At 38.7% G+C, this 71650-nt stretch overlaps 1 protein-coding gene across 2 annotated transcripts; it reads left to right on the forward strand.

Moving 5' to 3' along the window:
• The first annotated feature begins 594 nt into the window (after positions 1–594).
• On the forward strand, positions 595–55222 carry IBTK (inhibitor of Bruton tyrosine kinase). 2 transcript variants are annotated; one of them, XM_066179630.1, is made up of 29 exons: positions 595–758; positions 8260–8927; positions 12185–12281; positions 12619–12743; positions 13614–13724; positions 14896–15066; positions 16168–16285; positions 18051–18231; positions 19439–19562; positions 23450–23627; positions 24320–24494; positions 25309–25902; positions 27268–27354; positions 28274–28356; positions 28460–28497; positions 30221–30314; positions 30702–30803; positions 31551–31668; positions 33318–33378; positions 34071–34198; positions 35653–35765; positions 36364–36512; positions 36711–36874; positions 38025–38117; positions 39243–39395; positions 44351–44503; positions 51045–51113; positions 51248–51380; positions 53818–55222. In XM_066179630.1, exons 2-29 carry the CDS (start codon positions 8604–8606, stop codon positions 53941–53943), a joined length of 4062 nt encoding a protein of 1353 aa, XP_066035727.1. In that variant the 5' UTR covers positions 595–758; positions 8260–8603; the 3' UTR covers positions 53944–55222. The 2 variants fall into 2 exon arrangements, with proteins under 2 accessions (XP_066035727.1, XP_066035726.1); XM_066179629.1 differs by having other exon boundaries at positions 596–758; positions 39240–39395.
• Positions 55223–71650: the final 16428 nt, after the last annotated feature.

The raw sequence follows: 71650 nt of genomic DNA on the forward strand, positions 1-71650 counted from the left end.
CTGCCCTGAGACGGTGCCAAAAGTCTCACAAAAAATAAAGCTGAATCTGATATATTAGACCACTTGCTCTGTCAGAGAGAGAAACTGCTGTGGCTTAACACAGTCTGAACCGGCACAGCCTTCTCCGTGCTTTCTCTCCATTACTACAAAGGGACCTCTAGGCTGGTATTTAATTATTTGCTTGTGAGCCCCCAGGAGGGAGGCGTTACCGTGCCGAAAACCCACCCCCCTCCTTCGCAGCAAGACACGGTGCTTCTCCCTCCAAGTCTGCCAGGAGGAGGCCCCTCCCTTCTCCCCCCTTCCCTGCTCTCCCGTTGTCTCCAGGCCCTACCCCAGCCCGGCACAAGAAGCGACACTCCGCACCCACACCCCCGGCGGCCGTCTCGGTTTAACCCTTGCAACACCACAGCCGCCCCGCCCAGACCCCGCCACCTCAGGCCCTGACTCCGCCTGTCAGTCAATCCTGGCTCGGCCGAGGGGGCGGGGCCGAGGTGGCAGCCGCAGCCAATCGGCGGGCGAGGTGCGGAGGCGTCGCGGCCAATCGGCGTTTCGCTTCTTCCTGGGTGCGGCGGCCGCTGTCGGTGCGCCCTGCTGAGAGCCGCGGGCCCCGCCTGTCGCCGTCGCCGTCGCCGGCGGAGCTGTCGCGGTAGCAGCTGCACCCTTATCCTGGCCCTGCCCCGGAGTCACTGAGGATGAGCCCCCGCGCTGCCCAGCGCGCGTCCCGCCCTGCCCGCCCGAGTCCATTCATCTAGCGACTGGTGAGGGGCGGGCCGGTGCGTCCGGCGGGGGAGCTGCTCGGGGGACGGGTCCTGTCGGAGGGGCCGGGACGGCGGCGGTGGGCGGCTGAAGGAATGGGGAGAGCTCCGGGCAAGACAGCCAGGGAGGGTAAAGGGCAAGCGGCCACGTAGGATGGGAGGTGACCGGCTTCGTGGCTCGGCCGCCTGTGTCAATAAGTCTCTCGTGTCGCTCGGCGCTCCTCTGCTACGTGGACGGATAGAGTGGGAGTCAGAATGGCCCCTCGCCCCTCTGCCTGCCCCTAGCTTCTCTCTGGAGCACTCCAGACCTTCCTCCCGCCCTGACACTGGCAGGAGCGTCTTGCCAGGTTTCCTTAGCTCTGGATTTAGGGGGAGGCTGTCGTGTTTTTCGCCTTCTTGGTGATACTTGTCTGGTTTTGGTAGCAGCTGACAGTGCTGCTGGATTAGACCAGCACCGTAAGCGCTGCAGAGCCGAGGGCTCGTAGTTATCTTAAAAGGATACTTCATGCAGTCTTCCTGGTTGAAATACAAGAGCAGACTCTTTCGGTTACGTGGTCAGTGTAGTTGTCTTGGTGGAAACTGGTCACAGCTTGTGGTTTACAAAACACAGTAATCGCCCACCAACATCTGGTGTGAGCAGTTGCAGTAAAACTATACCAGAAGTTCACAGTTAATTCTAAAACGTCACTTTTTCCCAAGATGGAAAAGTCCTTGATGGATTTATCGGATATAATTTGAAGTGTGGTGAAATTCTAGTGCACTCTTGTGGTTTGTTGTGTTTAACTTCCCCTCAGCGTTATCTGTTTCAATAAAGCCTGTAGCAAGATCTTGATGGATCGTGGAAGTGTCTGTAGCTGCACTCACTGAACTTTTGTCGGTACCGCTTTGTTTTAATTTTTTAAAACAACGTTAAGTTATTAAACATAAGCAGTCCTGAGTATTTCTAGATAAGCCCAGCACAGTATTTCACAGTTTACTGTTTATGTACAATGATTCCCGACTAATAGATGTGCTCTGACGTTTGTAGCTGAATTTAGCTACCAGTGGTACTTTGGTCTTTTTTTGACAGATGTGTCAGCCATTAATTGGCAGTGCTGCTTAGCTCAGGTAGGAGCAACTGAGTTAGGGTTGTTGGATCGCTGGATGTCTCATTCTGATAAGGATTGTGCTGTTGTCACTGTGAAGGAGGAAGTTACAGAAAATCTGGAGAGAGCCTCTAAATGTTGCTTGTGCTGGGGTGTACCTGTGCCAAGTGGTGGCACGGGGGACCCATCCCAGTAAATGGAGCAGCTTGGATCTGCCGTGGCCCAAGGGACATAGTGGGCATGGTGGGATTTCAAAGCAAGTTGGTTTTCCTTCATAGCTTTATTTCTGGACAGGTCCCTCCTCCTATTTATTTATAACTTGAGCAGTTTGCTTGTTATCTAGCCTGCTTTGAGGGCCTTGTGTGCGTTCAGTTTGTCATTTGAAAATCCTTCCTGGCGTATAATCTGAGTCTTTTATGAAATTTGAAAATGACTGCTTTGCCCACTGTCAGGAGTAAAATGGACTGGAGTTTTGATTCTTCTTCTTTGTGTAACAGATGCCTTGCTCAAAGGTTCTGGGTGGTCTGCTGAAACCACTGCTGAAGGAGAAAAGAGACCAATTTTCTTGTACTCAGGGGTTGTTCCATAAACATTCTAATTCCTAGTGACTCTTTCCAAGTTTTTCTCTACTTACTTGCTTCTCTTAAACTTGCTGTCTGAACTAGAATCAGGACTCTATCTGATATTTCGTGCATTAAGGAGAGCAGAACCCTTGTTTTTTGTGTCTCAATGCTCCTGTTATATAGTCAAGAAGAAGCTGCTTTTTTAAAGGTCCCTCTGTGGGAATTTCAGGCTGCTAAACCACCTTTAGCTACTGCAGAGCTTGGATTTACCTGTTTTTCCTTGTGCATTCAATCACTTTTCTCCCCATAAAATACATTTTGTGTTCAAGGGGTTGGAAAATGTAGATTTTTGCCCATTCTTCACCAAATGTACCAGGAGTTTCTGAGCAGGTTAACCTATCTGTGGATATGTAATCTGAGCGGGAATTAACAGTCAAACTGTTCTTTGAAGGCTAGGACAATGTGCTGCCTGTACCTGAAAGGCGTACTTGCTTTGTTTGTCTAGGAACTCATCTGTGTTTCCTTGAGGATATCTTGCTTAATGACAGTGCTAAGACTGTTATATTACTGCCTAGCCTCAATTTTCTAGTCACCTTTGTTAGATTCTAAACTGTTGCTTCAATATGTATTAGTGAAAGTAATCTTTAGGTAAGAACATAGTCAACAGAAAGTCATGAAAAAGTGGTAACATGATAGCAAATTCCCATGGCTTTATTTCTGTAAGGCTTTTTTTTATTGGCTTACAAATCAAGTGGTCTGTAAGTGAGGTTTTCTTTGGGTACAAGTATTTTCAGGATTTCCGTGCTGTTATGGTTACAAGTCTTTTGTGATTATGAAACAAATGCGAATGGACCAACGTGGAGAAATGTCAGCATGCTTGTTTAGAAAACAACCCCCTTCCATTCCACACTGCAAGTATTTAAGATATTGCAATATCCTTATAAGGATGGAGTCGACCTTCCTGAAATGTGTGGCATTGCCGGTCATCTCTCACTTCACTTAGCAACTTATTATCAAAAGGAAAAGAAAATTAATTTTGTACCTTCAGAAAAGCCATAATTTTTTCACCTATTCTTTCTTAAAGGAGGGATGTTAGGATTGACAAGGAAAGCACTAGGCTTCTTTTATATGAAAAATAGAAACCATTACTTAGTTCTGTTTTAGGAGAGCCAGATTAGGGGAGCTAGGTAATTTTTCATCCTGTGCATTTTAGATGTGACTGGTATTTAGTAAAATTAGTAACACTTAAAAATAAAGTAATAAACCCCAACAGAAAAGCAGTGAATGGAATGAAGTTATGCCAGTTAAAAGGTCTTGAGAAATATGTTTTAAGTAAAGCAGCCCAAGGATGGGTTTCAGGACCATGTGACTAATTTGACAATTGAGTTCCTTTAGTGCAGTGCACATTGAAGATGCAAACCCAGCAATCTGTCTTTGAGTGGCACTGAATTTTGAGTAGCTGAATCTCTTCTGTATTCTCTTTCGCTTCCATGTAAGACCATTGTCTGTATTAAATGAAAGAAGGCACAACAGCAGCTACCAGCCACTGTCTTGGTACCAGTATCCACATCCATGTCAGCCAGATTTTGGTAGCTCTAATACCTGAGTATTGCACAGGTGGGAGTTCCAGCATCAAATCCGACTGGATGCCAGAAACATGCATTGACACTGCCAACCACAAGGTGAGGGTTGGTTGTTGTTTCCTTGTACCTCTGAGCCAAGAGCACACAACCTCTGTGGAAATGTTTTCTGGAAGAAGAGATAATTGGGAATGTGTTGACAGTGAGTGTGATACACAGAGAGCTTTCTGGAACTTCACAGTAGGAGGTTTCTGCCAACTCTGTTCACTTTGCCCAAATGTTGAGATTTCATGTCTGCTGTTTGCAGGAAATGAAATCTATCACATCAGCCTTAGTCACAGGTATTTGTAGAATCTTTGTTCACTTCATACTCAGGAGAGGTGTGCCAGCTTTGATTTTTGTAGTGACTTCTTGAGAGAAACAGATTGTTTGAGACACCCGCAGTAGGGAGAGAGCTGCTCTTTCAGCTGTAGGAGTTCTGCCTCCACAGGGTCAGATGACACATCTGACACACTCCTCCTTGCAGGGTGTCTGACAGCTCTGGTGCACTGGTGCTTTGCCATCTCTGAGGGGGAGAGCTGAGTGAGACAGCTCTGCCTGCCCACTTGCAGAAGGCAAGGTACCACAAACACTTTCTTGCTACTAAGGAATTGCTTCCAAATTGGTTTCAGTCTTCTAAATTTTCCTGGGCTGTGCACATGTGTAATAAATAACTCGTTTCTCTGAGAGTTAGAAACCCACTTGCTGCTGAAATAAAATGTCTTTGGGATACTCTGAACAGTGCTCTAATTACTTCATTTTGTGACTTTTTTCTGTGATGTTAATTAGGAATCAGTTTTTAAAAATAATCTGAATTGCAAGTAATACCTACTGTATCATAGAAGTGTTAAAATATTATAGCCTTATTTAGCTTTTTACGTATTTTAAGAATTATAACATTAGGAAGACACTGGTATTATAACATGGATATGATTTGTGCTGGGAAGCCTACAGAAATATCTGCAATAGTCAAAAGGGCACTGTGTTCTAGATCATCTTAATTCAAAATTTTAAAAAAAAGCTGGTGCTTCCTCTTTTGTGCTTGTTTTAGGTGCTCACTGTTCATTTGGGACTCCATATACCAGAAGTAAGCAATTGGCAGCAGAAAGGTTTTCACACAGACCTGAGCTTCAATTCACAGTTTGAAAGTTTTAAGACTTCTTACAGACTTCCTTTGTTTAGCAGTCAGATCTGATTATCACCCTTTTTCAGATTCTGTAATAATGTGATAGTGTTTGTTACCAGTGTGGCAGCCTTAATTGTGGAGAGGTGAAAACTTGATCTACAGCCTTCCTTCTTGAGCTCAAGGTGTATATATCAATATACTAATATAGTATCTAGTTTGGTAATGCTTACAGTAAAGAAAGGCTGGGTTGGAAAGAAAGACTTACAAAGAAATAATTCAGTAGAGTCAGGTTTCACATAGCTGCAGTAAATGTCACCGTGTTGGAATTAGTGTGTGATAGGCAGGCTTGTATTTCTGTTTAGTAACAGACTTCCTATTCTTTTAGTGTTTGGTTTGTTATTCGCAATATTTTGGTATTTGATGGGCTGGAGCACAGGTGTGTTCAATAAGTTTTTGTCTGGCCCCTCGATTCCTTTCTTGTAATGTCGCAAGTCTCAGGATTTGCTTTATTCAGGATTATTTTCTTATGCAATTCAGTGCCTTAGATAGGTGTGGATCTGCACTAAGAAAGGTATGGCACAGGGGACAGCAGGACTGCTTTCTTGGGTGGTGGTGCCACTTCATACCAGTTTAACAGATTAGTCATCCTTATTTTATGTCTCCCCTAAGTGATTTTTCTTAATGTTCTTTCTATCTTTACCTTTATTTTCCTGTGTAGCACTGATAGTAATGTTTAGACAATGAGCTGTATTTAGGATGTGCTTTGTGAGGCATGCCTAAAATTTTTACTTCTTCCACAACATAATTCTAGTTATGTTGTGCCTAGTGTCATATTGGTGAAATGTGATAAATTTTGTCCTGTAGATGTCAGAATGTTTGGGGGTTTTTTGTAGTTTTTTTTGTTTTGGTTTAGGGGAGAGGGTGTTTTGTTTTTAATTATTAGTTTTAGAAGGGTGTTGAATGCACTGGCAGTCTGGGTGTACTGATAATTGCCTATCACATTTTGGTTCATTGGAGCAACAAGTCAGGCTGTGTTCTTGAAATCAGAGCTTTTTTCCAAACCTGTTATAGTGATTTACTTCTCTATAGTCTCAGGCTTGAGAAAGTCAGAGGACCAAAGTCCACACATACATATGATAAATTTCTTGTGTTACTGTAGAAGTTTGTATGTTGTTTGGAAAATGCCATGTAGAGTGAACTGAAGCTTGTGACAAATCTAAGCTGAACAGTTGTGGTCAGTTCTAGTCTTGGAAAGATTTCTGAGTGCTACTCTTGGTCAGGGATGAGGGACTAAATTGTAGTGAATAAAATTATTTTTCCTTCTTCATTTGCCTGCTCTTTGATCTTGTTTTGAAGGTACACTGAACAACTTCTGGTCTATAGATTTGCATTCTGAGTATTGTAACCCTTTTGAATGAGTGGAAAAGTAATTGTTGAAGACTTTGTTATGAGATATTTAAATGAATACTCTGAATTGATTTTCTTTTTTTCGAAGTTTAGATTCCATTACTAATGTTTGCTGTAGACTGATTGCTTGCAGCTTTATGGAAATCTTGATTCTTGAAACAGGAGGAGGACTCATATTTCTTTTTTCCAACAAAACCTTTTTTTTCTGATGTATCTTTGCAAATAAAGATATTAAGAAAATATGGTTATATGCTCAGTGGCTTAAAACCAATAGAAGCTAAGCTCAACTTTTTGTTGAGGTTTGGGTCAAGAAATAGGATGTGAACATTAGTGATGGTTGTAAAGCTGAGTAGGATGGGGGAGTTTTGATTGTTTTGTTGGTTTTTTTTGGTGTGTGTCCCTGTGTTTTCCCCCCCACTTCTCTCCCATTCCCCACTCTGAGGGTTTGTTAACATTTTTAGTTTTATTTCTTTAGCTTTCAGGATGGCATTGTTCAGCTTCTCTTGGAATATTTCACTTGTGGGTAGAACAACTTTAAATTACGTTTTGCACAGCGAAGAAAACCATGAACTGAATACTCCTTCACTCAGTTTGAAACTTATGTCTGGAAGACTGAAGTGTGATTTTTTTGGGGGGTCTTAATAGTTGACACTAAATTAGTGATGCATGTAGTGATGTATGTAGTTCACTTTTTCTGTTTCCTGGGTTTGTGTGGTTTTTATACTGAAGTCTGCACTTCTTGTGACACTTCTGACTATAACTGTATGCATTTTAGGCTGCCTGAGTGCTTCTGTCAGGCCTCCTTTACTTTTGAGAAAAGGGATGCCAGACGAAGATGTATATGCTAAGGATAAGTCTGCACAGCTGAGCAGAAGTGCTGTGTGCCCCAGACTGTCAATATATTTTCATTAAGAAGAATTCTTATTTTTGCTTCCTTTTCCTTCTTCCTCCCTTACCCCTTCCAACTTAGGCCTTCATTTCTTCTTGCCTGTTTCAGGAGCTTTAGTCCCTAGCCCTGCATGAGTGCTAACAGCCTGAATTCATGTCTCTTGTACAAGCTGCTTTTATTGGCTTTGATGCCATCCTTTGTCCCACCTTTGTGAGCAACTCTGGGAGTCGTGGAGAGGAGCCTTCCTGTTGATTCTGTGGATTAGAATTAGTAGGGGCATTGCAATGGATTCGGGCCAGGGAAGAGAGAGTGGGGCATAGTCCTTTCATTACAGTGGCTGTGAAGGCTGGTGGTCCCTCCTTCCTTCTCCCATGTTACTAACAATGTCTCTGTTAGCCATGGTGCACTCAACAGCTGAGGGGATTTTTTGGTGGACGGCTTCCCTCCTCACCCAGTCTTTTAGTTCAGTTCTTGCTTTCTGATCACAAAGTAATGATACAGTGAGACACGAAAGAGTCAGAACCCTGAGGTTGGGACAGCGAAGTTTTTTTGGATCTAGTTTACCTTGTAGCCTAAACAGTTTATGTCAAAGAAAGGTAAGAGGTGCCTGTGGAAGGTGGGGTGGGGAAGGGAGTAATGCTTTTTTAAGGTGACTAAATGTCAGTATATAAGCTCAGATGCCATGGGGCAGGTCAGTCAACCCTCGTCTTATTGTCTTGTCCTGGACTTGCTAGTTTGATATGCAGTTAAATTGGTACCCTTGCAGGGGAACAGTGTTTTTGTTTACTAATCTGTTCCATTTTGTTCTTTTTCAGGTCTCCCTTGCAATTATGGAGTTTTAGAAGGATAAGGTAGTGTGGAGGGGGAATCCCCCTCTGCACTCTAGAGGTAGCTCACTTTTGGAATTTTCTATGGACAAGAATATTTGTTATATAAGATGGTGAAATAAGACTTCTAAAAATATATATTTATAAATATTTATTTGGATCAAGTGCCAAACATAACAGTACAAAGATTTCTAATGGCAGCTCAATAAGCTTGGATTTGCATCCTTGGAATTAAAATTTTTCTGAGGCACTGTGTGGTGTACTGAATTGGAGTGCCTTGATACACTTAAGGGCTGTTCCCCTTTAGGAGAAGAGCGGCTTTAGAAGTGAAGATGAATTCTTACATGCCAGAGTGCACTTCAAAGTGTCGATCTCTGCAGCATGCTTTGGATGTCATTTCTGTAGTCACCAGAGGAAGTGAAGGCCAGATCAAGGCCTTTCTCTCTTCTTACTGCTACAATGCTGCAACTATCAAAGATGCCTTTGGTAGAAACGTTATACATCTTGCTTCATCTTGTGGCAAAAAAGGTGTGCTGGACTGGTTGGCTGAGACCAAAGGAGTGGATCTCTTGGCAAAAGACAAAGAGTCTGGATGGACAGCTTTGCACAGAAGTATATTTTATGGATACATTGATTGTGTTTTGTCCTTACTGAAGGTGAGTGATTTGCAGCTGTAGTTTTCCTTGGCATCTACATTTTTGGGAGCTGTATTGCTTATGTAAAAGTGTGTTTTTAAACTTGACTGAAAGCCTCTTGAGGCTTGTCTTAGTACTGTGTTCAGATTGCAGTGCATTGATTTACTTGAAGGTTGCCTCTGTTCATGTAGATGTCTGCCTTTGCCCATGCAGAAATCAGCACTGAGTAAGGAGCCCTGATTAATTGTGGACTTCCTTGAAGACTTGTTTGTGTGGATGATATCAAGCTCAGGATCTTAAAAATAGAGTGATCAGACTAAAGATACTCTAAAATTAGACCCTGCAGTAATTGTATCAGTGGATGTTAGGGAACATAAAATAAGGGAAAATTAAATGCAGTTATAATTAGAAATTAATCTTAAGTTTGAGATAAACAATTCAAGATAAGGAGTATTCTATTAAGTGAACCTCCATGTCATTAGTGTTTTAAAAGAGGGCTTTTGCTCAGTCCCCCTTATTCCTTTCTTACAACTGCTGTTTCTTCCTATCCACTTAGTAATTTGTATATATTTTTTATTGATCTTCCTTCTGTTCCTCCTTTCACAAGTACAGCAAAGGGAAAAGAAGTTTTTTGAGATGTCCAGGGTCTCTTTAATTATTTGAGAAAATTAAATATTTGTGGTTCAGGATTTTTTAAAAACAAACCTTTTAAGGCAGAGAATTTTCAATTTTGAATGCAGTCTTTTAAAATTACAGTGACTAGCCATTTGTGGACATAACTTTCTGCTTTCTACAAGACTAAACAGAAAGATGGTGGAATCAGCAGTTTTTAATTCTTGAAGATCTGACAACTGTTTTGTGTTTCATGTGCTGTCCGCTTACAGGGTGGGGAAGTTTTCATTAAACATGAAAAAAGTAGATGTTTTTATAAGCACTGTACATATGATTCTCTTCTCTAGAAGACTGGAAACCGTGTACATGATGTATGAAAAAGTATTCAGTCTTCTAGTGCATGTATGTATGTCCGTATTTTTGATATTTGCTTACAGGAAACCTGTATAGGTTTTCCCCAGTGTCTTTTACTTTTCTGTCAGTTGCATAAGTGAATAAGATTTTTTTGCTAGTCAGCTCTGCTGATGTTCTTCTAAGAAGCAGAAGGAAACAGCTCATGGAGGGTGCTCTCTCCTCCAGTTCCTTAATTGAAGTCTGTCTGCTGTACTGTGTTGTAAAAAGGATATGTTCTTAAGGTATTATAGCAACAGCAGGAACTGGTCATGGAATAGAATTATGAAATAGCTGAGATAGAAAGAAGTCTTTGAAGTCTCTGAAGTCTAGTCTAGCCCCCATGCTCAGGCAAGGTCAGCTCAAGCAGATTACCCAGGACTGGTTGGATTTTGAGCAGAGCATTAGACATCTCTGTTCCAATGTTTTAGTATTAGTGCAGTAAAAATGTGTTTTAGATTGGAACAGGATTTCTTACATGTTAGTTTGTGCCCATTGCCACGTTTTCTGTCCCTGGGTATGGCTGTGATCCCTAGCCCTGACCTCCAATCAGGTATTTATTATGTATGATAAGGCAATCTCCCTCAGTCATCCCAAACCTTCTCTAGGCTAAGCATCCCAGTTCTCTCAGCTTCTCTTTGAATGTCAGATGCCCCAGTCATTATTTTCATGGTCTTTTGCTGAGTTTGCTCCTGTATGTCCTTATCTGTCTGTGAGTCCAGACCTCCAGCACTCCAGCTGTGGCTTGCCAGTGCTGAGTAATGCTTGCTGGCAACACTCCCACCTGCAGCCGTGGATGCTTTCACTATTCTTAACTCTGAGCATGCTGGCTTATGGTCATCTGGTGGTCTACAAGAAGATCTAAGTCCTTTTCTACTAGGGTGCTTTCTAGTCGTTCAGCCTCCAGCTGTACCAGTTCACTGGGTTGTTCCTCAACAGGGCCAGGATTTGCATTTCCCTTTTTTGAACTCTATGTGGTTCCTCTCAGCTTGTTGCTCCAGCCTGTCAAAGTCCCTTTGAATGTCAGCACAACCCTCTGACTTATCAGCCACTCCTCCTGGTCTCGTATCATCACCTTTGCTGAGGGAGCAGCACTCTATCATCCAGGTTGTTAAACAGTACTAGCTCCAGAATCAGCCCCAGCGTTCCTAAACTAGTGTGGTTGACAGACTCCTGCTGTGGGCTGGAGTCAGTCTTGGCTTATTGTCAGACTGTATCTAACTACAAGATTTGCCACTCAGCAATTGAAATTTGCCACTCAGTTTTCACAAATTCGGACCTCTGCCAGCCTCTGTCTGCTTGTGAATATTTTAAACACATTCCAAAATGATGAATATCCAGATATCTGGTAAAGTCATAAAAACAGGTCAGTCTTTTCTGTCATGTGGTGAATTAATCCCAGCCCTGTTGCACTGGGGTTGTCTTTGTAATTTGGAGAATGTCTGCTGTTGTACTTCTGGGGAATGTCTTTCCAAATAAAGTCGTATTTCATGTGTCGACCTCTTCAGTGGGAGGTTTTACAAGCTTTCCTTTGTATTAACCATGACCTCAGGCACACAGGTACGGGTGTGTTTGCCGTTAGGTTCTATTTGAGGACATCTGGAGTTCTTCCCTTTTGGGAAGTGATTGATGGCACTTGACTTCCATCCTAAAATCAATGCTGCTGTAGCAGCACTCTTGTATTGAGAAAATGGTATTTACAGAGATTCTCTCTAAGTTCTAAAAGAATGACATGTTCATACTTTGTGCCTCTGAACTTTCCCTAGTGCTCTCTTACCTGACTGTTTGTGTCCTCTTGCCTTTTCTCAGCAACCATGAAACTTTGTTCCTTGATTGTTTTCAAACAGGTTTTTTTTTTTTTTTTAATTTTATCACTTGTCTAGCTTGTCAACATTGATTCTGTAGAACGCCAGTTTAAGAAAATGCATCCCTTGAAGCTGGTAAATTAATATTTGGTGAATACTTGCCATTCCTAGATGTCAGTGCTTTATCTTCACATCTGTTTCCTTTGTGTTTTGCTGGTTACAGTTTATTACACAGTCAGTGTTGAGACAATAAAATCCATGTTAATATATCAACAAAATGTATACATGGCAGAAGTGATTTGCAGTGTTTTTGGGTTTTGTTAGATTTGCTTAGTTTACTTAATCTGAAGATTTTCTTTTATCAGTATTAAACTTCAGTTAAAGATGTGTTTTGCTCCTTAAAGGTTCACCTGGTTTACTTCAAGCTGAGCAGTTAAAATAAACTTCAGTTCTTCTCCTCTCCTCTTTCAGCATGGTGTTAGTCTGTACATTCAGGATAAAGAAGGCTTGTCAGCCCTGGATCTTGTGATGAAGGATAGGCCTATCCATGTGGTGTTCAAGAAAACTGGTAAGAAATAAGAGTCTATTTTTTATTTTGCAATGAGATCTGTTTCAACAGTGTATTAATGGATGTTCCAGTGTATACAGTATTTTCTGGTTTTAATTGGGACTTCATAAATTGTGAGATGCCTGATGCTAATGTTGATCATCTGTACAATATTATTGGAATATTTGGTCATGGTACCTTACTTCTTGTAATATTAAATGTTTTTAAAGTTCAGTTTTAGGTAAAAAAAAATTCCTCTTCAATTTTTAGATGTAAATAGGAGTTGTTGTTTTTTTGAAGTCAATGTGGACAATACTGGTAAATTTACAAGCTTCAGAGAGGATTTTTTTCATTACAGATCCCACGGAAGTCTACACCTGGGGAAACAATATAAATTTTACCTTGGGTCACGGTGGTCAGCAGGGCAGACATCATCCTGAATTGGTGGACCTTTTTCCTCGGAATGGCGTGTATATTAAACAGGTATTCTTAATGTATTACACAGGCACATTTCCTGGTGAGGGGTATGTAAGGGGAAAAGGTAACCAAGGAGCTATCAAGTGTTGAAGATTTCCATGGAAAGAACAGTTCTTGGTGCCTTCCCCTCTCTGTCCGCTTGCTTACCTCCCTGCAACCCCAATCACCATTACTGAAATTGTGGTTCTCTGTTTTGGTGGGGAGAACAGGGGGTTTTATGCAATTTACTTTGGATATGTGGCTTGTGTATCATTAAATACATTCCGAAGCTTGATACTTCTGTAACTGTTTTGAGCTGCTGCCTTCCTGTCCGACATCAGTACTGAACTGAAGTGTAATAATAAATATGCTTGGTAGGTGTTGAATTAAAATTCACCTTGTGTTCAAAGCAGCATACACTGTTAAATGCATTTCATGCAGCAGTACTTTTGTCTCTAATAACTTCTTGTGACTTCAGTTTGAGAATATTTGAAAGTTTAAAGTACAACTTGGGCAAACATTCCGGGCAGACAGTCTGTACTGCAGTCTTAACGTGTTTTCTTTGGCATTTCTGAGGCAGCATCATGGACATTAAAACTCGGTCTTCTGAGTTTCTGTTAGCCTGTAGGGCCATGCTTGATCTTACTTTAATAAACTGAAACTGTTGATCTCTTCAAGTAGGTTAAGGCATAATATGTTTAAAACAAATATTTTATATGTCCTCTGATTTAATACCAGTATCTTACTTGTATTTTCATGAACATATCTTTATTAGAGCAGAACTTCTTCACAAAGTACTTTTGTGTACAAAACACTGGCAAGTGTTTTCAGATAATCCAGGAAAATTAACTTGTCCTATCTTGCCTCTTCCCCTACTATTTATTGCTCTTTTTTCAGGTGGTACTCTGCAAATTCCACTCTGTGTTCCTTTCCCACAAAGGCCAAGTGTATACATGTGGACATGGACAAGGAGGGCGCTTGGGTCACGGTGATGAGCAGACGTGCTTGGTATGCTGTCTTGTGTTATTTCTTGTAGTCCAGTATGATGTTTCTTAAATTTCTAACAGCAAGTCTAAAAAGGGAATTAGAGTTTTTATCAGTGTACTTTCAAATTGAGTTTGCCATTCATTATAAACCAAACCCCTTGCTTCCCACCAAGTAATAGAAAAACTTCTCCAGTGCTAATTGTGAGGTGGCAGAGAGCAGAGGAATGTGCATTCAATTATAGTTTAACTTCAGATGGCTAGATGCTGTGGTCAAGCTTGTGTTATGGCTGAGTTGATTTAAAGGCCAGCTGATGCTAGATAAGTGGAAGCAAACTTTTTTTTTGGCAGAGAAACAGCAGTATAGTACTGTGAAGCTGTTGTGGCAGGAAGAGGGACGATAGTGTTGTTTTTTACTAGACTTAAGTAACTTAAGTGAAACATCACTGGTCGTTTTTATTTGAATAATACATTGTTGCAATGCACAAAACTAAAATTTGAGAAGACTAAGACAATTCCTAGACTTAAGCATCTTATCCTACCTTGTAGTGTGCATTTATCTTGCAGCACAGTAATTTTAAAAAATTTCTTATATCACGTATCTGGTAGAACCTGATATTCTGTTGCTGAATGCTATAGTGGAGACTGGAGTTCAAATTTTCTTTTTTTTTTTCTTTTTAAGAAAGCAATTCTGTTAAATTGGGATTTTTTTCAAGTTGCCTTTTGAAATTGTGATGTTACGTAGCTGAATGAAGGAGAAGTCATGTTGGAGTGCATGAAGACTCAAAGATACAGAACTGCTTCCTTATTCTGTGAAATTTCATCAGGATTATCCTGTGTTGGAGAGAGATAGCTTTAGTGTTTGTGGTATTTTAAATACCACCTAAAAGTTCATATTTGTTCAGCTGTCCTGAAGATGTAGTTTCCAATCTGATTTCAGAACAGGTGGTTTAAAATTCATCTCCCCTGATAGCAAAGGACATTTCCCTGATAGCGTTTCGTTGGAAAGTAATTCATCTTACTGCACTGGATGTGGTTGTTATGTTAATGAGTGTGTTGTGTGTTCCAATGCATTTTATCTTTATTTCAGTATTTGGTCGTGACTTTCTGTTGGTGTAACTTTAGTTTCATAGATGGCCACTGGTTAATAACGAACCAATATGCTTTTATATCAATTTTTTTTTCTCCTAATTCAGGTGCCAAGACTTGTGGAAGGCTTAACTGGTCATCATTGCTCCCAGATAGCTGCAGCTAAGGATCATACTGTTGTTCTAACAGAAGATGGATATGTTTACACATTTGGTTTGAATACTTTCCATCAATTGGGTATTCTTCCTCCTCCTTCTAATTGCAGTGTTCCTAGACAGGTAAAAATAACATCAGTCAAAGCTTAATTGTTTGGTGTTGTTGTTTTGTTTTTTTTTTTAACAGAAAGAAAAATGTGAAGTTTATAAAAATAACTCCTAAACTCAGAACAGCAGAGTTTAATGTGAGTTCAGATGAATCTTGATTCTGTGTTCTCAGGCATTTCAGATCTTAACTGTGTTCTGATAAATGTCTTAGTTTGTAACCTGAACAATACCAAAATTTGTGGTTTGAAGTATGATATAAGGTACAACTGTCAAAACCATTTTCTTCCCTCTTCCCCAAATTGTTCTGTAGCTGAAGTAGTAATAGGTATGTATCACTTGAGAATCATGCTCTTAACTCCTCTTGAATCATTGGATGATGGCTCTCAGGGTTTCATCATTATGTCCTTTGCTGGGAGCACTGGAGTCAGTGATTTGGGAAGAGTAGTGACAGGGAAGAGTGAGTATGGGTATCAGGAACTTAAATATATTTCTATGGCTAAACTTTTTTGTAAGTAAAGAAGGTTTAACTTCGTCTGAAGTAGTACAACATGGCACTATCAGTGTTGTGAAAGTAAAAAACAAAATGATTGGCCAAAATGCAACAGGATAGTGTTTTGAGGTACCATGTGCTCTTCAGTAGTGTAATGACAGCTGTATATCCACAGTATTTACTTTGATTTTATCATGTTAATCTAGAAAAGTCAAGTTAAATGTGAAGTGTGGAATTAGTAGTACAGTATTCTGCAGTGTGTTTAGGCCGTTAGGGCTTGCAAGTTTAAAATTCTAGCTGACATTTTGCGGCACCTGGGTCTTCTGTGGCTGTGCTATACATGTCCTGTTCAGTCTTGTTCAACATCTTGCGTATGAAGACAGCCTAAGGAGACTTGATTCCAGTTCTGATTAGATAATACAAAAAGTTTAGTTCTTTTTGCCATTAGTGCAATAGTACCCCACTTGACAAACTTCTGAAATAACCTGGCTTATTAGACTGTATGTGGATTGATATTAGTGCTTTGTTCTTAATGACTTTGCAAGTTAAATGTTGTCAGAAGTTTGTACGTGTGAAATTCACCTGTTGCTACTTAATATTAAGATGTACTTTGGATTTGTGCTTAGGTTCAGGCAAAAAACCTGAAAGGTAGAATGGTGATTGGAGTGGCTGCAGGCAGATTCCATACTGTGCTATGGACTAAGGAAGCAGTGTATACCATGGGGCTGAATGGCGGCCAACTAGGTAAGGTAGAAGCGTTCTGAAAGTAAAACCCAGCCATTGAAAGATGTTGTTCATGTTTAACCTGTCATCTGCTTCTTAGAATAGAAGCCTGGGTGAAGATCTTTTCTCTCTCTTTTTTTGTTTTTTAACCAATCTGATGACATTATCCCTTCACGCTTCTTTCAGAGAATATATTTGATTCCTACCAGTTACTTTCATATTTTGAGATGATAGGAGCTAGTCAGATTTAGCTCTCATTTGAACTCTTTATAGCTTCTACCTTCCATCTATCTTGTGTGATTCTGCAACTGGAGACTTTGAAGAAACAAAATGTTGCTGTTTGTGGTGGAAATTACTCCAAGGCATGCTTGTCTCCTTCCAGCAATCTGGCTGGCACTGCCTTTGATAAATTATAAACTAGCCTTCATCTCTCCTGCCTATGTCCTTCTTTCATCAAGCACTGTACACATGATACTGATAATTTTTTCCGTGCTAACTTTTTAAAATGAAATACTTGCCTGTATCTAGATTTTTTTCAGCAATACCATTACCAAAATCTTCAGTTAACTCTATCTTACTCTGAAGTCAAGAAAGAGCCTTTTAAAAATATATTACCAACTAGTGAACTTGATTTGTTGTATGAATGGGGCATTTTAATTGCTTTTTTCTTTTTTAATAAACAGGTATTGCTATATTGGTTTGTATTTGCATTTTTGCAGTTTTGAGTTAATGTGCAAACAAAACTGTTAGCTGTCTCTGGTACTTAATCTGCATCAGCTCTGGCCTCAGGTTTCAGCTCTTTTTGTGTTTCTATGTTAAGGTGTCAAAGGTATGTGAAAAAACTTGTCTTTATCAGAGGAATATCTTACTAATGAATATCTTCTTGCTTGTTTTTGCTGCCTTTTTTTTTTTTTTAATATGCACCCATCATACTAGCTTTTTTAATGATTGCTTGTGTTTTTGGGATTATTCTGGCTAGCATGTGGCCCAGTGCATTACCATAGAAAGACAGTAATTGAATCTTAAGTGATACTAGCTGTGTCAGCTGGGCACCATGTGGTGGCAGACCTTGCCCCCATAAGATGTTTGAGCATAGCCCTACACTGTCCTGTGGCAGGGTTGCTGCCAGCTGTAGAGGCAGCTCTGCTGCTTGTTTCTTGGTGTCTGTACCCTGCTCTGCTCTGTGGTGCAGGCATGAGTGCCCTGCACACGAAACAGGATTATATATGAGATTCCTGATGCTAGGCTTCTTGTTGCAACAGAGCAGTAATGTCCTGTTTTTGTTCTCTTTTTTTAAGTTGTTTTTATTTTATTTTTTCAGAGACCTTGCATTACAGCTCTAACCTTTTCTGTTTCATATAACTGCTGCCTTTGCGCTTACCTGCAGTTCCAGTAATTTTTTTGACAAGCTTATTTTTTTGTCTTCAAATGTCCAAAACAATAGTTTATGCCAGTGTTATGGTGTTTCTACTGTCTTGAATTTTCATGTGATTAATTTTTTTTTTTGTTTTTTTGGAATCAAAGCAGTAGCACCACATTAAATAGTTTCCCTGTCGAATATGCCTTACTTCATTTTTATGAATCAGGTCTTGGTTTTTGGGTGTTCATAGAGAACTAACAAGTAGGCGTGGTCTCATCTGTCTAAATATTTTGAAGACAAATTATCCAACTACCTAAAAATTCTTTTGGAATGTAAAGGTTCTTCAGAGTACTGTCATCAAGTATCCCTTAAGTGCACAACACGTGCAATGGGAAATAATTTTTTGGGGTGTGTTGTATTTTCTAGGTTATCTGCTGGATCCCAATGGAGAAAAATGCGTAACTGCGCCTCGCCAAGTCTCTGCTCTACACCATAAAGACATCTCTGTGTCCCTGGTTTCTGCAAGTGATGGCGCTACAGTATGTGTTACTGAAAGAGGAGATATTTATTTACTTGCAGACTATCAGTGCAAAAAGATAGCTTCAAAGTATGTGTTACTTTTCTAATTTGTCATGAAGATCAATAGGGAAAGATTTTGCTGTAGTTGTAACTTGCAAGCTGTTTTAATGATTTTTGTGCATAAAGTACAGAAAATACAGTGGTGCCCTGTGTTTTCTTCATTTGTAGTTCTTTCATAGGAACTAGGGCTGTCGTTTTTGTTTGTTTCTTCATTTGTTTTTTGGGGGTTTTGTTACAAGAGACTAAGGTCCCACTTGCTGTTTACTAAAGATATTTAAAAAAACGTATTAGGAGGAAGTGTTTTGTGCCGTAAGTTTAAAAACATTGAAACTGGGATGTTTTTCTTCTTTTGTTACCCTGAATTTGTCTAAGTACATCTTATTAGAGACACTGAAGAGCTGCTGTTCTGTTTATTTATGTTGTTATGATTTTGAGTCAGTAATTTGAGGTCTGAATTTCCTAATTAATGTGTAGATATAGTGTGTTATAAAGAGTAATTTAGGTTGCAAGGAGGACATTGTAAAATCATCTGGCCCGGATGGTAAAACCAGGTTGTAAAACCTGTTGAAGAAGCTGGATTCTTGACTCATGAAAATATTTAATCCTGTTCTTTTTTACTTAGTTTGCAATGACGGAAGAGATTTTTTTAGATTTGATTTTGCCCAGTTAACTCCTCTCTAGTTTTTGAGCTTCACTTCAAATTCTAACAGTATTTATTGACATATTATAGCTTAATGATTACCTTACACTTTATGTCTAGACAGTTGTAAGTGAAGGTGTTGACACTTGTAGAAACTTAATGCCAAGTTCTGTACTCTTAGATTAAGCAACTGGAAAAGAAAATGAGTATGGTTTTGTTCAGCTAACCAAGACCTAGCAAACCCCTGAGAAATGACCTGCTGGGCTAGGATAGATGTTTTGACAGAAACAGCTGATTTGTATTTGTATTGATGAAATCAAAGCTATATCATCTGCTGATCTTCACTCATGGAATTTTGTGAAGAACTTAGAGATATACAATGTGATATACTTAAAAACAAGCAAAAATTGTAGTCTGCTGTAATATTAGCAGTTATATTAATAGTATTGGTAGAATGAAACTAAACATAAGTAATTTTTCAGTGTCACTGCCTCAACTTTTTTACTACTTGTCTAAGTGAAAAAGGTAACTGTTATAGAACCAACATTAAGTACACAATAAGGAAATACTAATTTAACCTTTTGTATTCTTTCAGACAGCTGAACCTTAAAAAAGTTCTTGTCAGTGGGGGATATTTGGAATATAAAGTAGATACCCAGCATCTTAAAGAAAATGGGGGTCAAAAGACTTGCATTCTGGCACTGGATGAAGCTGGAAGAGTAAGTTATCATAAATATAATTATATAGCAGGCTGCATTGTGTTTAATCAAACTTTAAACATAAGACAGGACAAAATCATGCAGAGAAAATAACCAATTCCACAGAATCGTAGAATATGTTGAGTTGGAAGGGACCAAGGATCCTTGACCACAAGGATCACCAAGTCCAGCTCCTGGCCCTGTACAGGACCATCCCCAAGAGTCACACCAGGTGTGTGACAGCACTGTCCAAATGCTTCTTGAACTCTGTCACGGTTGGTGCTGTGACTCCTTCCCTGGGAACCTGTTCTAGTGCCCAACCACCCTCTGGATGAAGAATCTTTTTGCAATAAACCTCCCTGGACAGAAGTTCAGGCTATTCCCTCAGATCCTGTCACTGGTCACCACAGGGGTCAGTGCCTGCCCTTCTTTGTCCCCTCATGAGGAAGTTGTAACTGCAGTGAGGCCTCCTCTCAGTCTCCTCCAGGCTGAACAGACTAAGTGCTCTCAGCCACTCCTCATGCAGCTTCCCCTTGAGGCCCTTCACCATCTTTGTTGCTCTCCTTTGGACACTCTTAATAGCTGAATGTCTTTTTTACACTGTGGTGCCCAAAACTGTACACAGGACTTGAGGCTGCCCCACTACAGAGCAGAGCAGGACATTCCCCTCCCTTTGCCTGGCTGGTGATGCTGGGCCTGATGTACCCCAGGACAGGGTTGGCCCTCCTGTCAGGGCACTGCTGATTCATATCCTACTTGCTATTGACCAGGACCCACAGGTGCTGCTTTCTAGCATCTCATTCCCCAGTCTGTCTGTATACCCAGGGCTGGTGTGTTCCAGGTGCAGAATCCTGCACTTTGGCTTGTTGAACTTCATGTGGTTGATGGTTGCCCAGCCTTCCATTTGTCAAGGTCTCTCTGCAGGGAGACCTCTGCCCTGGAGGGAGTCAGCAGCTCCTCCCAGTTTTGTATGGTCTGTGGACTAGCTCAGTATCTCTTCCAGTCCTGCCTCCAAGTCGTTTATGGAGATGTTGAAAGGCACAGGGCTGAGGAGCCCTGTGGAGCAACCCCACAAGTCACAGGTCACCCCTTTTACTATAACCCTTTCTGTCCAACTCATGAGCCTGTTGCTCATCCATCCCATGATGTCTTTATCCAGCTGTGTGTTGGACATTTTGTCCAGAAGGTTCCTGTGAGAAACAGTGTCGAAAGCTTTACTGAAATCCAAAAAGATTACATCAGCTGGCTTCCCTTGGTCAGCTAGGTGGGTTACCTTATCATCAAAGGAAGTAAGATTTGATAAGCAAGACTTCCCCCTCATGAAGCCTCATAAAGCTGGCTGTGACCAATGACTGCATTGTCTTTCAGGTCTTTTTCAACACCTCCCAGAAAAATCTTCTCCACAACTTTACCATGCACTCTAGTGACACTGACAGGACTGTAGAGTGTGGAGTTCTCCTTCTTGCCCTTCTTAAAAACTGGGACAATGTTCATCAGTAGCTGGGACCTCTCTGGATTTCCAAGACTGCTCAAAAATCTTCAAGAGAGGCTTTGGGATGACATCAACTAGTGCTTTAAGGATTCTTGGATGTGTCCCACCAGGCCCCATAGCTTTGTAGGGATCCATTTGGAGCAGCAGATCCCACACAGTTTCAGGGTTGACTGGGAGTTGATCATTCTCACAGTCATGGTCCTCCAGTTCAGGGCACTGAGACCTCCTTGTTGAAGACAGAGGTAAAGAATGTGTTAAAACACCTGCGCCTGTTCTGTGTCCCTGTTTGTGAGGTGACCATCCTCACCCTATAGTGGGCTGATGTTACTCTTACACTGCCTATTGCCATTAATATATTTGAAAAAGCTCTTTTTGTTGTTCCCCAGTCAATTTGTTTCTGTAGAGCTGCTGGTGATTTTTTTTTTTATATTAGGGCTGTGGGAAGATTACAAAAGTAATGTAAATAGTTTTGGGTTTTTTTTAGATTTATGTGGTTTAGGTCCTTTTTGTTGGTTTTTTTTTTTCTTCCTATCTCTTCATCCCACCTTTACACCTGTCAGAAGTAGTTTATGGCCTTGAAATTTTAGAGCCTTTGCTGAAACAAGGCTGTTTCTTAGTTGAAATGTCCCGTTTATTGTCAAAACGTTGCACCTAAACCTGGTGAATCATTTAGTATTTAAGTGTCGATGCCCTGTTGTCTTAGAATTGGAATGCCATGGTGAATTTATTGTTTTCTTCCCTTACTTTTTTTTACGTACTGGTTTACAGGACCAAATGAAATCCCCTTTCTGGATCTGCTCGCTGAGAGATCTCAGCCTTCACTGCCATCTAGTGGTGTTTACAAAGAAGCTTTTCCTACTGAAATGCCCATCTTAAAGACTGTTAAAAATGGAGCTTGTATATCAAAATAAGGAGGAATGTGATTATTTCCTTTTCTTTCCTTGCATTTGGCTGTATTATGTTTTGAGATGATCTTATCTTTTCATTAGGTCATCCGTTGTCTCAAGAGATTATCATCTTCCAATTCAGTATTTGATCATGTGAGGTGTAGCCTCTAGCATCTGTAGTATTGGTAGTGCCCCTTCAGCATCTTCGGGACGTTGCTTTAGCAGTAAGATACTCCTTGATCTTCCTGCATCAGAGGAACAATTTCCATGTACATTTCGTATATTTCCGTGTTGAATACTGACAAGTACTGGGATCTTTAGTGTTTTAGGCATTATAAATTACTGAGTAAGGAGAGGGATGGGATCTTAACACTTGTGTTTCCTGAATCAGTACTTCCTGGTCTGGCTTGATTGCACTTTCTTCAAGGGAGTTCTGTTTAGCCTAGAAAATGAAAGTCACAAGGTGAATCTTGTATGTACATTAAGAGAACATGTAAAGAAGATAGAGCCAGGCTATTTTCCGTGGTGCCCAGAGCCAGTACCAGAGGCCATGGGCACAAACTGAAATAGAGGAGACTCTATCTGAATATTGGGAAGCACTAAGCGTGGTCCAGTACTGCCACATGTTGCCAATTAAGGTTGTGAAATCACTATCCGTGGAAATACTCAAAAGCTGTCTGGACATGTTCCTGGGCAGCTGGCTCTGGGTGGTCCTGCTTGAGCAGGGGGTTGGACTAGACAACCTTCAGAGATCTGTTTCGGTTTCAGCCATTCTGTGTTTCGTAGGGCTCAAGGCAGGGGAAAGGAAATAGGTTATGCAAGTTCTTCTGTCCCCTTCTTATATAGATGCTAACAGACCTGAGCAGATCTTTCAGTGGGAGAAAATGAAGGCCTGACTTTAGCCCTGCTAGTACCACATTTGGTCTTTACCTTGCTTGGGGCTGTCTTTCAGACATGTGCCTTGTTGGGGTCTTGCTGTGCTTGCAGTGCTTCATATTCCTGAGGGTTTTGAAGTTTGTGTTTGGTCGTGACCTCCATTCCAAACTTTGACTGGTACAGAGAAATTAGAGATTTTTGTCAAACAATTAACAGGAAATGGTTTAAATTTACAGTGCACTATTTTTGAATTTTGTCTGATTTATAAGCAAACCAGTTGGACAAATCTGTAAATTAAGAATTAGATAAAACTTGTTTCTTGACTTGACACCTTTTACTCTCCTTGTTGAGATGTCAGTAAAACTTGTCCTATAGATGACTGCTGTGAAGATATTTGAGTATTTGGAGAAGCTTTTCAAATATTTATGAGCAAATGGATCTTGATATCATGATAGATCTTCCCTGTTTTACTTGTGGATTCTCTCTAAGAGATGCTCATAACACTTTATTCTGAAATTTTGAAGAATGTCTTTCTTCTTCTGTATGCAATTTTGAGATGGCATGTACTTGGGTTTAAAAAAGTAGTGTGTAATACATAACTGCTTTTAAATGATACGAAGATTTTCCCTTTCTTTAAAAATTTGATATTATAGGTGTTTTGTTGGAAGTCATCTAACAACTCCATGAAGCAGTGTCGTTGGGTGTATGGCCGGCAAGTCTTCATGTCTGATGTTGCATTGAATGGGAATGAAATAATGTTTGTCACACATGATGGTGAAGCCTTTACAGGGAAGTGGCTGGAAGAATGGAAAAAAAGCTCAGAAAAGAAAGGTTAGCTGTGATTTCTTAGTGGTTTTTAAGTACTTTTAAATCAATTTAAAAGTTTAATTGAATCTTTACAGTCTCTAAGAGTATGATGTGGTGAGTTTGTTTTTTCCCCTGTGACTGGCAGTTTTTAGCATTGACTGATACTGTACTTTTTACTTAGTAATACTAAGATTTACTTCGCAGCCATCAGTTAACCTTTAGGTGGAGATTTCTGGGAAGAAAAGTACTTTTGAAGAATAATAATAACACAGTGGTGTAGTGTAAAGATCTTGTCATATATTAGGTCATGAGTCCTAAGAGAATTGGTATTGGGCAAAAGAAGGAGCATATACTTGCTTGCACTGCTGAGTCTGTGAAACCTGTTTGCCAGTCCCTTATCTGGGCACAATTCAGGGTCCAAAGCAAGTTCCACCTTATTAACTTGGCTCATAGTGCTGAAAGTAGGTCCTGGTGGTTTGTTTTCGTGCAAGAAGCATACCTGTCTCATACAGGACAAGATTTTACGTGAAACTGTCAGCTCTTCTTCTGTATATTCTGTAAATAAGCCAGCTGAAATCTTCAGCATGGTTTGCCTTAGTCAATTACTCTATCAATGGACATACAGAAGTCATAGTCTTGCCTTTTTGTTCTGTTTGTTGTATTTTTATTAGCAGGATCTTTCTGTGATGTGTATTCACTTTCTTCTTTTCTGACAGAACTTGTATCAGGCCTTCAGCATCCTTCATGTGATGTGTCTTGTGAACATGATACAACCAGTGTGTATGAAAGAATTCGACTTCAGAAGCTGACTTTTGTCCACCGAGCTGTCAGTATTGCCACTGATCCTAGTGGCTGCAATTTTGCTGTATTACAGTCAGATCCTAAAACCAGGTATATTAAAATAACAACAGCTGTAATTTTTCCTTTTTTTTTGTGTGTGACTGTGATTGAATAGTTCTTTTCCAAACTGTTTTTTGGCTCACACAGAATTCACAGTAAATACAGTTATCCATACTGCTAGAGAAGAGCGCTTTGTTAGTATTTATGTTGGAGTTATCCAAAGGCCTCAGCTTATGTATTTGCGTAATAATAGACACTATTGATGTTTTATCTGAAGTGTCTAAGGCAAGCCATGTATTTCCTAACACACTCTGAGTTCTAAATACTGTAGAAAATCACCCCTTCAGTGACCACCAATAATCAGCTTTTAAATAAAAGTGACAAGTGATTTTTTGTTTGTTTGGAAAGAAATGTATAAAGTAAAATAAATAAAAAGAATACTGGACTATGTTTCTTATGCTCTCATAATAGTTTCCAACATTTATGATAAATAGCTAGACATTAGCTATTTTTCCTTATTGCTTTAGTTTATAATATGAAATACAGCAAGTATTTCTGTGTTTTCATGTTGGAAAAATGAGATGAAGATAAGATAGTTCTGATAATACTGGTAGAGTATAAAGGCAAAATACTATATTTGATATACTGAAGCTACACAGGTCTTATTTATATAGTTTAATTGGCTAAATACTATATTATAACTTATTTTTGAAAAGAACAAGATATGTTGAGCAGTGCAGCAATGTAAGAAAAAAAATAAAGAATGGAAGCATCATTATCCTCTTCATTCTCTTCATACTCATACTATGTAAAATGGGATGAACGTTGTAAATAGTCTTTGATTATGGATTTAATTTTTTTCTAGTCTCTATGAAATTCCGAGTGTGTCACTATCAAGTTTTGGAATGGATTTTGGCAAACTGTTAGATGAAACAGATGAAATGGACAGCATCCATGATGTGACTTTCCAGGTTGGCACAAGAATGTACCCTGTGCACAAATACATCTTGGCTGTACGCTCCGACTTCTTCAGGAAGCTCTTTGTTTCCAGTGACAACCAACTAGACACTCCAGACATCTACCGGAAGGACGAGGATGCTGTTGGGTGTGATCTCTATGTAATTGAGAAGCTCCATCCAGATCTGTTTGCATACCTTCTGCAGTTCATATACACTGATACTTGTGATCTCTTGACTCATGGTTATAAGCCAAAAATCTTGTATAAAGAAAAATCGGACGAATATCAAGATACTTTAATTTCTAATCTCAGCAAAATGAGCTTTGATGAAAATGTCAGTGGAAAATCTGCATTTGAGATTTATAGAAATAATCAAGTGCAAGTTATAAATGAAAAACAGAAGAACAAATCTAAAAAAGGTAAAGCTGGTGATGAAGCCAACCTCATTAAAATGTTGCAAAGTGCAGCAAAGAAGTTTGGGCTCAGCAATTTAAGTGGAAGGTAAGTGAAAGGAAATGCATTTCTATTTTGATGAGCTCTCCATGGAGTTTTTTGTGTAAGCTGGTCTAACTTTAGTTGTTATGACAATAGTGGAAATTAAGACAATGATGTTAGAATAGAAACTAGGGAGAGATGATGAGGGGATGCTACTTGGGAACTGACTGGGCTTATTTCCAGTACACATAGGAGTTTCAGGTTGGTGGCTGGTGAGCTATTCCGTCACTGTTTGGGCATCACTTGTTTTTTATCTGCTCATTCTGTTAGCATTATTATTATTTTCCATTCTTTTTCTGCCCTATTAAAACTGTCTATCTCAACCCACGAATTTTACTATTTTTTTCTCCAGTTCTCTCCCCCATCCCACTGGTGGGTGGTGAAGACAGAGTGAGTGAGTGAGTAACTGTGTGGTCTTTAGCCAGACAAGTTAAACCATGACAGTATCCTCTAAGGCATGAGCTCTGTGGGATTTGATATCTGATATATATCATCTGACTTTGCAGAAAGGCTGTCATAAAGCATCAATGCTTTTGTTGTCTTAGGGACAGCTGATGTGAGTTTTGGACTGTATAATTTCTGTACTGTGGTCCGTAGTCTAGCAGCTTTTTCACAGACTTCAAACATGTTTAGTATAAAACAGCACAAAGCAAAGTTAAATTCTTGTTCAAGTGATGTAATTTTTATGTTACATAGTGAAACAAAGGAATTGAGATCAAACGTCTCCGTAGAACTGCATTAATGAGTTTGGGTTGGTTTTTTTTCTTCATTTGTCCTTTCAGAAGAAGGAAATGAGCTTTTTCGGGGCAGTTTTGTTCACTGCACTTCTTGCATGCACAACCAAGATGTGAAGCTGCTGCTAAAACTTAGTTCCTAAGTAACATTTCCGTGGTAAAATACTTTGCCTTTAAAGGTATATTACTTTGTAATCCACCAGCAGCACTCCTGTGTCTTTACCATCCCATTCACAAGCCTCCTTGATGAATTAGGATGCTAAAAAAGCCTGTGCTGAAACTTGCGTCTCTTCCCAACCACCGTCTTTCCCCAGTTTATTGACTGGTAGTGACAAGTATTTAACTTTTAATTTTTTGACCCTGTGGTATTGAACTTTGGCCTTAACTATACAGTGTAGGTTTCGTCTAAGATAATGAATACACACCTAAGATGTGAAAAGAATGTCTGTTACATTTTACATCTGCCTTGAAGACTTTTCAAGTAACAACTGGCCCGCCCTTTCTATTTTTGTATGATGATTCATTTTCATACTCACAATATGAGCCTACTGAAATACTGTTACTTTGTGAAACTGTTCTTAATGGTTTGAACTGTATACTAATTGTATTGCTTATTACTAATGTTAATAATTTGCAGGTTGGATGGAGTCAGGTTAGAAAATGGGAAAATTAATGTCATCAACAAGAAGAATGGGAACAAACCAAAGTTAAATCAGAAGAAATGGTAATTTTTTAAAATCAAGTTTCCCCTACTCCACCATCTTCCTCTTATGTCATCTCTTTACCTGTTAAGTAAGGGCTAAGGTTGATCCAGCTGCATTTTAACTTCTGGTGTGCAGTTGTTACTGAATTACTTCCAAACTATCATAGTAACTCAGGTTTGGAAGTTCTCTGTAGACTTGATTTGTAAATTTGTAATGGGGGATGGATTATGTGTGCTATATCTTTGTTTATTTTTACTGTACCCTAATGTGTTCTGTGGATTAAGTGTCATAGAATGCTAATGCCGGGAGAAATGTTATGGGTAATCCAGTCAAAAGCAAATTGACTTCTGTAAATCTGCTTTCTGTGACAATAAGACTATATGGATTGAAAATAAGCAAATGCATAGTATGTTTTCTAATTTGCTTTTAGCAAAGTGATATTTAGTTTTTAATTCCATTGATGTGATTGAGTTACTTATACCCAAAGTCCTGAATAGTCTATTTATATAGCCAAAGCAACATTGCATGAAAGCGTCTTTTTCACAGAATTCAGGTTTATTCTTAAAATGCATTATCTAGGCCTATGGTACCTCCTGATACTGAAGAAATAGGTAACTTAACTTAGACCATTAAAGATTGACTAAAATTAGCCATAAATAATTTATTTAGTTACAGCATTTTTGAAACATTAATTGACTGTGTTTTAAAGGAAATATTTCAGATGGAATTTTTAAAGCTTAACTTCGGACAGAAAAATTCTCACTGGAAAGTGTTGTGCCTATTCTTTTGGGTATGTTTTCTGTGGTATTATTGAAGTTTAGGTGTGTTTTATTTCAAAGGACAAATTCTAACTTGCTAAAGTTAGCATTTATTTGTAGAGTTTACAACTTGTAGCTCTTCTGGATAGTCACAGTTCTGATGCTATTAAATATCTTCTAGTTCATACCTCTGCGATGTGACCCTGAAATCTTTAGATGGAAAGGAATTCCCATGTCATAAGTGTGTACTTTGTGCAAGACTTGGTATGTGTGTGTATTTTTTATATATATTTATATAACATAAGTCATATTATCTTTTTTAACTGTCATTTTATTGCATCTTGAACTGAAATGCCTTTCTTTACAGATTATTTTCACAGCATGTTAAGCAGCTCATGGATTGAGGTAAGTTTGCCAAAACCGTGTTTGGTGGTATGGGTTTTTTTGCATGAAATAAGTGACAGCTTTTCAGCTTTTCCTATAGTAACATATCCTAAATACTAGGGAAAAGGAAGGGTTGGATTCTTTGATTCTGTTTGCAAGAAAAAAAAACCCACATGCCACATTTTTGGTTACTCTGTATTTATACTATTGAGATTGTGTATTAAATGAGAGCAATAAATGTAACACTGTATATCAGAGGGGTTTGTTTTAGGGATTTAATTTGAACTAGTTCATGGATTTATGAAAATCACTGACTGGACTGTTCTTAGGGGATACTTCTTTGCATGAATTTTCATTTTCTTTATCTAAAAGATAGTCCAATTTAAATAGTATGCAGTTTGAAATAGCTTGTCATATGTATGGAGTGCAAGAGAGAACAGGATCAAGGGTCAGTGTTTAGAACTCCAGCTGAATTTTGCTGCTAAATAAAATAGAGGATATCATGGACTATTCTACTTGGTCACTTACTGCTGTTTCAAAAGGTGTAGATCTTTTATTTGTCTTGGTTCCTATTTGCCAGCTGTGTGTCAATGCCCTGGTTGTTTTTGGGCATTGTAATTTCCCTAATTACCTCTGTTTAACTACCTGAGCACTATTGATAATGTTTATGGAAAGAGAGGAATGGTGTAAGTGAAGAAGCATTTTTCTGAGACAAAAAACTAAAGCAGTGCGCAGGAGTTCCTCAAATTTCTCAGCTTTCTGGCAATGCATTAAGAACCTGGTGAAGTACTGGCAGTTCTGTTCTCCTGAGAAACAGAACTTCACCTGTCCTCCAGGTTACTTGTGCTGCCTTTTCCTAAGTCTTCCCTGAGAAAACATATTTGAAACACTATGAGACAAATGATTGATTTAAGGGGAGTTTTTAAAGTGTTGAGTGTCCACTGGTATCATGGTTTTGTATATCAGTAGTATGTAGTTCATAAGTTGCCTATTATTTTGTAAGTAAATCTAAATCAACCTAAATTAATAAGTAAATATTTTGTGAAGCGAAGGCTGTAGATATTATATAAAAATCTTAATGTCTGTAAGAGGTTTTTAAACTCTAGAAGGAAAATATGTTAGTACCAGAAGAGTGTTCTAAAGCAAAGTAAATATTTTAGTATGAAGCTTTACTTGAGTACCACCTGAAGTAAACCAAAGTTGTTAAGCAGGGATGTTGCATAAACACAAATGGTGACACTTGCATGATTTAGTTTGCTCCTACAACGGCTTTACCTTAATGGTTGGGATGGTTCTTCAAATGGAGGGCTTGACAAGGACCTTATTTTTAAAGGCATTAACAGTAGTGGCTACGTCAGTATTATTGTTATTTGAGAGCTGGTGGTTTTATTAGATCTTTTACCCTTGAAAGGAAAGCAGTTCAGTTCACCTTGCACAGAGGGTTCCTGTAGTTCTGCTTTAAGGCAATTGTGGGTAAAATAGTAGAATCAGGGAGGATTGTTAGAGTAGATGATCAACGTGATCAAATATGAAACTGTTTCATGGGTATTTATTCAGAAATTTGAACAGATATTAATTGCTTTGCTACAATCAATTCTTGATTGAGAAACTCAGATTTTATACAAATGCTTAAGTAATTGTTTAACTTCAAAAATGTGACCCTCAATCTGAGTTATTTTCTTAGTAGTCAGCTTTTCTTACTCTATTTCTTCCTTTCTTTTCTTTAAATATGTCTGTGTTTTAGGCTACCTGTTCGGCTCTGGAAATGCCCATTCATTCTGACATACTACAGATAATTGTGGATTACTTGTATACGGATGAAGCTCTTGCCATAAAAGGTGCCATTAATATATTTTCAACTGTAACTCTTGCAATTTTTCTGTTTTTAAAATAGAAAGTCAAAACTTAATATACTTGTGTTGGAGTTATATTTTTAAAAATCTAAATTCTTGATTCTTTCTTTAGAGTTTGTGAGGATAGCAGTACCCCAGGCCTTGTTTAACCTTTTCTTTAGTTTGTCAAATTGCAGTTTTCCTTTTCCCTCCTTCTGTTGCTTCAAAAAGGGGACTGTTGATGCTCTTCTAAGCTATTCCTTGTGCTGTGGAAATCCCATCAAAATTTGCAAAGCCATTGTATTTGTGCTTTGGCAAAATCTCGTTGAAGCTGTATGTTTCATAGTTGCTTTTGATTTGCCCCGAGTGTTTACATGATGCTATGTTTTCCAGATTCTCAAAATGTGGAATTCATATGTAACGTTCTTGTGGTAGCAGACCAGCTTCTTATATCCAGACTTAAAGAAATCTGTGAAGTAGCCATTGCAGAAAAACGTGAGTCCTTCCGCATATACTATAAAGGGTTAGAGAATAAAAAAATGGCATTTTTAGATTTCTTGCCTTTTGCACCACACAATTTGTGTATCTTCCCTTCAGGTGATTATGTTTGGATATTCATTACATGTCTTTTAAGAATTGTTTCTTTAGTCCAAGCAATATTCTAGGTTAGCATAATCTTCAATTCCTTGTGCATCTTCTTCATCTAATGCTCTTTAATAAAAAATAAGTTAAAAAAAGAAAAAAGCTAACTGCCCCCAAAGCCCAGTCAAACCTTTATTTCACTGAATTAAAATTTCTTTTCTTTAAAATATGATAAATTGAATTCTGTTTCTGTCCTTGCATTTAGCGTTCCTTCTCTCCTCTTTCACCCCCCTTATTTTTCCTTTCTCCATACTAAATTGGAACATTTGGAAGTTTAAGAACCGTTTAGTCTATATATGAAAATTGCTGTTTTTAACTTCTTTTCCATTTTGTTTTGGACTGTTGGATTTTAATGTTTTGAAACTGATCTGTTTGTAGGTAGGGCTTTTTAATTCTGTGAAGCAGCCATGGCACACAAGCTGCTACAAAGTTACATGGAGCATCCTATAGTTTATGGCCATTTGAGCATTAGCATTTTTAGGAATGGGGTAGTATATGATACGTTTCAATAACTAAATCATGCTGCACAATAAGTGTTAAAATGGCTGCTTGATACTGCAGCCAATTATCTAATTTGGTTTGTTGTGGGTTTTTTTGCAGTTACCTTAAAGAATGCTGCTGAGCTGTTGGAGTTCTCAGCCATGTATAATGCTGAACAGCTAAAATTGTCCTGCTTACAATTCATTGGACTCAATATGGCAGCTTTGCTTGAAGCAAGGTAAGCAGGAATGCAAGTGTGTTCATGTATTAGTTGTAAAATTTAAATATCCAAAAAAAAAAAAAAGATAAAAGGATTGGAATGACTATTATGGACAACTTAATGCTCAAATGTAACTGAATGCTGCTAGTTAAAGGTCGTCTCATTTTTGCCAGTTAGAGAGAGAGAAGCTAGTTAAATATCTGTACACTCTACCAGTTCTAGAGTACAAAACCATATGTTACAGTCTGGCAAGAAGAACCTCTCTTGAATTCAGTGGGCTTTAACATTAGGTCTAGTCTTTTTGAAAAGTGTTTTTGAAGATGCATAAAACTGCTGTGAGGCTTTTCCCTCCATCTGGAGGTTGTTTGTTGGAGGGATGGGGATTATTGTGGGGATTTTTTATTTGTATTAGGATTGTTTGTTTGGGTGGGGTTTTTTTTAAAACATGGTTGTTAGGATACATATTTGATTTATTTTAAGTAGGTGTATTATATAGCTGCTTCGTTTTCCAAAGAGGATGGGGCCTGCCATCTGGTAGTCTTTTTGCTTTAATTTCTGCAGTGAGAACTGAATAAATTAATTTATCCTTGCTTTCCACAGTGGTCCTTCTAAAGTTCTGAGAAGCTGAAGGTCTGGCCTTCCTTCTCTTTTGGGCAGGCCTTCAGGTTGCTTCCTAAGTACATATCATCTTCTCAGAGCAAACCTTGTCAGCACTGATTGAAGTTCTTTTCTACCAAAACCTTAAAAAAAACCACCGAAAAAACCCAGCCAAAAAAAATATCTATATTGTTAGGCCTCTGTGTCCTTTATAAGTGAAAGACTTCTTTTCACTTATAGAAGTTCTTAGAGATCTGAAACAGTTCAGAATGCCAGGATTTCATTGCTACATCACATACCGGCTTCACTTGGATCCCAGATTCAGGAGTTCATTCATATTAGCAATTTCCCTCTTCACCTCTTTATAAAGTCTAAACATTCTAACCTTTGATTGTAAAGAGAAGAGAAAAAAATCTAGTAGTATTGCCTTCATTATTATTTGGAATTCAGATTTGTTTCATCTTAAGCCTAGAGAGAACATTCAACATTCTTACTATGATTAAGACTGTATTTACATTTTAGTGAAAATCTGAAAATGTTAGTATCGGCTAGAAGGACTTTTAATTTGAGAAACCTAAAACAGAACTAAGTCCTGACAATTTTTTTGCAAGGAGAACTGCTCACATGGACAAGAGAGTTCTATTGAGTCAAGTTTGTTGCTGTATTGTTGTTTTTTGGCATTCATGTCTATGTTGTGTGTTGTGTTTGAGTTTTATGGAGAATTTACATCAATTTAGAGGTTTTGATACATGTCTGGAAGCCAGTATGCAGAAACAGGTAAAGCAATGATGAGTTCTGGGTAACTTAACTATATAGGTCTTTTTTGGCTGTGACCTCAGGTAAAGGTAGGTGGGAAGGTTGTGTATTTAATCCTGTCCTACAGCAAAGGTATTGATTAGTTTTTATTGTGTTCAGTGTCTTCCTTTAGACTCTGACCACCATGAATAGGTGATAATACCTGTAGGTGAGATTCATCCAAAATGTTCATTTGATTTTTTCATCAATGTGATCTTTTTATAAGCTGCTAAGATGAATTTGGTTTTTAAGAATAAAGATAATTGTTTTTTTAGGACTCTGGATGTCTTAAGTGATGAAGTTGTGAAGGATCTTTCTGTTTATTACAGGAAAATGGTAAGTTGTACAACTTGAGTGTAAGCTGATTAGGGGTAAAATGAGAATAGATGAGTGATAAATACGTACCCGCAGAGTCTGTAGGTGACAGGCTGAAGTGGAACATCTGACTCAAAAGATGAAGTTGTCTGCTGCTATTATCACTCAAGGAGTTCTTATTTCATTATTCACTACTTACTGCTGCAACAGCATTGTCTCTTTTAATTTAATTAGTTATACACATTAAACATATTTATGTTCTGTAATTAACAATTGTTGCATGGAGCAGCATAGGCAAAACCTATTGAAAAGAACATCACTACTTAGAAGAACGTTGAAAAGTTCACGGTGATGGAATAGATGTTAAAATCAGTAAGAATAATGATGTCAAAATTGAACTGTAGTGCAATAGTGAAAGCCAAGACACATTATAGTTCAGTATTCTCTAACCGTAAAAGATACACGTTTGCGAAATCTTGAAGCTTTTTTTGCCATGAGTTAACAATAGATGAAACGTAGGCATTTTGAGTCTGTCACTTAAGATATTTTTCCAATTTTGCCTAAAGATATAACTGAAGTTGATAAGCTTGTTAAGTAATTAATTACCTGATCTGTGGAAGTGTTTTAAATGATGATCGGTTTTGGTTCTCTTACATACATTTGCTAGCGTACAACTTAAGTGAAACTTAACGTAATGGCTTTTACAACTACAGATTCCAGCTATGGTCAGGAGAGTAATTACTCCATATCCAGATGGACCTGACATAAGTTCTTTTGAGCCTGAAGAGGGAGAGAACTTCATCTTTTTAAGGGAAGAAATGAATGCAGAACAAAATTCTCAGTAAGGATGTGTTTTTCATCAATATTTTTAAGTAGATGAACTGTGTGTGGTATTAATCCACATTTGCATTGGTGCCTGACTGCATTTAAGTTCGGAATTGAAATATTAAGAAATGCAGATTTCAGCGACTGTTCTCAGTTTCCTTAAGTCTTTGAAAATGTTGCAAAACCGCAGCAGAGCACTTTCAATTTATAAGTAGCATGTGAATAAAGGTTGCAAAATGAGCGTTCACAGCAATGTTTGGGAGTTGTGCATGTGATGAAAGTATCTGTGTAAGTGTGTGGCCAACTGTGCAGTTCACTGTACTTCACAGAATTAGGAGAAATCAAAAGGGAAAAAAGCAGACTTGAATATACTATAGGTCTGTTTGAAAAATTGTGATAATCTAAATTTCTTGATATTAAAAGAATTATCAAATGAAATATAGAGTTTTGTAGTATGGTAGGATGGGTGGTAACAGGCTTCCAAATAGTGGGATGCAATGTCAGCGTGCAGAGGAAACCTCGCCTGCAGTGTTGTGTACTGTTCTGAGCACTAGTGTCAGGAAAAGTTGCACTACATGAACTAGTGTAAGTAAGAACTAGTAGATCAAGGAAACTGAGAGGCTATTTTGGATTTGACTTCAAGCCTTCCAGTGATTTGCAAGGCTGGGTGGTAGCTTCTAGGGAATTGAATAATCCAAGGATTAAAAAAAATAGGCATCCCAAGTACTGTAAGGTAGTGCTGCAGGAAAGATTAAGTAATTATGTGCTTACTTAAAAAGCTGCTTAAAGAAGCTTTGCAATAGTGCGATGTAGCCTTAATTCATACAGTTCTGGATATCTAGTAGTTTTGTTAAAATTAAAGATGCTTTTTACTTGATTTCACTCTTCCTAATAGCATATATGGGAACCCGTGACATTTAGGTAACATCACTCTATCTGCTTTATTGTAAAATTAGTATTATCACGATGGCAGTGTTTATGTTGGGGAAGAATGAGACCAACTGTGGCATTTATTGAACTTCAGTAATTTAGGAGAAAGCAAGGGACAAAAATGTGGAGAGCTGTCTGTAATTTGCTTTTTGTCAGTTGCCGTGATGTGTAGCAGGTTTAATCTGACCTAGGTGGCAGTGCCAACCTGTGCAGCAGCTGTATCTTCCACTGTCTCAGCAGAAGTCTGTGTGCAGCAGTATAATAGTCCGGAGGCTAGATCTAGATTGGAAAGAGTTTTTTTTCTCTTCCTCTGGGATTCCGTTTTTCCCCCGAAATAATTTAGGAAATGGTTGTGCCAGGGCCTGAGCAGAGCCAGGAGCAAGCAGCTAGTGCCAGCTCCTGAGATCCGGTGCTGTTGCTTGAAGTATAACTACTGCTGCTGACTGAAAAACGTGGCATTGACATGGGTAGTTCTGAAGGCTCAGTTTCTTTGGGTTTAATGCATGCTGTGGGTTTTTTTGTTTTTTTTGTTCCTATTAGGGAAGCCCTGTTCAAAAAAGCAAAAACTAAGGCAAAAAAGAAGCCACGAAAACGGTCTGACAGCTCTGGAGGATATAATCTATCAGATATTATTCAGAGTCCAGCCTCTACAGGTCAGTGGGAAAGAGATTCCTTTCAGGTATAAAAACAGAACATAAAGTGTAATATGCAGTGCAATTTCTGTATTGCAAGAAGGAAATCTTAGATTATTTCTTTTCTAGTTAACACTATAGTTGAATTTAAATAGGGAATTCTGAAGATTAGGGTTTTTTTGAAAGGGTGTTCGCCATATGAATTTTGTGCCCAAAGTTCAGATAAAAGCATGTATTTTATCATATAAAGATAGAGCACATTTTCTCATGTGGTTTTAGTAAGTAGAACATTTCTGTTAATGCACTGTGGGATTTTCTTTCTGAAACATAAAGAATAAATTAGCTGGTTTTTATTGAAAAGATGGAAAAAGAATTCAGAGGTAAAATATTGAGTGTATATTGTGAGACAGAGGAAGAAAACTGGGAGTAATGTTATTCTGAAAAAATATTTAGGATAGCCAAAAATTTGCTTATACTTACCACTGGCTAGTATTCTGGACTAGGTAAACTTTTGGTTGTTTTATATTCATCATATGGAGTGAATAATTTTTGTGTTTGTTAAGCATTGTTTAGTCTGGCTCTCATGATTTAATAGTTCTATTTTTTTTCTTATTTTTAGGCTCAGTAAAACTGGATAAAGCTAACTCAGTAGAATCACTTCCAGAACTTTTAACATCTGACTCTGAAGGTAGTTACACAGGAGTGGGTAGTCCCAGAGACTTACAGTCCCCTGACTTCACAAAAGGATTTCATCCAGAGAAGACTGAGGTTGGATTTCTTCTTAGCAGTTTTTTGTTTGTGTTTATCTAGTCCACTGAAAGCAGAGTTTGTATTTTCGAGTCTACCTGTGAAGCTGTTTTACTTACGATGGAGTAGACAGCTTTGAGGTGTTATTGTTTATTTGATTAAGGAAATAAAATCTAGTGTTTGTAGTGTTTATTCAACAATTTTCTGCTTGATCTTTAGATGAAAGACAAAGTATGCAGTCAGGGTATGAAACCCTGTCACCCTAACAAGGAGATGAAGTTGTACAAGGGAGCATCAGCATTGACGCAGTCTGTTCCACAGTCCATTCCCAGTGCCAGACACAACTCTGCAAGCTCTCCCAATTGGGTAGCAACCAGTTTCAGGTGCAGTAATACAGTCACTGTTTTACACTTTGTAGTGAAAGCTAATAATGTTCTGTTCAGTCTAAAAAGCTATCTGCTCTTCAAAATGGTTGTACACATGAACTCAAGATTTTCATAATTTAATAAAAGGAGTACATTTTGTAATGATTGATTGAGAAGACCTATACTATAGATAGTATTCTTATTTTTTTTTATTTGCTTCCTGTCTGTACTTCTAATATCTGTTTTTATAACACCTACTTGGTTAATGCTATGTAAAATACTTGAGAGTTCTTTGTAGGATCATACCATACTTGAAGCCTATAGAAGCTCCACTGTACTTTGAGATTTTTTTAGGCCTTTAGACTTAAATGGGCTGTAAAAATCAACACCACAGGTTTAACTGGTACAATTAAAAAATGGAGTATTATTTTTTATCTGTAAGGAGAGATGGAGGAAGTACTGCTTATGCTTTATTTCAAAGCCTGTCCTTGAATCTAGTTGTAATGCAGCTTAGTTTTCAGATGCCTTTAAGTACATGCATTTTAATTTATTGTTTTTTATAAAGCTTGGGAATGTCTAGATTTGATTCATGCTCATTTCTGTGGAAGTTTGAAATTAGTTCATGTATGAAAAAGAGACTAATACCTGAAGTTTGAGAAAGTAGATGTTTGTGTAGCGCTCTGACTGCAAAAACTATTTTGTTTATCATGTGATATAATTTTAATCCTGTACTTCAAAGAGAGATCTAATTCAACCTTCAGGACAGAGCTGTGAGCAGTGCCTCTCTGTAACTTAGCATGAGCATTTGACTGCTAAATAAGTATCCTTATTTAGCTATCTAATTTTTTTAAAGTAATCATAGTTTTAGGGATCTAATTTTTTTAGGGATCTAATTTTTTTTAAAGTAATCACAGTTCGCATCTTTTTGTTTCATAGTATAATGAGTCTTGAAAGTATTTTTATAGTGTGCTCTTAAAAATGTATGTATTTATAAAAGTTTTGTCAGAAACATTTTATTTGAGGTTTGCCATAATTGAGGAAACAGACATAAATTATATAACCAGTTACCAATCCTATGTATGATTTAGAGGATTTCAGTGATGGCTGGAACTGTGGAGTGTAAGTGAAAATCAGTGCCTTCTAAGGTAACTTCTTATTTTTCATTTAGCCCTGCCAGCCCCCCTGCTATGGATCTGAGAACAATCATGGAAATTGAAGAAAGTATGCAGAAATGTGGAACCATGCCAAAGGCAAATTCAAGGTTGGTAAAAAACCAAAATCTATAAAAAAGTGTGATAGGCTAGGTTGTTATGAATTTACTTAGTGGTTTAGGCCATTGAGTTTAAAAAAAGCAGGAGGAAAGTTGTCCTGTTTGGTTTTGAACAGCTTTGTTTACTTCATTATGTTTTTCTTTGAGCATACAAAATGCATCCCTTTATTTTACTCTAGTCTTGTTTTGTCAACTACTGCAAAAGAGCAAGTGAGCTAGTATCTTAAATAAGTGTTCTGTCCTGCTGAGCCTTTCTGTTTCCAACCGAAAAGGATTAACTCGTGTCCCACGACTTTGGGAAGTACTTGTGCATGAGTACGGGATTTGAGAAGGTAATTTCTTCGCTTGCATTCTCTGACCTCTCCCATAACCCACGTCTTGATGTTGACAATTCTTCAGACAGAAGCAAGTGTGGTTCCTTCCTGCAGAAGCATCCCAAAAGACACAGGGAGATAAACGTGGTTTTTTACAAGGCAGTGTATTAAACCTAGTGTTGTTTAACTGCTGGCATATGAAAGAGAACAGAAGGTGACTCTCATGACCTTTGAGGTGTGGCTTTCTTAAAAAGGAGTTAGGACAGTACTCATGGAGCCTTGTAAAGTCTTGCTAGCTAGATAGATTCAGAAACTGCAAACAAAACAGCAAAGACTGAAGACTCCAAATAGCTTAGAAAAGAAAATTATTACAGGTAGAAGAAATGGCTCTATGCTGTTGTGTATATATATTTTTTTTATGGGTGAATATTTTTGGTTTAAGGGAGCTGGACTTAACAGTCCCTAAAAAAATCACAAGAATGGAAAATAGTCTTCATCTAGTGGTTGTCCTCTTTTGGTGACTTGATTCCTACTCTGCATGTTTTCATTTATGGACATCTATGTGAACAATACTTCTATGATGCTTTTCTTTCTGTCACTCTTGATATTAATTGATCGGGTTTTTTTTGCTTCCCAGCCATCTGAGCCCATGCCCCCCTCCCTTGCCTTTTGGCACTCTAAGCAAAGTATTTTTGTTTAGAAAAGAAGTTATTTCTCAGTTTGATTTGCAGGATTAAAGGTGAGTCATCTCAAAGGACACTAATCTTACATCTTCTTTCTTTGCAATGTCCATTCACAGCAGAATGGTGTCTCATGGAATCAAGCTTTCTCAGAAGCAAAGGAAAATGATTGCCCTGGCAGCAAAAGATAATGGATCAGTTAGCAGCCCAGAGCCTACCACTCTAGTAACTACACCACCTCCACCCACGAAAGTTGCAAAACTAGGGAACGTGTGGTATGTTATAAAAATAATATAAATTCTTTTTATTTGGCGAGTTTCTACGTTGAATAAGCAAACTGAATTATTTGTATCTGCATTTGGAAGTAATCTGGAAATTCAAAGGGAGTAGGGAAATGCAGTGGTCGGAGTTTAACAGTTCTTTGAAATTTTGCTCTGAGTCAGAAGACTGCATCCCATCTGGTGCTTTCCTGTGTACGATGTATTTGCAGATGGAGTCCAAGTAAATCATACAAGAAGAAGATTGAGAGCAAGCTCTGAAACTTACTTACCAAGAGGTTATTGAAAACCACAATGAATGGATGTTTTTCTCTGTCAAAAACATAAAGAAAAATGTTAGCCCTTCCCAGGGGAAGGTCTGGAATGACTTTAGACTAGAGCAAAATTGACCCAAATTAGGGATAGCAAAGTTATCTAGGTGTCTCAGAGCTAGAGGAAGCATTGGATGCTTCTGAAAGTTTTTATGATGGGAGGATGTATAGGAGGTTTAAAATCACTTTGAATGCTGATCACATCCAATTTAAGGGCTTGAGTTAATATAGTATTGAATACAAAAATAGCTTATCATCTCTTCAGTGAACTAGGTTTATAACAAATGTAAGGAGGGGCTAGCCCAAGTCATGCTTTGTTCTTCACTTTTACTGTTGGTATTGGATAAAAGTGTAAACAAAAAAGGTAGGTGTTTCAAACTTTGTAAATTTAATGGGTTTAAATATTATGGGATAAATACCTATTTGCATACTCGAAGCGTGAAGTTAATGTTCATTTAAAGTATATTTAAGTAAATGTGGCCATTTCTCCAGTTTTCAGAAGGTCTAGACTTTTATTGCAGATTACTTTTGTACTGTTACCCTAGAAGAACTGTCAGTCTCCTCTCTCCGTAACTTTGTTGTACCTCAGTGGGAGCAAAGGTTTCAGCATACCCATCACGGTCACTCTTAAGATTTCTGTCTTCTCAATTGATTTTCATCCATGTACACCTAATACTAAAATTTAGGGTCTCATTTACTTCCCCAATCCCTTAAATTCATTCTGATATAGTATTGGACAAAGCCCACAGTCTTATTTTAAAGAGGAAAGACAGTGAGTTGGTTTGCACTTAAGCATTCAGACTCTTCGGGATTTCTGAACAATAATTGAGACCTTGACAAATGGAGAAACAAGGTTTGCAAGATTCATCTTCTGAAGTCTAGTGAGTGGATGAATTTGTGTCCTTAAAACTGGTCCTCTCAAATGCTTTGAGGAACATGCTACCTGCTTTACACAGGTGATTCTGCAGGTCAAACAGCAGGTTAATTATTTGTGTTAGCTAATAGAGGTGTCACAGGGCTTTAGCAGCTCTGCGGCTTAAAATTTGCTGGGAGGAACTGATGGTTGAATCACATGTTGATAAGCACAGTAAACACTGAGTTATTCTATCCTTTATTATATTTAAAAAATACTCCACTGTTTGTAATTTTACTACTAATGTTGTAATTATCCATAAAGACAATGCAATATAAAAATTGTAAAAAAATAAAGACTGAAATGTTTATAGAAATAAAATGAGGGCGAAGGAGAATCTCCATCCTTTCATCAGGATGCAGTGACAAAGTATGAAGGAAATCCTGAGGCACCCGATGTCTTCTTTGCCTCAGTCTTTAATGGTAAGATCAGTCATTCTCCAGGTACCCAGCGCCATGGGCTGGAATGAAGCCCCCATAATCCAAGAGGATGTACTACACCTCTTTGACACACACAGGTCCATGGGGCTGGATGGGATTAGCCCAAGGGTACTGAAGGAGCTGGGGAAGGTGATCACTGAGCCACTAAATCGTTTACCAGCAGCCCTGGTCAAATAGAGAGGGCCCGGGTGACTGGAGGTGAGCCAATATGACACCCATCTTAAGAAGGTTTAGAAGGAGGACATGGAGAGCTACAGGCCTGTCAGCCTGACCTCAGCTCCAGGGAGGCTCATGGGGCAGGTCATCCTTAGTGCCTTAACATGGCGTGTGCAGAACAACCAGGTGGTCAGGTCAAGCCATCATACATTTTAAGAAAGGCAGGTCCTGCTTGAATAGTTTGACTTCCTCATACTACTCATCCACTCTCTGATAGATAATTCTTTACCTATTGGGTGTTATTTAAACTGCAGACTGCCGTGAATTGTTCCTTGCTTTTAAAAAGCAAATAAAGACTGATTTTTGAATATTCCTAGATAAATGTCTCCAAAAAGTATATTGTGCTCTTATGGTTCTGATTAAACAGTTTTTGGAAAGAGCTGGGCCTACTGTGTTACACAAACCATCTTAGGTGGAAAGGCATGGGTATATTTCAGGAGGATGGAATCCAATCTAACGCTCATGTGGTCACTGTGCGTGATTCCACACGTTCCTCCTGCGTTCCTCTGGCTGCTGATCTGGAAAATACCAGTAGCTCAAGAGTTCAAGCACAGAACCAGTGGGAGCTATATGAATTTTTAAGATTAGGCCTCGCTGCCAGAAGAAAACATTCATTGAATAAACTTCAAGCTGCTTTAGGCAAGTGATCAATTATGTGATTGCCTCTGCTAGTTGTTCAAAGTATTTTTGTGTGTAAGGTAGAATGGTTGTGTTACTCATCTACTCTAATATTATATTTACAGTGTTAGTCTGTAAATTCACAGTGGACTATTAAGTGCATTTGGCAGTTGATTGTGCTTTCCACACATGCAATATAGTCAAAGCCATAGAAATTGTGTTCCAGTGAAATCAGATACTCAACTTGGATGTTGAATGCAGTGAAGCATACTTGCCAGAAGGGTGTGGGACCTTCTGACTTTTTTTGGTTGACTGAAAATCTGTCATACACTATGCCTTTTCCACCAAAAGAAACCTCCAGTTTCATAGTTTTTGGGGAAACTGAACCTAGGTTTCCTGCTTTGAAGAAAGGTGAAAACTGGAAGGGAAAAATAAAATATCACTCTAGTAATACTTTGAAGAAATGTCCAAAGTTAATTGCATGTTGACTTTATTAGTTCTTTAAACCTACTTTGATCAAGGGAGTGGGAGTGTTCCTTACTTGTTTTGGACCTTTTTTAAGCTCAGGAGAGTCTACTGCTTTTGAAGACCAGAGGCTTGAAGAAGTTTGAATTTTCTCTTGAGAATGAACAATTGTGTATCCTGATTTCTAGGTTGTCGGTTTGACATTATTCCAGCTTATACTTAACATTAGCAGCTGTTTTGGAACTCCATGCTTTGATGGTTTGCAGTTACAGCTTAGAAAAACTTAGTCATATTCCACTTAAAAAAAAAAAAAACACAAAAAACCATAAATTAGTTTTTCTAATTTTGCAAATTAGGTTAAAATGACAATGTATTTGGACAAACTGAAATTTAGAGTTGTCACATGGTAGGAAAAATTTGTACCACTTTTCAGACAGATGGTTTTAAGCCATAAATAATTTTTTTGGATAGGTTCACAAACTGAGAATGATACAGTTGATTTTTTGGGGGGAGATGTAGTTTATGGGTTGCTTTTTTTTGGTTTTTTTGGCTCTCTGTTGCAAGTGGATCTGATTGCAGTACAGAATTTTCAGGGAAATGAGTAAATCAAATCAAAATAGGCTACTTAAAATGTTACTAGCAGAAGCAGCTTCTGTGATAGCAGATCCCATGGTCCATATGCCTACTCAGTATAATAGTTTTGGGGGAGGCCTGGTCAGACACTTCCCTGAACTTTTGTGTTCCAGCTGGTGCTAGGAGTAGAGGATGTGCAAAATGACTCTGAGCACTTCTATCTGGGGGTTCCTGTTCTGCTTTTGATGTCTTCTGTGCTGCTTATCCAATACTTAAATTAAAAAAAAAGCCAACAAATATAAGCCAGGGTGGTCTAACATCAGACATCACGCATGGATTTCAGATGCTTTTGCTGTAACATTTCAGATACAATGTTGCACTTTAAAAATTCCGTCTTATTTGTTACCTTAAATTGTGTCCCACCTAGATGTAGTTTGAAAGTCCTTGACTTGAGATGCTGCTCTCTTAATGGCAGTTGCACAAACAGTTGGCATTGTATAGCTTGGTTTACCTTAGCAGTGTTTATAAATGGTCTCTTGTTTCTTTGAGTGATAATAAGCAGAGCTGTTCTTTCAGAATATATTTTGTGTATTTTGCAGTAAGTGGGACTGCTATGCTTAGTAAAGTTAAATGTAAGCAAATATATGTATAATTAGTTGCAAACCTTGATAGATAAGAGAAGAACTAGTGGTAACTGCCTTGAATTCTGTAAACAAAAAGGCTTTGGGTTTGGGAAGTGTTCATAATATTTAAGATGCTAAATTGCTATATTTTCATAATGGTTTATTTTTATGCAGGCTCTAATTTAGTAACTTATGCTTGAACAAGTAAAAAAAAAAATTAAGGGTATCAGTTTTATTGAACTTCTGTGGATTAAGGGTTTTATAGAGCCTCCAGCAGGTATGAGTATCTCATTCATCTTGGGAAGAAAAGATCAACTATACTTGACTTCCACATGGTGGTAAACTGCCTGTGTTGGATTGTCACTACCTGGAGCATTGCGTTTTATGAAAATACTTTTCAAGGTCTAGCACTGTTAGAAAAGGTACACCTTGTCTAAGACAAGCCATCTATGAAAAAAAAATGCTTTATAAGAGGATGAGGTGGAGGAAATAGGTGGAGGGGTGGAGTTTGCTTTTTTAAATTTTTTTTTATTATTCTAATGCTATTTCAAAACTAATGGCTTCCTCTGTTCTCATAGATATTTATTTCCTTTTCTTTATCTATATGACCCAAAATTACATATTTTAGCAAGTAGGCTCTAGCAGGATAATCGATGTATACAAAACCAAAGTAATAATGTAGTTTTAATAAGCAGAAAGGCCTTTTTGCTATCTGAATCATGGAATAATATGGAGTCTTGGAAAGTGCAAGTATAAAGTACACTGGTTTTGTTTCATTTTTGATTTTAAAAAGGTCATCTTCATTACATTCTGCCTTGCCAAAGTCATTCCGTGATCTTGTGATGGAAGAAGAAAAATGTATGAGTGTGAATAATCCACCTGGTACTGGTATTAAAAGATGTGGATATAAAGGATCTGAGGATTCATCAGTCCAAAACACCATATGGTAAGAATGCATTTTTTTATTATTGGTCAACCATTATACAAGAAGCACAATGACCTGTTAAATTGTCTTGAAATAAGAAAGAATAAAATTGTTATTTCAAAAGAGCATTCTTCTGATAATTCTGTTAATAAGATTTTATGAATGAGATACTCTTAAGAATAGAAAGCTTAAAGACAAGCGATTTATTGCCACTGCTAACATTTTGTTTCAGGTTCAAAGTGTTTGTATCCATATAGATTGATGTGTGTGTGTGTGTGTGTGTGTGTGTATGATAAAAAAGTTCAAGCTCCAAACAAAATATGTCTGTATGTGTTTGTTTGCATATGTATAAAATGATAAACCTGTATTTTTCTAATCTCGCTAGAGATTAGGTATTTGTGAGCATTTAGACATGGCATTCATGAAACATTTTGCTAAGGAGTATTTCTTTGTAACCTGAGTGAATAAAACCAGTTTATTCAAACACAGTTCGGGCATTTCCTAATCTGAGTTTTCTTATAAGATGATTTAGTTGTTTAAGTGCAGTTTTTCATTGATTAAGCAGGCTTACAGAAACCTTGATGCACTGGTTATGTCTCTATTATAATTACCATGGGGCTGCAGTTCTAAGGACAAAAATAAGGCACATGTGAATTATATCTCTAGTTATTAGACAATATTGCTCTTTGGTCAAAACATTTTAGCCATGCATCCTCTTGCTACCTCCAACAGAATCCCTGTTCTGGGTTAAAATAACTGGTTAAGCTGAGGAAAGAATCTCTGCCTTATTCTTGAAGATCTGTGTGACTGCACTGCCCACCTACCTGCACCTCTTCCCCCTATCATCAGTAACTTTGAATGCTAGACATTTCAAATATATTTACAAAGCAGAGAGCTAAAAATCTTACAGACCTTACCACCTACTATCTGGAAGCTCTGCAGGCCTGCTGTCCCACAGTGGTTGGGAAGCCAAGTGTTACAGCAGAACTGACTGACTGGTGTGTTCCCTGGCAAAGGCACAGCCTCAATGTGCCAGAGGGAGGTGGGCAGGGCAGGCTCTGTGACAGAAACCAGGATGAGCCACAGTCACTGAGCACTGACAGGTGCATTGGGATCAGCCAAGGTTGACGTCAAGCCTGCAAATCAAGTCAGGCTAAGGGACAGCAAAGCTGGGCTTGGCCATAGCTGCAGCATAGCTCAAGAAAGGCCTGAGGGACTGAGTTTAAATGCTGCTCTTGAGTAAAGAGGGGGAGCTTCTGTAATCCTTCACACAGCTCTTCTTACAACACAACTTTAGAGCAGCCTGACTCAAGTTTATGCAGCTGTGCTGAGGGAGAAGTTTGCAGAGCTGTTGTTGCACAAGGAGCTGTGTCATTATCTGGATGTTTTTCTTATGAACTCCTGTCCCATTGCCCTCCAATAACTGACTCCTCTGTGGGGAAAAGAAAGTTCTGCTGGGCCTCACTTTTGGTTGTTCAGCTTGCATAAAAACTGGTAGGACAGAAGTAATACATGTTTTACTGCTATTTAAAGAAATGTAGGAACATTGTGTGTGGGATAGTGTCTGAGGAGAGAGGTAGGAGGCATTTGGAGTGTGTGTGATAGGGAGGCATCCCTCAGAAACAGTTATAAAGCTGAGGTTACTGTGGTGAGTGGAGGTGTGGGAACATGAAACACAAATCTGCAGAGTATTGTTCTGTTGCTAGCACAATAATAAAACTTTTCATCATACGGGAGATACCTATGGCTGGTGGTAAGAGAATTTGCACTGGATACGATTATTAGCTTTGTCACAACAGCTCTGTAATCTTCATTAAGTCATTTCTCTTGCTTTTGCATTGTCCTGTCTCACCTGCACAGTCTGGCCAATCTGCATGCTCTCAAAGTGGACTATTTGAGCTGAATCTGTGTCTAATACATTAAATGTCTGAACATGATACATTAAGCTAGTGGAAGCCTAGTAGATGGCTAAATTGACTGTCATCCCTTTGAAAAGAAGGCCCCTCGAAAGCTGTTTCAGGTTGTTTTTGAATTGTGTTTGAAGATGCTTGTTTCTTATGTGTAAAGAGTCTAGGTGACTAGTTCTTCATCTGAAACTAAGGAGTGGAGTTTCTAGTTGGAGGTAATTTTAGTTTTTGACTGTACAGTTTCGTGTCAGTAGGCTCTGATTTTTACCTGTGGCATTTTCAGGCTATTTCTGTGAAGATTAATTATCCACACCCTTACCCCATTCCTTTTCAAGGGAAGGAAATTGCACAAATATAGAGCGTAAGCAGTAGTCACCTGTTGATGTCAGACTTGGTGATGGGACACTGAAGATACTTGCATGACATAATGTTCCTGCTTTGTCTTTCTCCCTTGGATGAACTGTGCACTAATTAAACTGACAATTTTCTTTGCTCTCTGGATGAGGGTGTTTTGGATGGTGACATAAGCATTCTTCTACGTACAGTCGTCTTCCAATTCTTGCAATACAGAATTTTTTTTAGGTAAACCGTATCATGAATTGTGGTGATTTGAACTGCATTTAATCCAGAGGCAGATCATCCCAAGAGCTGGGGTACGTGGATGTGGCTGCGTTGTTTCCAGGGGCACCTCATCCTTCAGAGTTACACTGGACATGTGCAGTCCAAGCTAAAAACATAGCCCTGACATGACTTAACTTAATTGTGGCAGCCTGAGTTGTCTTCACTGTGTTTCTCCAGAGAGCAGTGAAGAGTCTTAGTGGAAACAAGTATCTGCAGCTTCGTTTGGGAATGGCCTAGTTCTGTCATGGCTAATAATGAGCTAATATGTAGTACATGACTTAAATGGTATAGCAAAACCCAGGAGGTTCTGTGGAAGATCAGGCTTTGTGCTCTTTTTCTGAGAGCAGTTATTAGATCAGGGAGGCACCAAACCTGACCTGGCGTCTCATGAGCAAATACTCAGGAAATACTAGGGAGCTGAGGGCTGGGACACTTTGGTGGCTGCACAAGAGTCATGACAAGTTCAGCCAACTGAGTTAATCAGGTTGGTTCAGTACTGATAATACTTGGCTGGTTTATTTCCATGCAGAACCATTTATGTGTCTGCATCAGTCTTGACTTCTAAGACTTCCAGGTTTCCAAGTCCTATATTTTTGAGACATTTTCCCATTCTTCTGTATGTGCTAGCTTCACATTTCCTCTGTATTCCATTTCTCCTAGTCATTTTGATGCCAGCTGAGGAATTAATTTAGCGTGTTGAGATATCTGCAGTTGATTTAATATCTGGACTGAGTGTCTTGTTAGCAAGAAACACAGATGTGCATATGGACAAACAGCTTCAAAATACCTGGACTTTTTCCTACATCTTGAAGCCCCATTGGCTTTAAATGAAGGAGATGATACAGGTATTTACTTATCTTTTAATTGGTCGCTAGATTATGCTGTGATGCTGGAACTATTAATTCCAGATTTGGGAAATTCCTTTTGAGGCGATTTTTTTTGTTGTTGTTGTGTGGGTTTTTTGACTTGTTTGTATGGAAGTCATCAGGTTTGTTAAGTGTAACAGTCCAGTTGGGTTAATTTATCGTAGTGCTGTGAGTTCTTTGGATTGGCAATGGAAAGAAGAGTGTAGCTATCAAATCAGTTATTGTCAAATGTGCTGGAAGGTGAATATTCTTAAAGCAGGTGGAAAAAGAGATAAAATTGAGAGGTAACATCAGTATAAAAGCACGTAAGGCTGTCTGCATCTCATCTTCTCCTTCCTTTTCTTTGGTTCTTTTCTGCTTTTCAATGTTTTCTTTTAAGTGCAGTAAAAACTGGAAGCTAATTTATCATAGAATGGTTTGGGTTAGAAGGGACCTTAAAGATTGTCTTGTTGCAACCCTCCTGCCAGGGGTAGGGACACCTCCCACTAGACCAGGTTGCTCAGAGCTCCATCCAGCCTGGCCTTGAACAGTTGCAGGGATAGTGCACCCACAGCTTCTCTGGGCAACCTGTGCCAGTGCCTCACTACCTTCACAGTGAAGAAGCTCCTCCTAATATCTAATCTAAACCTGCACTCCCTCAGTTTGAAGCCTTGTTGGGCCATTACATGTGCTTATAAAAAGTCCCGCTCCATCTTTCTTGCAAGGTCCCTTCGTGTATTGGAAGGCAACAATTAAGTCACTCTGAAGCCTTCTCTTTTCCAGGCTAAAAGAACCCAACTTTGTCAGCTTTTCCCTAGATGGAGAGGTGCTCCATAACTTTAATCATCTTGGTGGCCTCCTGTGGACTTGCAGCAAGCTCCATGTGTTTTTTTGTGCTGAGGACCCCAGAGCTGGATGCAGCTAAAAAATAGTGCCCTGCTTTGAAATCACAGAATAATTTTGATTCTGTAGTTTAGCCTCCTGCTCAAAGTAATTCAAACTAGATCATGTTACTCAGGACCTTGTCTGGTTGAGTTGTGACTGCTTCCAAGTTTGAAGATACCCCAGATTTTTGGACAACATATTTCAGTGGATAATCATCTCCATATTTTTTTTATTTTTCCTTTTATCTCTCAGGGATTTACTATTTTGCCTCTTGTGTATGTTGCCTCTAATCTGTCATTGTGTACCTCTAAGAAGATTCTTGCTTCATCTTTTCTCTATCCTGCAGTTAAGTGGTTGAAGGCAGCAATGAGATCTCCCCTTTGCTGCCTCCCTTTAGGTTTAACAAAACACATTCTTCCTAATCCTCGACTTGTTCCAACTTGACAGCATCCTTCTTGTTTTGAGGAGCCCAAAACTGAGAATAATACTCTGTACATAGACAAAGAACATAAAAGCTCTTGCCTGCCTTGCTGCCGTATTGCTAGCACAGCCCAGCACAATTGGCTGTCTCTGCTGCTGGGGCACTGGCTGGTAACATCTTTCACTTGTTGCCACCTAGGACTCTGCAGGTTCTGCTTTCTCTCTGTTGAACTGCTTTCTAGGCAGTCAGTCCTGCCTGTCCTGCCTCATGAGACTGTTCTCTTCCAAAAACAGAGCTTTGCACTTGTCTTTGAAATTCATTGTTTCTCAGTTGCCCATTTCTCTAGCCTCTCGAGGGCTTCTGTAAGGCAGCCTGACACCCAGAACATGCACTGTCCCCAGCCTCTCCACAGCCAGCTGTGGCCTGCTGAGGGTCTGCTCTGGTCTATTCTGTTCTACCAAAGATGCTTAACAGGATTGGTTCCAGTATCAGTCCCTGAGGACCCCCACTAGTATCTGGTTTCCAGCTGGGCTTTGTACAGCTAATCCATTTCCAGACCATTTTCCACCTATCTCTTAGTCCAGTTACTCAGTCCATATTTTTCAGACCGAGTATAACGATGCATGACGTGGCAACGTGCATTGTTTGTTTTGTGGGAAAAATTATGTTCTGTGACAAAAAGCTCAACACATTTAATTTAAATCCATTTTTGATGATGGATGTTAGTTTAGAGATTTTTTGAAATCTTGCCCTTACTACTTAGTGGTAGGATTAATGTTTTTTATTATCCTTGGAATTGTGTTCTGGGGAAAATATTTCAGACAGTGAACTTGGTAGTTACTGGAATTCTCTTAACTTTCTATAGATTTTTTTTCTGTTTTATCCAAGAGCTTGTGGTCGCTTACAAAGGATTACCAAAGCGTTAAAGAAAATCAAGGGTGATCTATTGAAACAGCAACACCCTTAGAGTTGTTTGCAGTGCCATAGAATAATTCAAAAAATGTTTGCCAGCAATATCACAGTATGCTGTAACGCTTTTTAAGGTTCTGGAAATTGCAAAACTATCCTGTCAAAGATAGGTATTAAATCATGAGAATAGGGCCCTCTCTTCCTACTGGTGTAGGATTTTTCTGACAGATACACGTGTCTCTTAATGACTACAGTGTAACAAAAGTGAACTTCTTTTTGTTGAGTGGTTAGCATTTTGCAACTGAATAAAATATCTTTCTGTCGGGAACTGCGTAAATATTTCAAGTTTTTTTTTTCTATTCTGCTAATTTTAGTTTTATGCTGTTCTTGTGAATGTGGGAGGTGGTTACAGGATATGTACTGAAAGTCCATAATTTCTGGATTTACACTCGAAGAATTTACTCTAGTGAGATTGTAGCACTGGCTCTTTTGCATGAGACACTTAATTTGAATGCAAGTCAGTTGATTTTTTTAATCTTGAATCTTTATCTTTTTATGTTGAATTTTTTGTTCTTTCATAATTATTGCGAACTTTTACAGGTAGTGCTGTTAGTGCATAACTCAGTTGGCTAATTTACATGTAAAAAAACAAAAAAGCCTTTTTTTTTTTTTTTTTTTTTTTTTAGTTAACTAGCAGAAATGAAACTTTTTTCCAAATCCTCAAATGTTAGGAAATGCCAGAATTAATGCCCAAGATGAAATTCCATTAGGGTCTGGTAGTTAGAAATGAAAATCAGTGTCTTTTTCAGTCACAGTATCCACTTAAAAACAAATTCTGCATTATCCTAATGCATTTCCTCTGTAAAAATCCTACACATTTGTTGTAATTTCCTACTGCAGTTTTGTATTTCACAATATGATGTAGGAGAATGTTCTGCCAGTGACTTTTACTTTCCTTTCCTATCTCTCTCCAGGTGCAACACTAGAAGTAACCCAGGTCTGGAAGACAGTGTTCTGGATTCTCCACAGCTGGAGAGTCATAAGTAAGTTTGGTGGTGGCTTAGGTTCTGGGACTTTTTTACTCTGTGTTCAGCTGACCTTGATGTTGCCTCATGTCATTTGCCTTTAATTTTTTTTTTTTTTAATTTTTTTTTTTTTTTTTTCTTTTTTATTTCAGTCCTTGGTCAGCAGCATCACCAGCCAGCTCTCCTGTGATAGCACCTGTCATGTTCTCAGCTATTGTAGAGGAAGAGCTCCAGCAAGAAGCTGCTCTTATTAGGAGCAGAGAAAAACCTTTGGCATTGATCCAGGTAAAAGTGCTAAGTTACTGCTGCTCTGAAGTAACATGAAGAGTTTCCAATGGCTCTTTCAGAGATCAGTTATTAGTATTAATTATGTATTAGTACTTGTCATTTACATAATAATATTAAATGTATTTTAATGATAACTTCACACTGCTGTTTGATAAGGTAGGCCTCTATTAAAGTCAAAATGGCTGAGTCCACGATAATTTCATTTGCAACATCAGAGAATGGTTGTGTTTGGAAGGAGCCTCTGGAAATTGTCTCATCCAAACCCCTGCTCAGTGCAGGGTCATTTCAGGGCAGGTTTCTCAAATCCAGGCAGTGTTTGATTATCTGCAAGGACAAAAACTAATGGCTTCTCTAGAAAATCTGTTCCAAGGACCACCCTCACACCAAAAAAGATTTTTAAATGAAATTTTCTGTTTTTCAATCTGTGCCCATTGCCTCTTCTCCTGTCTTTGGGTACCACTGAGAAGAGCATGGGTCAGTTGACTTTATTCTCTTCTAGCAGGTATTTATACACTTTGATAAGATCACACTAAACCTTCTTTTTTCCATGCCACACTAGGCCTTCTTTTTTCCATGCTAAACAAGTGAAGTGTGCTCAGCATCTCCTCAGTGTCAGATGTGCTGGGCTCTTAATCGTTTTTATGCCATGTCAGTGGACTGTTCTTTATATACATGTTTCTCATGTCCTGGGAGGTCAAGGTATGGTCCCAGCACTTGAAATGTGTCTCACCAGTGCTGAGTAGAGGGGAAGTGTCATCTATCTCGTTTTTCTGGCAGTGCTGTCCCTCATAGAGCGCAGGAGGCTGTCACCCTTCCTTGCCACATGAGTGCACTGCTGGCTTAAAAGGCTAAATTGTCCACCAGGACCCTGGCTCCTTTTGTGCTAGGCTGCTTTCCAGCTTGTCAAATCCCAGTGTGTACTGATCCCTGGGGTTTTTCTTCCCAGGAGCTGGGCTTTGTGTTTCCCTTTCTTGAACTTCCTTGATTGAGATTTCTTATAGCCCGTTTTTCCAGCATTGTCCGATTCTCTCTGTGTGGCAGTACAATCATCTGGTATATCAGCCATTCTTTTCAGTTCTCTACTGCTCGTAACTTTGCTGAGGGTGCACTGTGACTCTTCCTTTGGGTAATTGATGAAGATGTTAAACGATACTGGCCCTAGTCTCAGTGTTGGTGCTAGCTACTGGCCACTAAGCTGGATTTTGTGCCATTGGTCACAACCCTTTGAGATCACCAGTTCAGCCAGTTTTCAGTCTGTCTCACATTGCATTTATGAGGTCTGTTCTTAAGCTTGTCCACTTAAACTTTTAGTTAATACTTAAGCTGTACCACTTTCCTGGGGATCACCTAGTGGTCACTCAAATCCTCTTGTACTTCTTGAAGGTAGGAATGACATTTGATTCCTTCTTGTCCTCAGGAATCAACCCTTATTTTTGAAAAAAAAAAATTTTTTTTTTCAATGGTTTTTTTGAGTGTGGTCTTGCAGTCATTTTGCCTGGCTCTGATCTCCAGAGTCTGGCATTGCTGGAGACCGATCTCTATGCTTAAGACCAAGATGAAGGTCCCCAACCTTTTCCATGTCTTTTTAAGTCAGTAGTGGATCCATGTTGTCTTTTTTTGCTGCTGTAGAAACCTGTTCTGTTGCCCTTCGTGTTCCTAGCCAGATTCCACCACAGATGGGCTTTGACTTTCTTAATTCTTTTCCTGTGTGGTCACACAGTGTCACTGTTTTCCTTCTGTGTCACTTCTCTCTGCCTCCACATCTTGTATGCTTCCTTTTTGTTAAAGCTTTGTCAGGAGCTCTTTTTATTTTTTTTTTTTTCTGTGCAGTCCTCCTGCCATTCTTAATTGGCTAGGAAGATCATTGGCATCATCTGTTCTTGAGCTTGGCAGAGGTGATCTTTAAAATCAACGACCTGTCCTGGAGCTTTCTTCTTTCTGGGGCCAAATCCCATGTATTTCTCCAAGCAGATGCCTTCATAGTCTTTTCCTCGCAAGTCCCAGGTTGTTTGCTATTTCTCTTGTTCCCAGCTTTCAGGATCCTGAACTCCAACATCTCATTGTCCTTGCAAACAAGGCTGCCCTTAACTTTCATGTCCCTCACCAATCCATTTTTTTGTAAGCATGAGATCCATCAGAATGTCTCCCTTGATCATCTGTGTTAAGAATTTTTTACCAACGGTGAAATGTCTTAGAGTGCTTGTGTCCAGCTCTCTTGCCTTTCCAGCAGATATCAAGGTGCCTCAAGTTTCCCATGAGGAGCAGGCCTGAAAGCATGAGGTTTCTTCAGGTTGTCTGAAGAATTCATCATCTACTACTCCTTCCTGATTGGGAGGTCTGATACATTCAGGACCAGTAAAGCCAGTTCATAAGCATGTCTGTGGTGTAAATGTAGATCTGACACTGACATACATGCTCTTTTTTTCCTTTCCAGATTGAGGAGTGTGCTATTCAAGACCTATTAGTCCACTATGAAGCTTTTGACAACCCTGAAGAATTTGTGACCGTTGAAAGGGCTCCACAGGGACCTATAGCAGCACCTATGTGGAACAAGCACTAATTTGTACTCTTCACAGTCCTCCCTTCCACAGTTCTCACAGTTGTATGTGCACTTTTGAAATTGTAATTCTTCTTATAAGTAAAACAGGACTTGAAGAATAAGAATCATGTAATTTTTAACATCAGCATTAAAACACTGCCCATAATCACTAGGTATTTGTTAGAGAGAATGAAATAATGTGTTCACTGTGTCCTTTACCCACAGTATCTATTGTATGTATGTTTTGAGAGCATTTCTTTAATGACACATATAATTAGTAATGTTACATGAGGCTGTAGATTGGGAATGTATTTGCTAATCTTAAGTTTTAAGGGTTTTTTGTTAAATTAACAGGTGAAAAGTTTAAACAAATGTTTATTTTGTGATTTAATGTGGAATTGAATGTGCAGAATTCAACTCCTTTAAAGTTTGGGGGGTGGTGTGTCCTTCAGACCTTTCTTGCCAATTTGGAGTATTGGGAAAAAGTTTGTGCTTGAACTTCTTGCAAAAGTACAGTTTGACAATGCAGTTTTTCTTAAGTTACATGTGCAAGTCCTGGTTCTCTGGTTGCTGTGGGCAGCACGTTTCCCTGTTGTGCCCCAGGTTGTGCCTGCGTGCCCAGCCATCACCTGCGCTCGGCTCAGCTGTGCATGTTTGTCACTGCTGTGAGTGAGCCCAGCCTTGGAGCAGCCAGCTCTGTCTTGAAGTAAAGCACACAGCTCAAGAGAACGTGGTGCCACTTACGTAGCCCATCTGTAGTCTTACTCTGGTAAATATGGTACGGTTTTAGGACCGCTGTGTTTGGGGATGATTCACTTGAAGTGCTGAGGAAATAAAAATCTATGAATATGTTGTTAAAGCTATAGAGGCGAGTGCTTGACTGGGAAATTTGCAAACACCTAAGCTGCAAAGATTATCATAGATGGCTTTTGATATTGTGTTCCAAAGTTCTCTGTGCCTGGTTGAAACAAATTTATAGATATATATAAAAAAAAAAAAAAAAAAAGGAAAAAAAAAGGTAGCCTTAACTGCAATATTTTGTCTAGTTTGTCTTGTTTGTATAGGTGCGTTTGAACTTGTACTTCCTCTGTAATGTCAGTACTCATGAACTCTGGAAAACTGGAATGGAGAGATCTGCAGAAAATGAATGTAAAGAATTGATCACTGTGTGATAAAAGAATCTTGAAAAAAAGTGATGTAGATATGTCCTAATGATTTCAGGTTAAGCTACACCAAAAAAAATCCCCCACAAAAATTGTAAAAAACCGCAATAAATGGTAAAATCTTGATTTATATGAAATTAGTATACTTTTATGTGCTGTCTATATATAATCAATGATTTAAGTAAGTAGAGTAATCAATGAGTATTTTTTTTGTGTTGGAAACAAGAACTGTAGACATTGTCAAGCTACACAGGCAGGGAAAGATGTAGGTTTCAATTCTGTTTTGAATTCTACTGGTAATTTGTTCACTAAACTGATGATAATACTTGCATTAAGGGCTTTACTTGATGCACTAAAGGGCCTTAGGGCCTGCTGAAACTATCCTTTGGTTTAAAAGAAAGCTTATGTAATGTGAGAAATAGCTATAGAAGCAGTAGGCCTTTCCAGGTGGGAACCTAATTTGTTATCGAATGTAAAATTGTCATAAATTTGCTAGTTTGCTTTTTTTTCCAAATATGCCATTGAAAATCTCATTTTCCCGAAATGTTAAGAGGATTGATGTTTCCACCACGCCAAGGAGCTTGACTGCTTTCAAGTTGTGATTTTATTGTCACAGTTTCTTTAGGCATCATCACTGATTATATGTAATATTCATAAACAAAAGTGAGGAATGATCAGTGTACCACTCTTCTGGAGTTCAGAACACTAAACTGCTGTGGAAGAACAGCTTTATTAAGGCTAAAATGTGTCACAGCTGGCATTTTCTAGCTCTGATGCCCAACTTTGTGGCCTTTTTTGTTATGCCGAACATAAATTCAGCTCTAATCACATTTTGTCATTTCTGGGCTTGTTAAATCCTTTCACTTGCACCAAAACAGGGTTGAATTTCCAGGTTCTAGTGAACATAATGCAGCACATCAGAGTTTGCAGTAAAAAGCAGTATCTAGCATATAGATACGTAAGTTCAAGGAGATCTATTGCAGCGATTTAGTGTAAGAAATGCAACTTTAGGAAAAGGATTCTAGTGAAGTATTTGTTGTATCTCAAAGAAAAGTGAACCATCCTCCAAAACAGGGGGTTTTTTTACAATTCTTAAGTATTTTGTCTTTCCTCCTTCATGCATTATCTCCAACTTCAGTAACTTCTTAAAAGATAGATGGATAAGTAAAACTTGCAATTTTTTTCACATTTTAAGGGAGAAAAAAGTTTTAAAATTTTAATAATACTGCACTACCTTCAGGACTTGCTGTTACTGTGTCAGGGTATTTGAGGAATGTGTAAGTTTTCTGCACTGTATATTGAAATGAAAATGTAAGTAAAGTGGGAGACCAGTCAGTTATAGAACCTTTGCTACTTTTGGTAGAGATTGTTTTTAGTCACTAATCTGACAGTATTGTTGAATGGTATTTCCATATAAGGACTGACTGTGGAACCTTTCACAGAACAGCATTAACAAAAAAATTACTAAATTTTCTCATTTAGCTTCTGTTATAAATCTTGATGATGCCTTCCTACCATATGTTTTCTAACTGAATTCCCCATCCCCCACCCTGTGGTTAGCATCATTTGTAGGTGGCAATAGGATATATATTAGCTGCATATTTCAAAATGAACACTTTTGAACTTCAAATATGTCATTTTTTGTCCCCATGCCTGCTCTTTTTTTTTTTTTTTTTTTTTTTTTTTTAGTAATACAAGAAGAGACTCAGCTCTTTTGACAGTGTTCAGCTTGATTGTGTTCATTGATTGTTCTGCAGTTGAAATGATGTTCTGCAGCCCCTTGGCAGCCTGGACTCTCCTCCTTACCCAAAGAATTGCTAGCTTTGATGTAAAGACAAGCCAGAACAGAACACTGGGTTGTTAGATCATATTCTAAATATAAAGGTAAAAGATTTACACTGGAATAAAGTAATTTAAATCCTTAATCCTTGACTTGCAGAATGTCACCAGAGACACTGTTACTTTGTAGTAACAAGTACTGTCAGTTAAGGTATCAAATGATCTCGGAATGTATTCCATCCATTTTTACTCCAAGAAAAGTTTTTAAAACTCCCTAGAAGAGCCTGCTACTTAAACTGAAGGGAAAGGTTTTCTTTATTGCCTGATGTGCTGAATGCTGGTCAGGCGAGGTGTTGAGGCAATCAAAAGATGAATCCCTCCTGTCAAGGCTCCAGCTGTGGCAGATCTCGGAAATGTGGCAAGAGAAAAGGGACTGTTTTTGTAGTGTTTCAGGTGTCTAACCTTGAGAAAAAAAACTTTATTAATTGTAGAAGGCCATCAAATTCACACACACACAATGTATATTTGAAATGAAAGGGTTTTAGCAATGATGCAGCAGAGAAGTTTGTGTGAGTTTAGGGTGTCCCTCTAATGGCTTGTGTGAGATTTCTCTTGTATGAGAGAGTGTTATCTGACACAAACTCTACCAAGAAAGTTTTTGCTTTCCAACAAAATTCTTACTGAACTACAGTGACACCAAAAAAGGCCATTTTTATAGCAGCTTTCAGACACCTGCATAGACTCACATTACACTAGTCCTTCAGCACTAGGAACTCTTGAAGGCTTTGCCTGGAGGAGGGGAGTTGGATGGGAAGAATGTGCTGGAGATGAAGATACTCTTCGGGTGGGCTGTCTGTTCTAGCAAAAATTCTGCTTTCTGTTTTCTGTTTTTCTATTTTTTCGTCTTTTTCTGTTCTTCTGTTTTTCCGTTCTTCTGTTTTTCCGTTCTTCTGTTTTTCCGTTCTTCTGTTTTTCTGTTCTTCTGTTTTTCTGGTTTTGTTTTCCTTTCTCTATTTCTCTGTTTCTGTTTTTCTTTCAGTCTCTATCTTGATTTCTTTTTTTGTTTTCTTCTTGTTTTTATTTCTCACATAGAATAATATTTCTTTAGCATGACCTGTCTTTTATCCCCTTTTTTTGAGGCACCTGAATAACATGAGAAAAGGGAAAACTTTTGCAATGGCTTCAGATAAGGACTGGCAGGAACTACTACTAATAGAAGTTGAAAGTCTGCTCTTTAGGTCAGCTTGGAGAATGCACTGCAGTTTATCAAGGTGTTGTTTAAAGCATGTTTTATTTTCTGTGATTCGAGTGACTGAAATGCCCACAGTGTTCTGTTTCTATACAAATATAGATTTCAGCTCAGGCCTGAAACATGAAACTGGGCCTTGGTGGGTGTTGTGTGACTTGAGCCATGGTCACAGACAATAGAGTTGGGCAGTCAAGTGGGGGGAGTATGATGATCCTGAAATGGCTTCTGAAGACTCTGCAGGTCCTAGTATCTGCCTGGACTGGGTCTTCTGCAGCTCCATTATGAGCACGTGAAGGTGCCTAAATTTACAGTCTCAGCCTTTGCGAAGGGGGAGGAGAATTCCTTGGTTCGTGTTTTCGTGGGAGCACCATGAGTTTGTCAAAAGCATTGGCTTTGTGCCAAGTGCATTTTCTTTGTGTGGCTTGTCTTGGAGGATGCTTTTTACTGGAAATACCCACTCAAAGTCAGGCCCCTCAACAGGATTAATAATCTTATGGTGTGGGAGAACAATGTTCTCATTCAGCTGCAGTTTTTTTCAAGGAAACTGATCCAGGCAGATAAGAAAGTCTGAGTCAAGTGATGGTTTGAACAGATCATCACATTCTTTGATCTTGATTTAAATGAATTCTTTGTTGATCAACAGAGTTGTTTTAAAACATATAATTTTAATGTTTGGGGTCAATTCTTCCAAACTCTGCATGGGGTTTTCAGATAATGAAGGGAATATAATTGTTAAAAGCCTGGGTATATTTGGGGGATTTTTTCTTGTTTCATTTGCATAAAGGATGTATGAAAAGCAGATAAGCAAGCAAACCAAGGAAAGTTGACCTTATAGCAGGCTTAAACAGATCCACTGCATTTGGTCTCAAGTGATAATGTACAGGTGGGGGAAAGAGATGAGAATCAGTTCTCAATAATAATAATAATAGTAATAGTAATAAGTCATTTTAATGAATAAGTCTCAAGAACATGAGTGGGAAAAATGGATACAAAAGCTTTTATATCATTCTCAGTACTGTGAGATTCCTTTTTTTTCTTTTCTCCCTTCTATATTGTTTTAAGGTTTGTTTCAGGAAAATAAGGAGAGCATAACACCTGAGGCCAGATTCTCAATTAATTTTGTATGGTAGTGAGCTGTTTCCAGATTTGTATCCTCAGACTGCATGCCATTAAATTAGAAGGGGGGTCTTTGGTCTTTACGTAGTTGTTACCCTCCTGTAATTCTGCAGGAATGTGTCACGTAGGTTTGTCAGGCAGTGGACCCTGACTACAAGGAAATAGCTGCCTGTGCTGTAGGTTACGTGGCTGGGAGGGTGCCGGGTGCCCTTTGCTTTAAGCACAGCCACCGTACCTGCTGCGTGAGCACGGCAACAACCCCTGCATAGTAGGTGAGAGCTGTGCAGGGAATATAAGCCACTTGCTCCTGCCTCCTGCTCATCTCCCTCCAGTCTTTGTGATTCATCAGCTGTGACTGGGCTTCTAGGGCAATTTTTTATCTACTTTTATAGGTTTGTTCTGAAGGGGACCCCCTTTCTGCAGGTGTTGTAGATGGCAACACAGCGCGTGGAGATGAGAACTGTGCTTGTGCCATTTTATGACACAACACTGGGAACAACTGATATGTTAGCAAAAAAGATATAAAGGATGTATTAAAGTTTTTTTTCTGTTTTCCTTATATGCACATACAGATTTTTTTTTCACCTAGCCTCCTCTATACTGCCTCTGTTGTAATAGAAGGAAAAAATGTGCAGAACCTAAGTCTTTTTCCCACTATGTGTATTTTAAGACGTTTACAGGACACACTGCCCATGTTCATGCTTACTGCAAAGATGGAATTGGGCTGTGAGTGCAACAGAGTTTCCAGGATCACAGCTTTGTGTTACACAAATAGCTGATAGCACGTGGGCTGAAGGAGAATGTGTGTGCATGCACGTGTGCATAGCTGTATTTGCTTATGGTTGTAGAATTGAATTATATTGCACCACTTCAACAAATACAGGTAATGTGTTATCTCTCCCCTCCATCTCTATGTACTCAGTGGTAGTGAACCTTTTCATCTGAACTTTATCTATGTGCTTTGCAAATGTTAACGATTACGTCTCACTGTATTTGTGAGGTACACTAACTGTGGACTGTTAGCCAACTTCCAGGTGGTGGCTGTCAACATGCAAGTAGGAAGTTGGTTAGTCTAAGGCTAAGCACTACATTTATGGTCATGTCCTGAAGGAGAATCTGGAACTCTCTCCTTCTTCTCCGGTCCCATGTGGAGCGTGTCATTTTTCTGGGATCAGCTATATCGGCTAAATGCTGAAAGACTGAATGCTTTTCAACTGAGACTTGTTCCTCTCTTTCTCTGACCCTCTGTATGAAACAAGTGCATCTGCTGTCAGAACAGGCTTGCTCCACAAGAGGAGGTGGAAAATTCCATTCTCAGGGCATTCTTTCTTCTTGCTGGTGGCATCAAAAAATGAGGTTTTGGCTGGAATTTGGCTGAAAACCCATTTTGAGTTGCAAGCTGCAATTTTTTGGGCTACCTTTCATTCATTCTTGTCTTAGTGTCCAACATCTTCTTTCCTAGAAACAATAAACCCAGGTTTTACTTAGTCCTTTTTGCTCCTGCTCCTTTACAGCTTCAGAATGAGCAGCAATAACTGAAGGTCTAGTATTGATAAATCCGTGGTGGACAAGAAGATGGAAAGGTTTATGCACTACTGTGCACTGCAAGCTTACTCTGTGAAGTGCTACTGGGTGTATTAGAAATGCACCAATTGCAGCAGGAAGTATAAGGCTTTCACCGTAAGTGGCAATGACCACATGTGTGCGTGATTTTTTGGTTTTTAATGGAGTGGACTTAGTATAAGTATTCCTAATATTACTAATTTTCCCATATAAAAGTCTTGCCTGCATAGCAGTCATTAAGCTGTGTTGTTCAGAGCCTGAAATGACCACCTTAATTTCAGTAATGTTCAAGTTCATGTAGTTTTGAAGCTGAATTTAATTTCTCCAGGGTTGTGCTTTCAAACCTCATGTAATTTGGAGCACAAGCAAGTCTTTGATGATATAAAATTTAGCTCATTAAGAGGCGGAGATATAAAAAGTTCCCCCTGAAAGAGGATATGTAGAATACACTAAGGACTGACAAGGCTTTATGAAAACACAGCAGAAGAAGACTGGCAAATCAGAGGCATCGTAAGTATGTGCTGGCTTCAAATGTGCCTTTCTCCTGGTGACTTTAGTGCCCACAGCTTTGGCACAATGACTGCAATGCTGGGTGTTCCAATTTGGTTCTCTCAGCTTGTGAATTACTTTCATAGTTTTCTCTGAAAGCTGTGATGCTTTCAGTCTTAAATACAGGAGGTGCCTGCTGATTCTCAGGGAACTGAGGCAAAGAAATGAACCAAGAAGCACACAGAGTGTATCAAAGGGCAGCTCCTACCTTGGGTATAGTGGAGTCTGTCCTAACCAAAGCTTTATAAACTCAGTATTTTTTCTGTTTTCTTTCTCACGTGATAATGCAGTCATAGTGCAAATGGCAAAAGAGATTTTAAGCCCATCAAAAAATAAATGTAACTGCTGACCTGGTGTGAACTTTTGTTAGAGCGTAAAATCTCTTTTTGCAAGATGTTGCAAGATCCCACAGAAAATCTTTACTAGCACTTTAACACCTTGCAGAATGCTTGGGTGTTTCTGTGTCTGTGAAGTAGTTCCCTGCAGATTTTAGTATCTATCCCCAAGCTGCTGAGATGCACTAGTAGCAACTTAGGTTGAGCACAAAGAGGAGTTAGAAGAGCAAGTTACAAGGACTTTTATTGTTTCTTTACTTTTGAACATATAACAACAAAATATTTTCCCCTCCACAGCATAATCTTGATAATGATTTTTCTTTTGGTAGCTGTTTGTATAGTACTATGTTGTTGATGAGGTGCCAGTCAGCCTATTTCTTCAGCCTCTGGGGGTCCCTCTGGATGGCAGCACAACCTCTGGTGTATCAGTCACTCTCCCCAGTTTGGTGTCATCTTTGCTGACAGTGCACTCTGCCCCATCATCTGGGAACCTCAAGGTGAACCTCTCATTTGGCTTTTGTTTCCAAGTGTGTTGGATGCTGCTGTGACCTTTGTGGGAATTATTATTTGACTTTTTAGTTTCATTTTTATTGTAGGCTGGATAATAAAAAAATGCTTTTGTTTCCATCAAAGCAAGAATTGAGGCCTTCAGCCTCTTTCTCTTGTCCTGTTTTGCAGAGGTCAGCATGAAACTGTCTTCTACTACCTTTCTGTCACACAATGTTGGAAATCACAGCAGCCCCATCTGTAGCCTGGGGTTCCCTTTTGGCAAACTACTTATCTCACCAAGGGAAAATTGAATGTCCATGTCTTTGTACTGTCTAGGAATACTCAGGGGACAAGCTTTCCCTTTTGACTGTTCAAGAGCCCATTAAAACAGTGGGATCTTTGAAGTGGAATGGCCCTAAATTTGGGGACAAGCACCATTTGACTGCTGAGATTAGCTCAGTGGGTTAGACCATGGTGCTATTAACACCAAGATTGTGGGTTTGTATCAGCCATTGAAGAGTTGTATTTGAGTATCCTTGTGGGTCCCTTCTAACTCAGGATATTCTGTGATTCAGGAGAATAGGTGAGTAGAATATAATACCATTAGTCTTAGAACCACTGTCTCCTTTCAATTTGCTCAGGAGTGTTTTCGTTTCTCTCCATTTAGGGTGTGAACCCTCTTGCCTTTTCCTTCCCTTTGGTTTGGATGAGACACCAATAGTGAGTGAAGGAGATCTTTACTGGCTGTATCCATGTTAGGCCTCACCATGTACTTGCCTCCATGTTTCTGTGTTACTAGGATGTTAGGTGAAAAAAAGCTCTCAGAGTTCACTTACTGACAGTGTCTTTGTATACTTGTTTTTGTTGTTTTATTTGTGGGAAAGGAGATTTCTCTGTTTATCACCTTCCCTCACATCTGCATTTATGTGTCTTTCTCAGCTTTACTTAAAGGAGTTGTTAAGAGGGAGTATCAGCATGGCCAGAATTATCCTTAAACAATAATTTAAAGCAGATTACCATATAATTAATTGTCTAACACTATAATGTATATTTATTGCTATTGCAGCAAGGTTTTGACCAGATTCTCAGAAACTTTACGCAGGGGCAGAAATATGAAAGTCCAGCAAGCTCTTAGACCTTGGTTGTTAAATAGGAAAGGAAATCAATCTATGAACCAGTGCAGGCAATCGACTTTGGATAGGACTTCTTACTGGTATTGTGGTAAGATGAGTATACCGGAGATAAGGAATTCTGAAAAGAGAATTTTTGCATCAACTGTTTTTTGGCAAGCAAAGCATAGGAGCCTTATCTCCCTGTGTAGCTGATGCAAGGATTGTTATGGATGCCTTTGAAAGTAGCAATGTAGGAGGCTGATAATCAGTGCTTTGCCTTACCACATTTAAACTCATTGCTGCTTTTTTATTTTTGTCTTTGTCTAACTGGGTCCTCCTGAAGGACTGTAAAGCTATTGGCTTTAGCTTTGTATCTCTGGATACGAAGGTGAAAAATACTTTGAAAAATGAAATATTTTTGCAAAATAGTTCTCTGTAGAGCTATCTGCTTTAGACTACTGCTTCACAAGGTTTTTGCATGGAAGAATCCTGACTTGCCACAACTGTAGGCATGTGGTGTGTGGAAATAACAAACTTACACATTCTGCTCTTTAATATGGTCCTATAAACAATTGTGCTTATCATGGCCAGATATTAACTGAACTATGATGTATGGTTCAGGACTTCTTTGGGTTATGGGATTGGTGTTTTTTTGTTGGTTCATGGCCTGTTCGTTGGAGCTGGTTTTGGTTTTTTTGTCATATCCATTACTCCATCCACCACCCACCCCTACCTGAAGTGAAGTTACAGATGTGAAATGAGAAGTATAGAGACATTTACGATGGTTAGGGACTGTGGACTGGCATATGAAAGGTCTCTTCCCACTTCAGTCAAAGAAAAAATTAGGTTAACTCAAGTAGGAGTAGCATGCTGTGCATTACTATTTTGGCACTTATTTTCAGCAAGGAAGATAGAATCAGGTAAAAACTATTGAAAATGTCACTTTCTGTTTCATTTTTGTCAGTTCTGGCATTTGGGAAGAAACAAGAACAGTTCCATGTTTTCATTCTGGAGATATTACTAATAGCTCATAGCAGCTGGAGGAGATGAAATGGGTAAAGCAGGAAGGTACAAACACATGGCAATTTGAAAGATTTATCATTGAATAAAAGTTGATGTTCTTTTATTTATTAAGAACATCAGTCAATGTCCGTTCTGGAAAAAGGAAGATTTTATGAATAGGAATGTAATATTTCTTTAATTGACTTATTAGAAGTGTTCAGAGTTGGATGTTTGTAATGCTGCTTTGGACTCTGAAGCAATATGCTGACATCCAACAGACTCAAGAACTGGCTTTTTTACTCTTGCTCGCTTTTAAAATAACGTCTCTTTTGGATTCTACTGCTGAAAGCATAATGATGATTAATTTCACTTACTGGATGTTTAACCTTGCTGAGCTGTTCATGGGGAGAGAAACTAAGTCTTAAGTTTTCTGAGGTCCAAGTGTGAGGAAGACCTGGAAAATGTCATGAAAAGAGTCATACGAATGAAATTAAAAGGATCCCATGTCCTGTTGAGCTGTACTCATAGAGTATTTCCCTTGTGGCTTCCCAGACTTTATGAGATACCAGCTTAGCAGCCTTGTTTTCCCAAAACTGCCTTTGCCTTGAATATCTCCAGAAAGTATGGCTCCATCTTCATGTGCTCTCGTGTGGTGGCGCAGCTCTGGCTGTAGAGGCAATGTATCTAGCCTGAGCCTTTGCAGCACTCCTGTTCCCCTTCTATCAGTTTAACATAGTTTAGATCAGGCTGAAAAGGAGAAAGAGAGTGCTATGGAGGTACAGGCATGTAAGCAGTGAAGAAGGGGATGGAGAGCTGACTGAAATCAACCAGTTTCCTTCTCAGACACCTTCATGTATTCACTTCCATGGTAGGAAATGCTTCCTAATGAGCAGAGTATATTTCGGGCAAAATTGTCTCCATTCCCTGTTGCTAAAAGCATTTCAAGCAGATAAGTTGTCTTAGAGACTCTCCTGGTTCCCTCCTGTTTTGTGTGAGACAGGAGTGAAACACAAGAGTGCAGTGTCCTGGTCCTGCTTCTTCTTTCACACGTGTTGTTCTCATCAAGTAAAAAGTCCTGAAAGTGGTTTTCAGTTTCTTTATGTAAGATCATAGTGCCCTGTTCGGGGAGACTGCATCACTTTTCCCTCTGTCTTATTTGTTTGAGATGTAAATTTAAAAATCAAATACCTGTTAGGGTACATTAGCTGACTTGTTTATTCATTTGTGTCATGGCTTAATCCTGACCACCAACTCAGCCCCACACAGCTTCTTGCTCATAAAATGCTTCTGTTTTTTCTTTTTCTGTTTTCTTTTCTTTGCTTTCTTTTTTCCTTTTTTATTTTTTCTTTTTTATTTTTTTTCCTTTGTTTTCAATTTTTTTTTTAACCTGTAAAGATTTCTTTGGAGCTAGTAACTCTAAAATCTAAACCCTGCTGCTAGTGCTCTGAGCTGTCATTATCTCTTTGGCGCTTCACTTGACTTCTTGCAAGTACCATGACCACTTAACTCAGTGTCATGGGCTGAATTTGGCAATTCTGACTTTCCAGAAATAGCTTTCCTGCTGACAGTGGCTCAGACTTTTGACAACCCTTTTGTTTTTGATGATTCACTCATCTTTTAAGTGATGCTTTCAACCCGGCTCAACTTTTCTCTGTGTTTCTTGTCTTTATGGGCACAGAGAGGAATTGCTCTCCGGCAGGGCCAGTCTGAGAGGATAATAAATATGCCCACTTGGAAACCTCTGCTTTACTTTCCTGTTACTTTCTAGTGCCTGTCTTAAAATTCTCCATTAGTTGAGATGGTGGTATTTTCTGTTTGATTTTGAGGTCAAAGTTCTTGTTCAGTTGATGTGTTTTCATGTAGCAAGGTCACTGTCTCAGCAATTAGCTATCCACCTCTCAGTCACTTTAGTGAAGTACCTGTTTGGATTGTGATATTCTTCATTAAAAATGAAACAGAACAAAAGAATACACCCCAAAACTCCCACAACCCAGAAATCAACTAAGTGGAAAAAGGAAAAAAAAAAACAAAACAACAAACAAACCCGAACTTAAAAAAACCCCTCTACTCACTGGCTATTATCCTCTAATATCATTTGCTACTAGTTTTTACCTACTCTTAAAAGTTCTGGCTGGCTTTTGTCAAGCAGACATTTATTTCAAGATATTCTTTCTAAGTATTTCTTGACCATCTCTTGTTCATGAAACTGATGTGCCATCCAGCAGCTCACTGCCTTTTCCTGGAGTGGTACTTCTGCTCTGCCTGGCGGATCTCATGCTGTGTGCTGATTGCCTTTTCATTCACTGCTGTATTTTTCAGGATGTGGTAGCTGGCTTCCAGCTCCCATCAACACTCAAGCTGCACTGTGCTGAGACAGTATCCTGTAGAAGCTTACTCCATTTGTTGTCTCAGGTGGCAAATGAACTTGGAGGTTTTTGGGAAAATATCAGGTAGTTTTATACCCTAAATTATTGTTCTGATAATGCAGTATCATTTTTTACTTCTTTGAAGTCAATGATAGACAATTTGTCACATATATACTGTAAGTGACTCATAAATAACCTGTTTTTATTCAATTTTATGTTGTCTTAGTTTTAGTGTTTGTCTCAGGTTTAGTTACCATATGTTATTTTTAATTCAAAAGTTGTGGCTTTTCCTCCCTATGTGCAATTTCAATCTTTTCCCTTTTTCATGAATCTATGTGTTGTTTGTAATAAAGACCCCAGACTAATCTTACTGTAGGTTTAATTTGCACTATTTAGCATGGGAAAAATTTAGACTTTAGCATGGGAAAAAAAGGTGCTTATTTTCTCTTTGGTTTCTGTTTTCCTGTTCATTCACTTCTGTCCTTTTTTGTTTTCTGGGTGTTTTTTTTTTTTTTTTTTTAAGGGGTATGCATAACCTTTACTTTTTACTTTTTGTGTTTCATTAATGTCACCTGTGAGAAATCTCAAAGTTATCAGCAGCTGAATTTGTTCCTGAAATGCCTGACATGATGATTCTCTGCATAAGGTTTTTCCATTAAGTTTTCTATATGACGTCACTTCTTTTCTATCTTTATTTTTTTGTATCTTGTACATTTTCTATTGACCGAGTGCTGGTTTATTTTCTGTGTCACTTACATGCCCCTTTCTCCTCAGTGTTCTTTGTGTACAAGCTTGTTTCTCAGGTCTGTTCAAGTCTCTACTGTTTGCTAGAGTTTGCATCTTTATGTGCTTTCATTTCAGCTGTTGCCTTTTCCTTTTCTGTTACTAGTGCCATCTGTTCATCTCTGCAAACTGGGTAGTTACACAAGCCTGTCTTTTCTCGTAGCTTGACAAAATATTATTGTGAGGTTCCTTCAACATCTTGATAACCCTGTTCAAAATGTCTTTCACACATGCCATTTTTCTACAGCTTTAAACTGCTTTTGGAAAGTTCCCAGGATTCCTCTCTCTCACCCCCCATAATACTCTGTTTCATTTAAATGCCCTGGCATTGTGTTGCACCAGTTTTTAATTGCGGCTCCTTGCTCCACTGCACTTAGCTTCTCTCTCCCAATCTTTTTCTCTCTTCTTACTGCAATTGCATGGTACCTCTCTTTGTCTAGGGGAACACTACTTATTGTATATCTTCCCTTTAAAGTTCATCTGCTTGCACAAAAGAATCTGATCTACTACCAGATTCTCATTGGTTATATTTTATTTATTAATTTCTTTTCAATATTTGTAACATCTGATTTCATGTCTGTTTCTCCAGTCTAGGTCTATATCCAGTTTTGTTTCACTAGGGAGCCACAATCACACTCCATTTTTTTCTAGCCTTCTTATTATTTCCAGATGCAAACAATTGTCTTTTTTAGCCTACATTAAGGTTGGGTTTTTTTAAAACATAATTTAGAAATGGGATTGAAGTTTACAATCTTTTCTGTGCTTCTACAGGGGCCTGTAAAACTGTGCTCAGACACTCTCTAGTAACAGTGTTCTGTTCCCACAGTTCTTTGCTAATTGTTAGCCAGCACATTTGGACAGTAACAGCCATTTCATACACGCCTGGGATTTCCCCTTATCTGATACCCTTTAATGTACTGTCTCATATGTAAGTTTTCAACAGTTAGTGTTTTAAGAAGGTTAATTAAATATCTGTGAAATCGGAATCGGAGAAGTCAATGAGACTTGAGATAGATAAGGTAAATCAATAAAGGGGCTCTGCCAGTCCAGGAAAATAAAAGTCTTTCAGCTACTTCCAGCAGAAAACCTCCAGTACCAAGCATGTCTCCTTTATCCTGTAAACCGACACATAATTTTGGAGAACGGGGATGCAGGTTTTTGTGAGAAGCATGTGTAGAGCTTGCTGTGAGAAGCTCAGCAGTACATTTCTGTCTCAGGAACATATCTGTCTGGCCATGCCATGGGCAGAGATGGACAGTGCAAGGGAAAGTCTCTGCTGAGTTGTCTCTCCTTGTGGGCTTTACTACAAGATCAATGGCTCTTCCAGTATATGGCTTCATATTCTTAGCTTCCTGTTCTGTTCTGAACAAAAGAAACTGCATTATATTAAAATTAAAGGCTGACAATAACCCTGTGAATTAAGAATTTTGTAACTCAGCAAGTTTTGAGATTGCAACATTAACCTAATCAAATCCTGATATTATAAGTGCAAGTCCTTGACATTTAATGCACACAGTCTACTATTCAAAAGGCAACTGACAGATCCATAGGTCCAGTAAAATACTCTGAACACTTTTGTCTCCTACACTAGTGGGTGGAGTTTGAAGCTTGGTTATCTTTGAATCTTAGCTTCAGCTTCCAACCATTTGCTCTGTGTGTGGGGCTTTAATGTATTTATAGTCCCAGAGGATGTAACTAAGTAACTTTGTGAACTCAATGGGTTGGATTCCTATAATGATTTTCATCTTTTAGTTATTTAACAGCTCCTGATTAAGCATTTCTGGATTTTTTATTCTTTTCTTCTTGAAGAATTCTTTGATATGTGATTATTTGTGTGCTGTAATCTGCTTCAGCACTCCACAGAAGTCATAGTATGACCAAATGCTGAGATATATAGTTTCCCTGCTTTTCTCTTCTGAGTTGTTGACATGTACAAAAATTCCAGTAACCCTTCAACCTCATACTCAGTGTTTATGTTCATGTCATCATCCCAGCTTTCTCATCATCACTGTTTCCTCGGTTAATCTCTCATTCTCACATGTGGCTTTCATTTTTTACTCTATATCAATGTGCAGAGTTTTGTATTATTTTGTATTTGTATCTGCACACACAGAGGCTGCCTGATGCCGTCAGAGGTCACAGTGGGATTTTGGAGCACCTCCTGCTCTGTCTCTGTAGTAAGGAGATGCCTGTAAAAGTGGGCTGGACTTGCTTTCCTGTGCAGGTTTCTGGATGAGGTGGACACATTTCCTCTGAAAAGTCATTTCACATGTAGAAAATACCACCACTGAGGAAGGCCTGGAAAAAATAAAGTTTTTTCGCCTCAAGAAAAGAATAGCAATGGATCTTATAAAGAAATAGAAGCACACTACACAGCTGGACCATTGAAGACTCAGCTTAAACACTTGAAAAATCCTTGTCACAACAGGTATGATGAAGCCTTGCCATGACTTCCCTAGGCAGTGTTAATCACTGATGTCTTTAAGAATAGGCTGTATGAAGGCAGGTGTAACTAATCCCACCTCAGGATAAGGTGAACTGAGTTCTCATCCAAGCCATTTCTTCCATTTCTCACGCATATGGCCTCCTGCAGAGTAGTTCACCTGACATCATGATCAGTACCCTCCTAAAAAGGGAGCACTTTCTGCCACTGCTGACATCTGTATGAAACTGATGAGAGACAGTTTATATAGAGACAGTTATATGAAAAGTTCTGCATTCAAGGCTGTAATTACTGCAATGAACTTTTAGTATTTTTAGTGAGGAGCTGTGATTAGCGTTTGATGTTCATGAATCATGCAGGTAAGCATTCAGACTTGCCACTTATTAAGAACACTAGCAATTTTTTCAGGACAAATTATTTTAGAGTAATTAATAACAACCCCAGAGAGCTATCAAATCTCCACAAATGAATGCTTGGAGGGAAAACAATTACAGAACTAATAGACATCAAAACATAACTCTCACGTGCCACGGCTGAATAACAAGATTTGACTATCAATTTTTACTGCTTGGAAATGAGTTTTCTTTAAGCATAGTCAAAAATTATTTTAATTATTTCAGTTTATTTCTGAAAGTGGCTTTTAATATGCATCTGTGTACTTAAAGGGCCATTCAAAGTAGTTAGAGTTTGGTGTTGTCCCAACGAAAATAATGTACTAACTCTACTATGGCTGTGTGAATTTGCATAAAACATCCTTTTTTAAAACCCTATTATGTTCTCTAAAAAGGATGACTGTGATTTGGAAAGTCCAGTAACTGAAGCAAGAGCCAGGTGCTTTTATCTAGACAATCAGAAGGAGAAGTATAGTACATAAGTGCCTGGTTTTTGGTGGAGAAGTACAATAGCAGTATGGATGTGCAAGTGTGCATGAAAAATAAATCAGGTTGACATAAGTGCCCGATTTAGTCAGATCCATTTTCACAATTTATAGTAACTACATAGTCTCTTTAGCCCTGATCGTTTTCATATAGTGTCCCCAGCCCCCTTAGTTGCTCAAAATAAATTTTTGTAAAGTTTCTTAGCACTTTCTTTTGTATCAAGTCATCTACAGAAGCAGAAATGAAGCTGTTCTATGAGAAGTGTTCTGCAGTGCTGAACCTCATAATTAGGTATAGTAGTTGTGCATTTCAGTTTAAATTCTTCTCACCTGAGTCAAACAGAGGGCATGAGACTATTCTGGTAAGAATCACAAGATCACTTAGAGTTTATATATAATAGCTGACTTTCTAGTGACCTTTTCTTGAAAAAAAAAAAAACACTTAAAGAGAAAATTTTGTGAAACACAGTGATCAAGACTCAATCAAACTGTACTACAATATTTTTAGTTTAAGTGCATTTCTTGTGGTGATGGTTTCCCAAAGTTTTTTGTACTCACTAGTAGTTATAGTTAACTCAGTCAAAGTAACTGTGGTCTGGCTGGTTTTATTTTATTCCCCCCTGCTCTTTTGAGTGTCACTAAGAAGGCTCAAAAATGAAGTCTAAGTGAAGGAAATAAATTGGCATTTCTTGAGAAAAGGAAGAGCAATGTTGAGCACGTCACTAGAGAAATGAAGTGTTTCAGTTTGACACTGCTTGGGCTAGACTCCGTTGTGAGACAGAGATAGTGTGTAGAACATGAAATTAGTGCACAGACTCAGTTTTTATGATACATACCATTCATATCAGCCCAGAATAATGCAATCTACTTGTGTTTGATCTCAAAGTGGATGAGGGGACATT

This window comes from Chamaea fasciata, unplaced genomic scaffold (genome assembly GCF_029207755.1).
Source record: "Chamaea fasciata isolate MVZ Bird 193981 ecotype frontalis unplaced genomic scaffold, bChaFas1.0.hap1 SCAF_3, whole genome shotgun sequence".
Taxonomy (NCBI): domain Eukaryota; kingdom Metazoa; phylum Chordata; class Aves; order Passeriformes; family Sylviidae; genus Chamaea; species Chamaea fasciata.

What these genes read in the sequence shown, in the direction of transcription:
- IBTK (XM_066179629.1), top strand. Translation starts at nt 8,604, where the DNA reads ATGAATTCTTACATGCCAGAGTGCACTTCAAAGTGTCGATCTCTGCAG. An exon ending in CAGTCAGATCCTAAAACCAG is followed by an intron (nt 24,495 to 25,308) that starts GTATATTAAAAT and finishes ATTTTTTTCTAG; the next exon opens with TCTCTATGAAATTCCGAGTG. An exon ending in TAAGCAGCTCATGGATTGAG is followed by an intron (nt 28,498 to 30,220) that starts GTAAGTTTGCCA and finishes TCTGTGTTTTAG; the next exon opens with GCTACCTGTTCGGCTCTGGA.